At 41.4% G+C, this 72089-nt stretch overlaps 1 protein-coding gene across 10 annotated transcripts; it reads right to left on the bottom strand.

Moving 5' to 3' along the window:
• Positions 1-20713: 20713 nt before the first annotated feature.
• On the bottom strand, positions 20714-68513 carry LOC141544497 (KRAB domain-containing protein 5-like). Of its 10 annotated transcripts, none has more exons than XM_074270760.1 (5): positions 68343-68503; positions 66562-66736; positions 26364-26490; positions 24614-24706; positions 20714-22722 (listed from the first exon to the last, which is right to left on the bottom strand). In XM_074270760.1, the coding sequence occupies exons 2-5, from the start codon at positions 66616-66618 to the stop codon at positions 20867-20869; spliced, it is 2133 nt and encodes a 710-aa protein (XP_074126861.1). In that variant the 5' UTR covers positions 66619-66736; positions 68343-68503; the 3' UTR covers positions 20714-20866. The 10 variants fall into 10 exon arrangements, with proteins under 10 accessions (XP_074126861.1, XP_074126860.1, XP_074126866.1 ...); XM_074270759.1 differs by having other exon boundaries at positions 68262-68454; XM_074270765.1 differs by lacking the exons at positions 66562-66736; positions 68343-68503 and adding exons at positions 38957-39009; positions 68262-68328.
• Between the last annotated feature and the right edge of the window lie 3576 nt (positions 68514-72089).

Genomic DNA, 72089 nt, shown 5'->3' with positions numbered 1-72089 from the left:
TTTAAAATGATTTTTAAAAATCATTTAAATGATTTTAATTAATTTTTAAATTTTATTTTAATCATAATATATATGATACATATAATACAATATAACACAATAAGATAATATTTATTATAATAAATTAAAATTTATTATAAAATTAAATCAATTTAATTAAAATTAAATCAATTAATTAAATAAATAAAAGCTAAAAATGATAAAATTACTAGGGGTGATTAAAAATGAGCTAAAAAGCAAAAAGAGCTCTGACTATAGATATCTATTGTGGAGACAGAGAACAGACCTCAATCACTGAGCAAAATATAGACAAAACATTCCAAATGAAGTCTCAAAGGAAGGTATGTTCTCCAGGCTCTCTTGGAAGAATTCAATTGAAGAGAAAACAGAAGTAGACCAGGAAAAGGATAAGAAAAAGGGGAGGGACTGAAAAAGAGGAGGGCAAATTGAGTTGGTATTCAGAAACAAAACATTGCTGAGGAGGGAAAGGGGAAAAGGAAAAAGAAAAGTACAATTTGGGAAAGGTAGGATGGTGAGAAATCTAGTTAGTAATTTTATCTATGAATGTGAATGGGATGAACTCTCCCATTAAAGGGAAACAGAAAGCTGACTGGATTAGCAGCCAGTTTTGTTTACAAGAAATACTTTTGAAGCAGAGAGATACATACAGAGTAAATGCAAAGGGCTGCAGCAGAATCGATTATGCATCAGCTGAAGTAAAACTTGATCAGAGGAGGGATTGTAGCCTAGGAAAAGACTAGCAGAGGGACTTTACACATATCTCTCCCATAGGGATTTGGGCTAATCTCTGTAACTCATTTCTGCTTTTTGACAAGGGATTAATCTAAGATCCCTCTTAAGGAAGGGCTGGATTCCTCAGTTACCCTAGTAGGATCCCCTTTCTGAAAATTATAGCACATGAACAGCAAAGAGATCATGCCTCATTTTTGCCTCCCCAGGTCTTTACACAGTGACTAGCCTTTAAGTCACCAATACCCCAAACTGTGTCAAGGCACCTAAAATTAGTCCTTACCTCCACTCTGTTTGGCATCCTCCATCTTCAGGAAAAAGGGAGAACAATGATCATAGTCTCTGCAGGTCATTTGCTTTTTCTCACACTTCTTACATCATTTGTTCTCCTCCCCTTTCACCACATATCCTAAAGATGAGATCTGAGCTCTTAGAATTTCCTCTCCACCTGTCCATGTCTCACCCTATTGGGTGCTGTCAGGGGAGTATAACTTTTTGGTCAGAGTAGGACAAAGCCTGACTTCAAGTATCATCTGTGCTCCTGAGCCATGTGCTTTGTATTTCTGAAGTCCCCATCAAAAGCAATGCCTTTGGCTGGAGACCACCTCAACCTATGTGATAGGGCTTTTCTCCAAGACTATCTCATTCTGCCCACTCCCTCCACTGGGCCTCTTTAATTAGCTCCTCTGAAAAGTAACAGAGATATTTAGGTAACTGGGTAGGCACCTTCATTGTTATGAGGATAAAAACAACACTCATCTGAAAGAGTTGTTCTTAGCATCAAACAGATAATATCTATAAAATGTTTAGCACAGCATAGTAGCAAATGCTTTTTCCCTCTCCCTCCTTTTTCTTGCATATGTCTCCTTTGTATCTCTCTCCCTTCAAACCTTTGTTTGCCTCAGTTTTTACATCTGTATATTCAGAGATAATGACAGTACCTATCAGCCAGGGTGATTGTGAGGATCAAATGAGACAATGTCTGGAAGGAGTCTAGCACAGTGCCTGGCACCTGGCGCTGTGGGAGAGCATTTGGTTGGGAGTCAGTCAGAGGATCGTCTGAGACAAAGCTATGTATCAGTTTATGGCAATTAGAGTCTGGGGAAAAAGGCTTGTTTACACCCCACAATTGTGGCTCCAAGCCATCTTTAGTAATACTAAGATTGCTATAGAAACACAGAAGTTGTTAGAAAGTGTATGTAATCACAGGAACTACTGGAAACAGAAATTATCAAAACATGTCTGGGTTCAAGGGACCTTTACTGGGGAAGCATTCCTTCTGGAGTGTCAGCTACTCTACAGAGGCTTATATCAGGGATTTCAGAAAATACTGGTGTCAGTCACTTTCATAGGCTTGCCTAGGGCTAAAAGTCAGGTTTCCATATGTCTCCTATAGTAGGTAGGGGTTATATAATCGATAACTGATGATGATGATGATTATATTCAGGGGCTCCCAATAGCAGCTCCCCTGGTGCCCCTGAGAAAATGGCCATCCCTCCTCATCAGGTCCTTCCCCACCCTTCAGAGCCCCAGGGCTGCTGCAGGCACCCTCTGCCCCCCCCCCCCCCGCCCCCCAGAAGGGAGGCTGACTGACTCCTGGGAAATAGCCTGTGGGAGTCCCTCTCTTCCTCCTCCTCCCTCCCATTTTATCCTGAGTGCTACAGAGTATAATGCCTGGGATCAGCAGGGATGGCTGAATTGCCACATGTGTCTTTATTCTTTGCAACACGTATCTTTGTCAGGAGATCACATTGTGTCTCCTCCAGCCTGTTCTTTTACTCTTCTCTTTTGTGGTTTAGGGCCCCGCCCTCCTTCCAGCCTCCCACCCTGTCAATTTCAGCCCAACATCTGTGTCATTGTTCACTCCTCATCCTCTCCCAGCTGACATTTCCAATCAGTTGCCTAATTTTTGTGCTTCTCCCCCACATTTTTCTTGTCACCTTAATGCTCAGGTAGCCACTGTCCTATCCTCAGCCCTCATTCTGGACCATTGCAGTAGTGTGCTTCTTGGCCTTCCTGCCGCCAGGCTCTCCCCTCCATTCCATTCTCTGTGCCCTGAAGCTGCAATGAGATCCCCAAAGTTCCAAGCTGCCCATGTCAATGCCTGGTTCAGGAAATCCCAGAGTTCCTCACTGACCAACATCAAATATTAGAATTTTCATGTTGATCTCCTGCCTTCAGGATTTCAAAGTTGGAATAAGCTTCATAATAAGTACCATTCTTAACAGGGATACCTACATACACACACAAACATAAATACATACATACATATATATACATAATTTATAAATAAGCAAACATATTAGAGATTCATGTTCAAAAAAATTTTAACAGGGATACATATATGCACATATATATGTATGCAATTTAAAAATAAGTACCTACATCAGAGATACATGTTCAAAAATATTTTGCTCTATCCCAAAGAAATACTAAAAAGTGGAAAGGGACCTGTATGTGCCAAAATGTTTGTGGCAGCTCTTTTTGTAGTGGCCAGAAACTGGAATATGAATGGATGTCCATCAATTGGAGAATGGTTGGGTAAATTGTGGTATATGAAGGTTATGGAATATTATTGCTCTGTAAGAAATGACCAGCAGGAGGAATACAGAGAGGCTTGGAGAGACTTATATGAACTGATGCTGAGTGAAACGAGCAGAACCAGAAGATCACTATACACTTCAACAACAATACTGTATGAGGATGTATTCTGATGGAAGTGGAAATCTTCAACATAAAGAAGAGCCAACTCACTTCCAGTTGATCAATGATGGACAGAAACAACTACACCCAGAGAAGGAACACTGGGAAGTGAACGTAAATTGTTAGCACTACTGTCTTTCTACCCAGGTTACTTATACCTTCGGAAGCTAATAATTAATATGCAACAAGAAAATGGTATTTACACACATATATTGTATCTAGGTTATATTGTAACACATGTAAAATGTATGGGATTACCTGTCATGGGGGGAGGGAGTGGAAGGAGGGAGGGGATAATTTGGAAAAATGAATAAAAAAAAAATATTTTGCTCATAGAGGTGAATGTGATCAAAACAAGTTAGGAGACTGCTTCCTTCGAGATCATGTGCTCTACCCTCCTCCTCACTTTATAAATGAGAAAACATAGACCTAAGAAGGTTTACTTAATTTACCCAAGATCACTCAGGTAATAAGCAGCAGAGTTAGGATTTAAACTTAGATCCTCTAATGTTAGGTTCTTACTAAGTGATAAGTCAATACTTAACAATTCTCTAGTTCTGGTCTTCACTGGGAGTTTAACCCCTTCGAACTCCTGGGGAGGAGCTTTCATGCTTAGGAGGAGCAAGTTCATTGGTTGAAGTAATTTTTCCCAGAAGCCTTTGCTTTATCCCACACCCATTCTCTGAGAGGATAAAAGAGGGCAGCACTGGAGAGATGGAGAGTCTCTTGTCTAGGCCAGACTTAAGGCGGCTCTCCGGAGGAAGAAGAAGTCACTACTCTGGACCAGAGTTGGCGGCAACTGTCTGGAGACAAGGGCTCTCTACAGGAAGAAGAATCTGTCCGAGAGATTTGAGTTGACACAGCAGATCTCATCCCAGAGAGCAATCGGCAGTCTCTGGAGATAACAGCACATTACATATTGGCGTCCACAACATGGGGCAAGGACTTTTGCTTATCCTGACAAGGACTTATTCTGAGCCCTTCAGAGGAGCTAGACTGGACCATTGCATTCTGGCGCCTGAACAAGGACCCTCAGACCAACAAGATCCTGATTCCAGTGGAAAAGCCTCCGATCCAGATCTCAGTAGAAAAGCCTCTCTGACCCAGAAGCGTGAGTAACAAGGAAACTTTGTTTAACTTTGTTAAAGAGCTAAAGTAGAATTTCAGTGAAATGGGGCAAATGCCTTCTGTTCAAGGAAAATGTTTAGATAGCATCATCAAGGTTATGAAAAGCCAAGGGTTGATTATAATTTTGGAGGAGATCACTGAACTTTTAAAAACTTTGCAGGTCATATGTCCTTGTTTTTCTCTGGAAGAAGAATTGGATCCAGATGAATGGGAATTAGTAGGAAAGCAATTAGGTGAACACTACAATTCCAAACCAAATTCAATTTCCAAAGATACACTTCATACCTATAATTTAATCCAAATGGCTTTAAAAATTGTTATTCTAAAGGAAAAGAAGAAGGAGCAAAATGGGGAAGTGTCAACTAAACTAGGTGAAAAGGATGAATCAGATAACAATGAAGTTAAGTACAATTCTGAGCAACAGGAGCATCTCCCATCTCTTCCCTCAATTAACCCTTCAGGGGTGGAGCAAGAAGGAGGAGGGGAAAAGGCAGAAACACAAACAGAATCACCTGTGAAGCAGCCTAAGCCTATGACAAGATTAGAAAAAGCATTGGTTAAAGCTAAGAGAGAAGGACAGGATATAAGTGATTTTATACATGCATATCCTGTGATTGAAGATATTGACTCTGTAGGTCAAAAAAGGAGAAGATATGCACCTTTAGATTTGAATAAAATTAAAGATTTGAAAAAAGTTTGTACCTTTTATGGGGCTACATCAGCTTATGTTAAAATGTTACTAGATGGTTTGTCTTATGAAGTCCTAACCCCAAATGATTGGAAATCCATAGCAAGGACATGTTTAGAACCTGGAGAAAATTTGTTATGGTTTGCAGAGTTTCATGAATTATGTAAAATCCAAGTCAGATGCAATTTGGAAACAGGAGTTAACACACAATTCACTTTTGAGCACTTGGCTGGTGAAGGTCGGTATGGAGAGAATTCAGAACAGATGAATTATACCATGACAGTGTATGAGGAAATTGCTAAGGCTGCAATAAAAGCTTGTGGTGTCCTCCCTGGATAGAAAGATTGGGGAAAGGCTTTCACTAAAATAGAGCAAGGTCCAATGAACCTTTTGCGGATTTTGTGGGACGTTTTCAAACTGCTGTCAAAAAAACTATTGGAGAAAATGCAGCTACAGAAATAATGACCAGACATCTGGCTAAGGAAAATGCCAATGAGATTTGCAAAAGAATTATATTGGGGATTAGACAAAGATGCTCCTTTAGAGGAGATCATAAGATGCTGTGCTACAGTGGGAACAAATGCTTTTTACATCCGGACTATGACGAATGTGGAAAGACAGGGTCCCTCCTGGCAAGGGCCTTCTAGAGAAACTCGGCAATGTTTCCAATGTGGAAAAATTGGACATCTAAGAGCTCAGTGTACATATGGAGATAGAGTGAGAAGACACGGTGGGAGAACAAGACCCAATACCCCATGTCCAAAATGCAACAGAGGACTCATTGGGCATCAGAGTGTAGACTAATTCAGGGAACTGGGATGAGGGGCCCAGGTCCAGGGCCTCAGGCAAAAAAGACTTGGGGCATGATTGCAACTGAGGTTACACCCAAAGAGCCTTTAGAAGGTCAGGACTCTGATTTGATCAACCAGCAGAAAAGCAATCACATGGCAGAAAGGGATTACCTGATAAGTCAACCAATGAACTTGCTCCTCCTAAGCATGCAAGCTCCTCCCCAGGAGTTCAAAGGGGTTAAACTCCTAGTAAAGACCAGAACTAGAGAATTCTTAAGTACTGACTTAGCACTTAGTAAGAACCTAACATCTCATTATCTCATTAGCACTTAGTAAGAACCTAACACTCTAGTCCCAAAGCCAGTATTTTTCCCGTTCTAACAATCAGAATATTGTTCATTTGTGTAATTATTGACATTGTGACCCAGTTGGGGTTTTCTTGGTAAAGATTCCAGAGTAGCCATTTCCTTCTCTGGCTCATTTCACAGAATAGGAAGAAAGGTTAAGTAACTTATCCAAAGTAAACCAGTTAGTGAATGTCTAAGGTCACGTCTGGATTGATGAACATGAGTCTTCCCTATTTGTAATGTTCTATTGCCTCTAAATTGAGATCGTTCTCTGGGAGGAGATCTCTTGGGGAGCTTCTAGGGCGGTAGCCTTCGCTTTATTTCCTGGTCAATAATCCCAATATGCAGCCAGGAGTTAAAGTCCTTTACATTCTCTTTCCTTAGTTCCCCAATGTGCTCTTGTCAGAATGTCTCCAGCCAGCTTCAGTCTTTAGCTCCCTCTGAATCCAAAACCTCCAGCCAGCATGAAGGTAGACATAGGAATGAAATCTTGACTCTATCCAGACTGCCTTTCCCCACTCAATGTTGACTCCTTATATCCTCCCAGAGAATGGGCTTTTGGATACTCCATGGTCTTGTGGGAACTCTTTAAGGGACCAATGAGTTAACTCCTTTCAGAAGTCTAAAGGTACTCAACTCTAACCCTAACCCAAACTCCTTTTAAAGGTGTGAACTCTGAACTAGAGGATTGTTAAGTATCGACTTAACACCTAGTAAGAATCCTAACACGTATTCCAACTTAATGCTCGGTACTGTTTTCCCTCTATCTACAGTAGTCTATTTGCTGCTCCACCTAACTGTCTAATAACAATAATGGCTAACATCTAATAGTGTGCTAAATGCTTTACACTTATTATCTCATTTGATCCTAACAACTATGCTGGTAGGTAGATCCTGTTGTTTTCCCCATTTTACAAGAGGAAAGTCAGGCAAAGAGGTTAAGTGACTTGCCCAGGGTCACCCAGATAGGTCCAAGCCTGGCTTTGAATTGACTTTGCCCTCCCTTTGCTACCCTAGTTGCTTCTGGTGGTCACTGTACAACCCAAGGTATGAGACCTTGTGTTTCCACAGAAATATAGAAATAAGAGAAATATCCTGTGAAGAGAGCAGCCTTTTGTAGATCTTATAACTGGAATTTAGAATTAAAATCAGACTTACCTGGCTGGGGGTTGTGAAGGCAGAAAAGTAGGGTAAAGTTTGTAGCTTAGCTGTAAGTCACATGCTTAATTTCTTTTTTTCTTTTTTTTTTTTTTTTATTATGGCTTTTTATTTACAAGATATATGCATGGGTAATTTTAGAGCATTGACAATTGCAAAATCTTTTTTTCCAATTTTTCCCCTCCTTCCCCCCACCCCTTCCCCCAGATGGCAGGTTGATCAATACATATTAAATATGGTTAAGTATAAATTAAATACAATATATGCATACATGTCCAAACAGTTATTTTGCTATACAAAAATAATCGGGCTTTGAAACAGTGTACAATTAGCCTGAGAAGGAAAGAAAAAATGCAGGTGGACAAAAATAGAGGGATTGGGAATTCTATGTAGTGGTTCATAGTCATTTCCTAGAGTTCTTTTCATGGGGTGTAGCTGGTTCAGTTCATTACTGCTCTATCAGAATTGATTTGGTTCATCTCACTGTTGAAGAGGGCGACGCCCATCAGAACTGATCATCATATAGTATTGTTGTTGAAGGATATAATGATCTTCTGGTTCTGCTTATTGCACTCAGCATCAGTTCATGTCAGTCTCTCTAGACCTTTCTGAAATCATCCTGTTGGTCATTTCTTATAGAACAATAATATTCTATAATATTCATAGACCACAATTTATTCAGCCATTCTCCAATTGATGGGCATCCACATACTTTCCAGTTTCTGGCCACTACAGAAAGGGCTGCCACAAACATTCTTGCACATGCAGGTCCCTTTCCCTTCTTTAAAATCTCTTTGGGATACAAACCTAGTAGTAACACTACTGGATCAAAGAGTATATTGTTTGTTTTCTTTAATGGCAAATTGTCCCCTAGGAAAACAACTACATACATATGTCTACCTTAAAAACAATTTTTCTCAGTGATTTCAAACTATCATGCTCATAAATACACTGCTTTTGGGGATTATACCATGATTTTGTCAAAGTCTGATTTTTTCTTAAGTGCCATATATATTTTTTATTTTCTCAACTGGACATCTGAGTGTTTCCAAAATTCCTGCACAAATGACCACAGGCATGAAAAGACCCTCAGTGTCTAGCTCTCTTTGCAGGAGAGTAGTTTTTTCATTTTTGGGTTACCTGTTAATCCCATCTCATCAAAGCTGTAGTCACCAGATCAGGATATTATTTGGATCTCCATTCCTGCAGCAGTACTGGCAGGCTACTTGAAAACTATGGTCACTAGGATTACACAGTAGAGGCCATAAAGAAATTATGGAAGAAGAAGACCTTTCTACAAAAACAGGCCTAGAAGTGTCACTCATGAAAATGCTGAGGACATCTTCTCCTTGACCTACTGAAGAATATTGTTCAGACTCAATGTTGCCTCTTTTTATCCTCCCAGAGAATGGGCTTGTGGGTATTCCAAAGGTGTAAACTCCTTTAAAAGTGTCAACTCCTTTCAGAAGATTGAATGTATAAACTCCTTTTAAAGATGTGAACTCTGAGCTAGAGAATTGTTTAGACAACCTGAGTTATCACTTTGTAATCCTAACAGTTGTGACTGCTGATAGTGCTCCCATCATGGAGGGCTTGCACTCACCTGAGGAAAAGGTCTGAGGCCTCCAGGACACATTCCCTCTGGCTCCAGGCTGCCTATGGAAGTAGCAAAATGTCCAAAGTGACTTCATTTTGTCAAGTTACTCCATGTGGAGGAACTCCTCCATCTGGCCTTTACCTCAGAGACCACTGCCCCCAGCCTTTATAGGGCCACAAAGGAAGCAACAGCTAAAGCTCTTACTAACCATGGTCACAGCTAACTGAGGGAGACTTTAATTATAAGCCTCTTTGAAAACCAAGAGAAAGTCCTAGAGCTCCTGGCAGAGTCCTTCCACTTTCTTACCTCTGCATGGAAGAGGCCATCTTAACCACTCCATCATCTTAGTCCCAGGCTGATTGTCTTGGTGTTCCAGGTCTAGGTGACCTCTATCTGGGACCCTCATAATAAAACCATTCCAATTTGTTCCAGGCCTTAGTCCCCTGAAGACTGAACTGGAGAGGGAGAACCATCCCAGATGGGGAAAGGGTTTCCATAGGCAGGAAGCGCGTCTCCAGAGACTTACAGGGGGGTGAGCCTGGTCCCGGCTTCAGGGAAAAGACAGGCAGCAGCCGGGCAGGGCCAGGATGGAAAATGAAGATGGTCTGAACCGGAAAATCCATCCCCTCCCCCTCTTTCTCCTCTTCTTCTCCCTCCTCTCCCTGTCCTCTTGCAGAAACCCCGGAGGTACAAGGGGCTGGGGATCCCGGGTGGGAGAAGAGCAGTCTGGGCCTCAGTGGCTTCTGAGTCAGAGCTCTCCCTCCACTATATCCCCTCCCCCCAACTAACACACAGAACTCTGGATAATAGAGCGACTGCTAGACGTGGGAGGAGGGAGGGTTGCCAGGGAAGGCGGGGGTGGGGAAGGCCGTGCCACGCACCCACCAGGGAATGAGCAGGGAAAGCCGGAGACAGGAAGACAAAATCCGAGTTGGGATTCAGCCCCGAAGGCTCTGAAAGAAGAGGGGCCAGGGAAGCAAGAGGTCTGGGAAGCGAGGGGAGTACCTGGGAGGTAAGAATATAATGACTTATATTCATCCTCTGTGAGAAGATGAACATAAGTCATAGTAGGGAAGTCAGGGATACTGGAGTGACTTCAGGAGGACAGCTGATCCTGGAAGAGGACTATGTTCCAAAGTCTAACTAGGAGCTAGGAAGCACACATGGAATATTCTGGTGGAGCTTGGGCTTGGGGTTCCTGGGGGAGAGGAGAGAAAGGGAGTCACATGCCTGGGACCTGATAGGGAACCAGCCCAAGAGCCATGGATTCAGTTAAAAGAGAGCAGGAAAGAGTTTTGGTCACTGTGTCCAGGGTATCTTAAAGAGGATTGGGTCTGAAGGAGGGCATGTGAATCTCTAAGCAAGAGGTGGGGACAGGGAGACAGGGCCCTCTGCAGAAGACGGAAATCTGCACTCCTGGATTGCTATGAACAAAGTCTGAAGTCTAGGAGGGAAATTCAGGCAGGGTAAGCCCGTAAGTTGTGCAATGGAATCTGGAAAAGGTTTAAGGGTGACGAGCTCATCAAGAGGAAGGCTTGGTAGAAAGGGATGTTCCTGGTAGGCCCAGAGGACACTCAGCATGAGGTCAGGAGAATGAGACCCAATGGCAAGGGCAGTGAACAGAAGCCAGGAGATCTGGGGGATGTGGGCTCAGACCTACCTGGGAGCTGCAAGCGCAGGGCTGGCTTCCAGAAGACAAATCCAAGGGCAAAAAGGAGAGAGATCTGAAGTGGCTAGAAGAGAAGGATCTCAGGTCCTAGATTTCCTGCTTCCTGCCAACCCAGTCTGGGAGGGATTTGCTACTTCCAGAAACTCCTTCCTGCCCATCCCCCAAGAAACCTTTTCATCTAATCACATCCAGGGACAGAAGTTAAGGATTCTCACTGCCTCTCTCATGTGATCCCTGCCCTACCCCCTTGAAGTTCACCCACCCCCTTCCCCCCAACACTCACCCAGTATTCCTCCCAGGCCTCCAAACTTCACCCAGGCTCACACTCTACTTGGGTCCTCACCCCCACCCCTGGCTGGTGATCTGTGAGAGTTCCTCCTTCCCTTCCATACTCACCTCCTCCTCCTGAGCTAAAAGAAGAGGGCACTAAAAGAATGTTGACCCATTCTGACTGAGAGAGACTTCTCAGTATCCATGGTGCTGGGGTTTAGATGTGTGTTTTTAATATAAAATAACATGTAATATATTGCACATATCATAATATATATTATCTGATTGACCATTGATGGTAACAAGTATAACACTGAGTCTGACAAGTTTGTATCTAAGTTCTATCTTTAGTCTCAGCAGGCCCTGGCCTTGATGCAAAGTGGGTGGAGTTAATACAATCACCTGGCAGTTGACAGGATGACAGGAGAAATCAGGTGAAACTGCTGTGAGCTCCTGAAGACAATACTTTTACCAACTCTCCAAAGAACTGGACATGACTGCACGACTCCATAATAGCAACACCAAATGTTCTATAAGCTTACAGCTTGCTTTAAGGTGAGACTAAGCACTGCCCGGGTGCCACAGTGCCCAGAGCCCTGGGTTTGCAATCAGGAATACTCAATGTCAGAGGTTTAAATCCTGCCCCAGTCACTTATCATGCATGTCAGCCTGGCCAAGTCACTCAAGCCTATTTGCTTGTTTCCTCATCTACAAAATGAGCTGGAGAAGGAACCTGCAAATCATTCTAGCATCTTTGTCACACAGAAATGACTGAACCATAAATCACATGAAACTGCTATGGCGGCCTGAAGCCCATCGGTTTTACGTGGATGACGATGGCTTTCATGCAGTCCAGTATGTTCATGTACCACAACTGAAGAGCATCTATCTTGTTTCTCTTTTGCATCTACCTTTCTCTCCCTCAGTTCCTTCTTTGCATTGCACTGGGGTCTCTGTGGCACATTTGATCACCTTTTAGTACACTCTAATACCAACTGGCTTTTCAGAACATTTGGACTAATTGATAGCTACATACATTGTATATTACTGTGCCTCTGATTCTCTAATCCCCTAACAATGTTTCAATTTTTGGCGTCATCACTGTCAGTCTCATGGATGTAAGCTGTAGCCTCAGAGTTGAAATATTTCATCACTGAAAGCATCTTAAAGAAACCTGCTTCCCTAGTTGCACAGAAAGAGTTGCTTATTTAGGAAGGAAGTGCAAGTTTGCTAATTCAACAAAGATCTAGGTTTAGAATTTCCCATATCTTGCTGCCTCTCCCAAGTGCCAATCACATCCAGAAGGCTAAGTTTATCTGGACTGTGAGCCCAAATCTGAAGCTGAGGACCCAGCAAGAATTGGCTTTCAGGGTTTACCTTTAAGTTCCTCTTTGACTTCTCAGATCCCCAGGATCAAAGGATTTAGAACTAGAGGACACCTTAATGCCTATCTAAATTCAATGAGAGCCACTTAATTGAAATTATTCCCCTAAACCAGAGAGGTGCACAGCCAGGATTTCTACCCATGTCCTTTGACTCAAAATCTCGTGATCTTTCCTTTCCACCATACTGTCTTTCCAATAGGCCTCTAAGTAGAAAAGAAGAATCCCAAATGTGTAAGAAGCTATCTGCTATCTCCAGTCATCTTTTCCCTCTTTCCTCCTCCCATTAGGGTTATGACAAGAGAAGCCTAAGTATAGAAGGCAGCAACAGCTCCATTCTTCTTCCAATGCTCTCTGCCTAATTCATTTTCCTCATTTAAATGATTTAAATTTTTCTTTTTATTAAAACTTTTTATTTTTCAAAATTTGTCCTTTGACAATTCTTCAACATTAAGCCCTTGCAAAACCTTGTGTTCTAATTTTCCTCCCTTTCCCTCACACCCTCCTCTACATGACCAATAAATGTTAAACATGACAGAAATATGTTAAATCAAATATGTCCATATATCCAATAAATCCCTATTTTTTTATACAATTTTTGTGCCACACCAGAAAAATCAAATCAAACCATTAAAAGAGAGAGACAGAGACAGAGAGAAGCAAAAGAAAATGCAAGCAAACAACAACAAAAAGAGTGAAAATGCTATGATGTGAACCACACTCAATTTCCACAGTCCTCTCTCTGGGTATAGATGGATCTCTTCATCACTGAACAATTGGAACTGGTTTGAATCATGTCATTGTTGAAGAGAGTCATGTCTGTCAGAATTGATCATTGTATAGTTTTCTGTTGCTGTGTACAATGATTTCCTGGTTCTGCTCATTTCACTCAGCATCATTTCATGTAAGTCTCCCCAGGCCTCTCTGACATCATCCTGTTGGCCATTTCTTACAGAACAATACTATTCTATAACATTCATATGCCAAAACTTATTCAGCCATTCTACAACTGTTGGGCATCCATTCAGTTTCCAAATTCTTGCCACAACAAATAGGGCTGCCACAAACATTTTTGCACATGTAGGTCTCTTTCCCTCCTTTAAGATCTCCTCGAGATATAAGCCCAGTAAGGTACACTCATTTCTAAAATATATAGATTATTGACTCAAATTTTAAGAATTCAATCCATTCTCCAATTAATAAATGGTCAACTGATATGAAGACAATTTTCAGATGAAGACATTGAAACTATTTCTAGTCATATGAAAAGGTGCTCCCAATCACTATTGATCAGAGAAATGCAAATGAAGACAACTCTGAGAAACTACTATACACCTCTCAGATTGGCTAAGATGACAGGAAAAATTAATGATGAATGTTGGAGGGGATGTGGGAAAACAGGGACACTGATACATTGTTGGTGGAACTATGATCCAAAGGTTCTGAAGAGCAATTTGCAACTATTCTCAAAAAGTTATCAAGATAACCCTAACCCTAAATACCCTTTGACACAGCAGTGTTTATACTGGGATTATATCTCAAAGAAATCTTAAAGGAGGGAAAGGGACCCACATGTGCAGTTTTTATTATTTTCAAAACTTATGCAAAGATAATTTTTTAGAATCAACCCTTGCACATCCTTGTGTTGCAAATTGTCTCTTCCTTCCCTCACTCCTTTCCCTAGATGGCAAGTAATCCAATGTATGTTAAACATGTTAAAAAATGTATTAAATCAAATTAATGTATACATATTTATACATTGATTGTACTGCAGAAGAAAAATCAGATCACAAAAGGAATGTGAAAGGAAAAAAGGATGAGAAAGAAAACAAAACGCAAGCAAACAACAGTAAAAAAGAGTGAAAATGCTATGTTGTGCTCCATATTCAGTTCTTGCAGTCCTCTCTCTGGGTGTAGACGGCTTTCTTCATCACAAGATCATTGGAACTGGCCTCAGTTATCTTCTTGTTGAAATGAGCCACGTCTATCAGAATTGATCATCATATAATCTTCTTGTTGCCATGTATAATGATCTCCAGGTTCTGCTCATTTCACTCAGCATCAGTTCCTGTAAGTTTCTTCAGGCCTCTCTGAAATCATCCTGCTGATTGTTTCTCACATAGCAATAATATTCCATCACATTCATATGCCATAACTTATTCAGCTATTCCCCAACTGATGGGCAGCCACTCAGTTTCCAGTTTCTAGCCACTACAAAAAGGGCTGCCACAAACATTTTTGCACTGGTGGGGTCCCTTTCCCTCTTTTAAGATCTCTTTACGATATAAGCCCAGTTGAAAAACTGCTGGATCAAAAGGTATGCACAGTTTGAGAGTGCTTTGGGCATAGTTCCAAATTGCTCTCCAGAATGATTGGATCAGTTCTCTTTCTGTTTCCCCTTCAACATTTATCATTTTGTTTTCCTGTCATCTCAATCAATCTGAGAGATGTGCAGTGATACCTAAGAGTTGTCTTAATTGGCATTTCTGACCAATAGGTAATTTAGAGTATCTTTATATATGACTAGAAAGGGTTTTAATTTCTTTATTTGAAAATTGCCTGGTTGGGGCAGCTAGGTGGCACAGTGGATAGAGCACCAGCCCTGAAGTCAGGAAGAACTGAGTTCAAATCTGTTCCCAGACACTTAAGAATTAAGTGTTCCTGGGCAAATCACTTAACCCCAATTGCCAAGGAAGGATGGAAGCAAGGAAGAAAATTGCCTGTTCATATCCTTTGACTATTTACCAATTGGAGAATTGCTTTAATTCTTATAAATTTGAGTCAAAATTCTATATATTTGAGCAATGAAGCCTTTATCAGAACCCTTGAATGCAAATTACTTTCCCAGCTTAGTCAGATTTATTATTATTATTTTTTTTGATGTTTTGCTTATTTCTTTCAAAAGTTGACATATATATTTTAATATGCCCTGGGCCCAGTGTTTGTGACTGACTTCCAGTTCTGGGTAATTGTGGCCAGGTCCTGAGTTCAGGGACTGTGTAGCTTACAATTTGCCTTTTGTATTTGCCTTGGTGTGTCTCACAACAAATCTGCTGAACCACAGGATTAAAAAATAAAACAGGGTTCCCTAAGGGCCTCACAGTTGATTCCCCAGTATAGGGTTCTGGCTTCCCCCAGCAAGGAAGCAGGCTTTCTACCCGGCAGTCTGGGCTCAGCAGACTGTTCCCCTCACCCATTGGAATTGACCTGTTTGAAGTTCTTCCAAAGTATCTTCTGAAAATGTGTTATTCTGTAAATATTTATGGGTTCTGGCCCTCCATAACCAGAGTTCAAAGGCTAAATCTGCTTTTAGTTTCAGAGGTTAATCTTGGCTCTGCCCCACCTAGATTTAACATTCTTAACTATGAATGTCAATAGGATGAACTCTCCCATAAAACAGAAGTGGATAGCAGACTGGATTAAAAGCCAGAATCCTACAATTTATTGTTTATAGGAAACTCATTTAAAGCACAGTGACACATTCTTAATAAAGGTAAAAAGGCTGGAGCACAAGCTATTATGCTTCAGGTGAAGTAAGATAATCAGGGGTAGCCATCCTGCTCTCACATTAAGCAAAAGCAAAAATATCTCTAATTAAGAGTTAAAGAAGAAAACTACATCCTACTAAAAGGTACCATACACAATGAAGTAATGTCAATACCAAATATATATATGCACCAAGTGGGATAGCATCCACATTCCTAGAGATGTTGAGAGAGCTGCAAGAAGAATTAGACAGCAGAACTATACTAGCAGCGGATCTCAATCTTGGTCTCAGAACTAAGTAAATCGAACCACAAAATAAAGTAGAAGTCAAGGAAGTAAATAGAATTCTATTAAAGTTAGCTCTGATAGACTTTTGGAGAAAATTGAGTGGAGATAGAAAGGAATATACTTTTCTTCTGAGCAGTACATGGAACTAATACAAAAAATTGACCATACATTAGGGCATAAAAATCTCAAAATCAAATGCACAAAGGTAGACATAGTAAATGCACAGATATGTATATACATGCATATATATATATATATATATATATATATATATATATATATATATATATTATTCACATAAATGTATTCTCCAGAATCACAAAGCTAGTCAATAGCACAGTTTGAACTCAGTTTTTCCTAATTCTATGTTCTAAAATTAGCTATCTATAATCATCGTAACAGGTTTTAAAATTTTAATTTATAATATTATTTTCTTCATCATTTCTTAAGTCTAGACAATCATCAAAACACAATCTAGTGCTACTGATGTAGTGTTTGTCTATTTCAGAGGTATAGATGCTCATATTGAAAATTTAATAAGTGCTCATTCCAACACTTAGGGTATAAGGGCAACTTGACTTTCTGTGCAGTCCTAATTGGAGAAAGAAGAGTCTGGTCCTTGCTCCTATGGAGATTTATGTAGTGAATCCTGGGCTGATCCCAGTTGTCTTGCCTAACTTTTTGCCACTGGACTTTGGAGGAGAAACTGATGACTTTTCACAGCTCTGCCTCATTCAAGGCCAGTTCATTCATGAGTCAGATTACTCTGATTACTGCACCTGGAATTAGGAAAACCTGGCTTCAAGTTGTACCTTAGACATTTCCTAACTTTGTGACACTGAACAAGTCACTTATTCCTTAAAAGCCTCATTATTCTGATCATTTCTAGAATGAAGGAGCCAGACTGAATGTCCCCAAAGGTATCTTCTAACTCCTCACCGGTGGTTCTATGAAAGCAGGCCCTCAAAAAGGGGGGTACCACAATGGGACCTCAGATGCCATGACAAAGAATGATTTCACTGCCTCAAAGGGACAGCACACTCACGATTAAAAGTTAAGGGAAGGACCTTGTGCTTGCTGTCAGGAGGAATAAGGATTCTCCAGGAATCCATATCCTGAGGAAAAGACGAATTTCCTTGTACTAATTATTGCTCTGCATTCTGAATAAAATATTTTTTCCTTTTTGGACTAGAATTGTTTAGCATTAGGATTAGTGTTAGGAACAAATACCACTTGTGCAATACTGAAGAGAGCCATTTACACCCAGAGAAAGAACTGTGGAAACAGAACATTCTCACTCTCTTGTTATTTACTCGCATTGTGTTTTCTTTTTTTTCTTCCTTTTTGAATTTTCTTGCACAAGATAACTGTATAAATGTGTACATATATTCGATCTAACATGTATTTCAACATATTTAACATCTATTGGATTACCTGCCTGCTAGGGGAGGAGATGGGGAAAATTTGGAACAAAAAGTTATGAAGAATCAATGTTGGAAAAATTACCATGCATATGTTTTGTAAATAAAGAAATTTTCACTTTTCAGTTCAAAGGTAGAAGAGATCATACACAAATGAAAGTTTTACACAGATTTTATTGGAGACCTGACATTTGGTGTGCTGAATTGTAATGTTTTTCTTAGTATGTCATTGGCATATGGAACTTTGGATAAGGTTTTCTTGGTAGTTATAGGTCTGTTGAATTTTGACTTTTTTTTTTTCTTTGTAACATTGGTGTGTTAAATTTTTGATGGAATTTTCTTGGCATGTCATTGGCGTGTTGAATGTTTGTGTAGTTTTCTAGGAGTGTCACTGCCATGTCTTTTCTGTTTCTTGCTCATTTTCTTTTTTTTTTTTGGTATTTATTCATTCTTTCTTTTTTTCTTTTGTTTATTTGCTCTTATGATGGACTCTGCTCCTGGGATAAAGGGGACACTGTGACAAGCTTCCCCAAGCTCCTTATGCTTGTAGAGGGTAACTTTGCTTTTTTTCAGGATATAGCCTTATTTCTGAGGCTTTATCTTCTAAACTGAGACTGGAGCCTGTCCCACTGATCTGCTCCCCTACTGAGCCAGGACTTCAGTTGCTGATGTGCTGTGATGAAGAACATCTCACCAGCTTTCTCAGTCTGAGAGTTGGGCTAAACACCCTTTTTACTCCAGTGACACTGGCCTTTCTTGAAGTTTTTTCAATCTTTCTTGAACTAGAGAGTGGTTTCCTTCCATTACTCTGTTCCTATACTTGGTTACATGTGATTTTCCAGGGAAACAGGGAGAACTCAAGTACCTTTCTGACTTTACTCCACTATCTTGGCTCCACCACTGGAGGTTGTGTTCTCTCTCTCTCCCCCTCCCTTCCCCTCACCCTATCTCTCTTTTTCGGTGAATCAGCATGAAGAATTATCATATGACCATACACGCTAGAAATAGTCCAAAAGGAATCTATTGTCCATTAGTTCATGTGCCAGGAATCCAATAATTCCTGCAAGTTTTGAAGTCCTGCAATAGTCTCATCAATAATTTTTCATCTCAAGGAATCCAATGATTCCTGTTGGTTTGCAAGTCCTGTAACAGTCTCATTTTGTGTTAGGGAATCCAATGATTCCTGCAAATTTTGTCCTTATGTCTTTTCCTTTGTTTCCAGACTTTTCTTTTTCTGCCTCTCTCTGAAGGGCAAGGCAAGTACAGCTCATTGGTACCCATCTGATTCCTTCTCCATCTGTAGAAGTACAAGCAAACCTTTTCTCCCAAGCAATAAACCTATCTAGTCCCTTCTTTTTACCACTTACGGGATTTCTTCTTATCAGCTGGCAATTACATTGGAGCTGCTCTCACTGGACAATGCCCTTCTGTTGGGTTAAAAAGCCTGTATTCTCTCCAATTGTAATCCCTTTCTGCTATCTGATTGCTTTTTGGATGAAGTTCTAAAGACTGCCATCATGCCGCACCTGTCTTTTGTATGATATCTTCAAGCCCCCCACATTGGGTGCCAAAATGTAATATTCTTCTCTAAAATATGTTTTCTAGGAGCAGGTTTCTTGGGGGCCTTCTGGGAGCAGCCTTCGTTTCAGTTATGTAATCATCCCAAATACAGCCAAGAGTTAAAGTCCAAATCCTTTATTGTCTCCTTCAAAGTCTTATCTCCTTCACTTAGAGCTCAGCTAGTTTTTCTTAGAGGCCTTTTGTAGTCTTGGTTCCAAGAGCTTAAGCTGCCTTCTCTGGCTTCTGAATCTCCTTGACTGAATCCTGGCTGAGGCTCCTGGAGCTTCTAGTAGTCTTGTCCTTTCTGGCCCTCAGAGCTCCTCCTTATATGTTCCACACTGAATATACATCAATTATTATATCACTAGGAAATCATCATTTGTTGCAAGATGAAATCAATGCTAAACTAGATTTAACCACTGTCTCCTCAATTGCACTTACTTAGCATCTTGTAAGGATACTAACAGTTTTCTTTCTCAGTTTTTCTTTTTCTTCCTTCTTGATCTGAATTTTCTTGTGAAGATAATTGTACGAGGATTTATACACATATTGGATTTAACATGTATTTTAACACATTTTACATGTATTGGACTACCTGTCAGCTACAAGAGGAAGTGGGGAGGAGAGGAAAATTTAGAACAAAAAGTTTTGCAAGGGTCAATGTTGAAAAAAAATTATCCATACATGTTTTGTAAAAAAAAAAAAAAAAATAACCCAACAACACAAAGCATTATTTGCAATTGCCCTTTGTGTACATGTGTCATTTAATCCAATGCATGACATGAATCAATAGAAATATAAATTTATTTAATAGTAATTAGTTTCTACTTGGTTAGAGTTGAAAAGAATGAATTTTTATCTCTAAAGGGGAGTTTGTACAATTTTTCTTCTATTTTTTACTTCCCACATGTGTGAAAATTTTTATAATCTTTGGTTTAAAAATCAGAATACAGATGATGTTGCAGTAGATACACTAGTAGGCCTTAAGACATGAACACATAAGTTTTAATCTCAGCTCAGAAACTTGATAGTCAAGTCAAGGGGTCTCTGTTTATCTGAGTTTCTTTCTCTGTAAAATGGGTTCTCACAAGAAAAAAGCTGGACAATATTGATTCAGTGATTTGATGAGGCACTATCTGGTCCAAGTTGGGTTTCCACCTTGTGGTTTGTGTTGTCAGGCCCATCAATCTGTGATCTCCATAGGAGCAGGGGACACCCTTTGCAACTCTCTTTTGGTTCCTACATGCCAAGGACTGGCTTGTATCAGGCTCATGAATGACTGTTTACTTGAAGAAATTCTAACAGAGATCGGTGCTAGAATATCAACCCAAGTCTTCTGAGTCCAAAGTAGGGATCTTTCCATTATACCATGCTGCCTTGCAAGTACGTGACTGGGAGGAAAAGAAGGATCCAATATGGCTAAGAAGCTGTTTGCTATCCCTAGTCATCTTTAATTTTTCCTTCCTCACCCTCCATGTAATTTTTTTTTTTTTTTTTGAGGCTGGGGTTGAGTGACTTGCCCAGGGTCACATAGCTAGGAAGTGTTAAGTTTTGAGCTCGGGTCCTCCTGAATTCAAGGCTGGTGCTCTATCCACTGCCCCACTTGGCTGCCCCCTAAAACCTTTTCTTTATTGGTTACATTCATAAGGTTTCTCTCCAATATGGATTCTCTGATGTCCAGTAAGAGATTCCTTTTTTGTAAAAGCCTTTCCACAATGGTTACATTTATAAGGTTTCTCTCCAGTGTGGATTCTCTGATGTGCAGTAAGACGTGACTTTCTTGTGAAAGCCTTTCCACACTGATTACAGACATAAGGTTTCTCTCCATTGTGGTTTCTCTGATGTACAGTAAAAGATATCTTATGTATAAAAGCTTTTCCACATTGGTTACATTCATAAGGTTTCTCTCCAGTGTGTATTCTCTGATGTACTGTAAGAGCTCCCTTGTTTCTAAAAGCCTTTCGACATTGGTTACACTCATAAGGTTTTTCTCCAGTGTGGATTCTGTGATGTACAATAAGATCTCTGTTATATATAAAAGCCTTTCCACATTGGTTACATTTATAAGGTTCCTCTCCAGTGTGGATTCTCTGATGTGCAATAAGACGTGACTTCCTTGTGAAAGCCTTTCCACACTGGTTACATTCATAAGGTTTCTGTCCAATATGGACTCCCTGATGTGCAGAAAGAGAGTCTTTTGTTGTAAAAGCCTTTCCACACTGGTTACATTCATAAGGTTTCTCTCCAGTGTGGATTCTCTGATGTGCAGTAAGAGAATCTTTTTTTGTAAAAGCCTTTCCACACTGTTTACATTCATAAGGTTTCTCTCCAGTGTGGATTCTCTGATGTGCAGTAAGAGTTCCCTTGTCTCTAAAAGCCTTTCCACACTGGTTACATACATAAGGTTTCTCTCCAGTGTGGATTCTCTGATGTATAGTAAGAGATACCTTCTGTGTAAAACCCTTTCCACATTGGTTACATTCATATGGTTTCTCTCCAATATGGATTCTCTGATGTACAGTAAGAGCTCCCTTGTCTCCAAAAGCCTTTCCACACTGGTTACATTCATATGGTTTCTCTCCAGTGTGGATTCTCTTATGTCTGATAAGATCTCCACTTTGTGTAAAAGCCTTTCCACATTGATTACATTTATAAGGTTTCTCTCCAGTGTGGTTTCTCTGGTGTACAATAAGAATTCCTTTATGACTAAAAATCTTTCCACATTGGTCACATTTATAAGGTTTCTCCCCAGTGTGGATTCTCTGATGTACAGTAAGAATTCCTTTTTGACTAAAAAACTTTCCACATTGGTTACATTTATAAGGTTTCTCTCCAGTGTGGATTCTCTGATGTACAGTAAGTGATATCTTATGTGTAAAAGCCTTTGCACATTGGTTACATTTATAAGGTTTCTCTCCAGTGTGGATTCTCTGATGTCTGATAAGATCTGCACTTTGTGTAAAAGCCTTTCCACACTGATTACATTTATAAGGTTCCTCTCCAGTATGGATTCTCTGATGTACAGTAAGAGATACCTTATGTGTAAAAGTTTTTCCACATTGGGTACATTTATAAGGTTTCTCTCCAGTATGGATTCTCTCATGTACAGTAAGAGCTCCCTTTTCTCTAAAAGACTTTCCACATTGGTTACATTCATAAGGTCTCTCTGCAGCATGGATTTTATGATGAAGAGGAAAACTATTTTTATATTTGAAAGACTTTCTGTATTGGTTACATTCAATAGGTTTCTCTCTAAAGTAAATTCTCTTATGTCCAGTAAGAGTCCATCTTTCTGTGAAAACTTTTCCACTTTGATTATGCTCATAAGATTTCTCTCCGCTGTGAATTTTCTCAAGTGTGTTACATATATCTTTCCAAGAGAAGTGACCACGACCATCACTGATGAATCTTGGCTTCTGAGTTTCTACTGCAGGAAGACTTAGCTCTGGAATACTTTTCTTCATTTCAAATCTGATTTCTTTTTCTGAAAAAAGAATGACAATAAAACAAATACAGACACTATACTCCCACACACACATATATATTTATAGCCTCTTCCTTCCATCAGTAGAATAGAAACTTAATTTTCTATTTCCCAAAAAAGCCAGTAGTTGTCCATAATCAGTCACTTAAAATGTCATATTAGCTCACATCTGAAGGATGATTTAATTCCTAATGAGCTTTCTGCTCAAATACATTGGATCCTTACAGTAAGCCTGTGACAATACAGAAAGTGTCTTCATTCTCACTGCTTGCCCAACTCAGGGCAATAGCTCAGAATGGTTGAGTGAGTTGAACCAAATCCCAGCAGCTGAGACTGGAATTCACACACCCTGTGAATGGGTATGCTCTTACTATAGCATTTAATAAATTATCTGCATTCTCAATTTTCCCCTTTCCTTTTCATTGTCTCTACTTTCTGGTGATCACTTTTAATTTTATTTATTTATTTTTTCTACATTATCTGATGTCACATTTCTAATACTAACACTCGTTTTTTGTAGGTTGCTTTTTATCTAAAGCATAAATGTGATTTAGTTCTGATCCATTATTATTATTTTTCTTGACATGGCCATTACATATATTTCTTTAAAACAATTGTTATTGTATGCCTATACATATTCTTTTGTCAAACAATGTTTAAAAATGCTTGAAATTATCCACATGTAAAAAATATCATCTCATGCAGGAATTTGAATTATTCATCCCATGGCACAAAAGAATAAGAAGATTATTGCAAGTCTTTAATTGAGACAGTGACTCAAGGGATTTGACCCCAATATTTGTCTGTGCTCTTCAATGGTAAACTGTCCCCTAGTTCAACAACTATGTAGAACTATGTTCTATCTTAAAAACTAACTTTCTCAGTGATTTCAAACTATGGTCCTCAGAAGTATACTGCTTTTGGAGATTATGCCGTGATTTTGTCAAACTGTGATTACTCTTTAGTGTCATATATTTTTTCATTTTCTCCACTGGACATCAGATTGTTTCTAATATTCCAAGAAGTTGGGCATTCCTGCACAAATGGCCATAGGCAAGAAAATACCCTCAGTTTTTATCTTTTATTGTAGCAGAATAGTTCTTTCATTCTTGGGTTACCTAGTAATCCCATCTCATCAAACCTGTAGTCACTAGATCAGGATATTATTTGGACCTCCATTTCTGCAGCAGTGCTGGCAGGGTACTTGAAAACCATGGTCACTAGGATTACACAGTAGAGCCCATTATGAAATCATCATGTAAGAAGACAACCTTTCTACAAAAACAGACCTAGAAGAGTCATTCATGAAAATGCTGAAGTTGCTTTTTAATTTGAACTTATCTTCTGGTTATATTCCTCTTCTTCTATCTGGCAGTTTCTTAAAGAAATTGGTGGACAACATGGGTTGGTCCTTAAGTAGGAATTCAGTGATAGTGTAGCCACTTTACCAGTGACAGAAAAAAAAAAGTAGTTTCTGAAGAAGCACTTGTCATGAGTCAACGGGAACATAACTCTTTTTAATAGTAATTTGCAAATAATTTTGACTGGCTAGAGTTTTTAAAAATAAAATTACATTTCTCACTGGGTGATTCTCTTTCTCTTTTCCCCCTCAAACATGTGTGACCATTTTCATGTTACCTGTTTCAGAATCAGAGTACAGCTGGCTGTACAGTGGAGACAATGTGGTCAGACACTTGAATCAGGCAGACCTGAATTTTAATCCCATCTTAGAACCCAAGAGCCAGTAAACACCTTGAGACACCATTGCCAAGGAATATCTGAACAAGAATTCCATGCCTTTCTTTTCCTCTAAAATGTAGCACTGACTTAAGGGTAACTCCATGAAGCCTCAGTCACTACAGCTTTCATACTCCTGGTGGCACCCACTCACCTGGAGAGCAATTCCTCAGGCCTTGGTCCAGCATCCATTGAGATTTTCTTTGCTTAAAATAAGAGATCACATATTCTCTGGGAATAAGAAGCCCTGGAGAGGGAAATCCGTTAGGGAAGAAGATGGAGAGAAATTGGTCATTCAGTTCTCCTGAGGGAAAGGGTGAAGGTCCAGAGCTGCCTCCACTTTAGGATTCACCCCTTTAGGTTCACATACATCAGTCTATACTCATCCATTAGTACTTGTCAAGCAAGGAATTCCCAATAGGATGTGCCCCATTGTGCTGTTGTACCACTTGTTCTGAAAAAAAGCCAAATGCTCTTCCCCTACCTCCTCTGCTTTTAGGCTCTATTCTAGCAGAAACTTGTAACCTGGGTAAAAGAGTTCTTGGGTCTAAGAAGCCTTTTAGCCTGATCAGTAGGTGTGCCACCTTTTCTTTTTAGAAGGACAAACTCATCCCATAATTTCCATTATCCATTATCTAGAAATTATCTAAAAATTTAAGGGAGCCAGTACTACAGTGGAGATAGACATAATGTACTTGTGTTTTAATTAAGCTTCTAACAATTACTGACTGTATATCTCAATGAAACCTCTGTTTGTCTTAGTTTCCTCAGCTCTTAAATGTGGGATAACTATCACTTCACATGCAAGGTTAATATGACATAAAATGACAAATTCTGCTTTATTTTTAATTTACAAAAAAAGCATTTCTATAACATGGCACAATAAAAAAGATGATTGAACACAAAACTGCAAATCTACAATGTATAACTTGCCATTTCTTTCAAATAGACAACCAAATTATGATGTAGATTTTTTCCCTGACTCTGCCTGTCCCCATGCGAGAGATGGCTAATGTAACATAGAAACATGCATACTTATAAACACAAATACATACAAGCAAACATATATATATATATATATATATATATATATATATATATATATATATATATATATATATATATATATATATATATATATATGTATATATATATATATATATATGTATATATATATATATATGTAGATTATAAAATTCTTCTATACATATTTCTATCTATTAGCTATTTATATGGATGCAAATAGAATCTTTATTTCCTTCTTTATCTATAATTTGGGGACTTAGAATAGTCAAAATAGATCATTTCCTGGAAGTTGTTCTTATATAATATTGCTGGGAATATATTGTAAAGAAAGCAGATGGCACAACAGTTGGAAATAGTAGTTGAAAAGAAATGCTTATTCCCTTCCACCCTTTTCCCACTACTTATGATGGAATTTGAGGGCAATGGGAAGACAGATTGAGGACAATCTTATTATAATGGGAACAACTAGGACTTTGGGATTTAAATAGACGCTCCTAAAAAAGAATATTCCAAATGCTAGAACCATCCCAAAGAGAAATGGCTTGTAAGGAAAACCTGCTTGAGCAATTTTCAGAGCTTTGGAAATAAGTTTGTGTCCAAGTAGAGGTTAGACAACATAACCTTTGTGATTAGTTCTGAGATGCTTCTACACTGATTTGATCTTTGACTTCAACCTGCCTAAAATTGGTAGGAGACAGCTTCAGGAGCAACAAAGGACACCCTCAGTTTCCTATCCTACAAAGCAAAGTGCAGGAGGATCCTGTCTTTTGGACACAGAAGACCAGCACTTTCCTCATTGTGAGACAGTCCCACCAAACCCTGAAGCCAAAGATATTCCCTTTAATTGCAGATTTAGGTGATAAGGGAAATGTCCTCACCCAGGGAGAGCAGGTTCCAGGCATTCTCCAACATGACCTCCTTGTACAGCTTCTTCTGATCATTGTCCAAGAGGCCCCACTCCTCCTGGGTTAAGTCCACAGCCACATCCCTGAATGTCACCAACTCCTAAACCAACAAACATCATAACATGTAGAATTGAAAGTCCCTTCAGAATTCAAGAATCCAACTCCCTTCACTTTCCAGAAGGAAACTAAAGCCCAGAGAAGGGATTTGCTCAAAGGGCACATCATCTGTAAGTGTCAGAGTCAGCTCCTGGAACCGTGGCCAGTAAGAGTCTTCTTGAATTTTAAGAAAAGCATTTTATAGGATCAGTTGGGAAAACAAACAAACAAACAAACAAACAAACAAAAAACAACCTGAGAAATGCTTTATATGGAAAGCATCTCCTTGTGGATTAAGGAAGAAAGTTTGTGTTTCATCTGGGAGGTAGATGGATCTATGGAGAATTAAGGGGTGATAAACAATTTTACTCAACAGAACTGATTCCAATAATATAGTCTTTTTTTTTTTTTTTTTAATTATAGCTTTTTATTTACAAGATATACCCATGAGTAATTTTTCAGCATTGACAATTGCAAAACCTTTTGTTCCAACTTTCCCCCTTCTCCCCCACTTCCGCAGATGGCAGGCTGACAAATACATGTTAAATATGCTAAAGTATAAGTTAAATACAATATATGTATATGTTTCCAAACAGTTATTTTGCTGTACAAAAAGAATTGCACTTTGAAATGGTGTACAATTAGCCGGTGATGGAAATAAAAAATGCAGGTGGACAAAAATAGAGGGATTGGGAATTCTATGTAGTGGTTCATAGTCATTTCCTAGATTTCATGGGGTGTAGCTGGTTCAGTTCATTACTGCTGTACTGGAACTGATTTGGTTCATCTCACTGTTGAAGAGGGCCACTCCATCAGAATTGATCATCATATAGTATTGTTGTTGAAGTATATAATGATCTCCTGCTCCTGCTCATCTCACTCAGCATCAGTTCATGTAAGTCTCTCCTATGAGTCTCTCCAGACCTCTCTGAAATCATCCTGCTGGTCATTTCTTACAGAACAATAATATTTCATAATATTCACATACCACAATTTATTCAGCCATTCTCCAATTGATGGGCATCCACTCAGCTTCTGGCTACTACAAGAAGGGCTGCCACAAACATTTTGGCACATACAGGTCCCTTTCCCCTCTTTAGTATTTCTCTGGGATATAAGCCCAGTAGAGACACTGCTGGATCAAAGGGTGTGCACAGTTTGATAATTCTTTGAGCATAGTTCCAAATTGTTCTCCAGAATGGCTGGATGTATTCACAACTCCACCAACAAGGCATCAGTGTCCCAGTTTTCCCACATCCCCTCCGACATTCTTCATTATCTTTCTCTGTCATACCAGCCAATCTGACAGGTGTGTAGTGTTTCCAATAATATGTTCTAAAAAAAATTCTGCAAAGAGTTTCTGAGAAGCTGTCGAGATTGAGGAAGCTCACAATTGCACAGACCGGAGTGGGTAGGGGTGTGAACAACCTTTACCCCAGTGTAGATATTCTGTCTTGGCAGCAAGTCAGGATCAAAAGAGAAGCTGTAAACATCGGAGTTAAAGAAGAAAACCCCGGAAAGCTAGAGTCTCTCTCTGTACCCGGCCACTCCCACCCCCACCTGGAATGACTCAGCCTGTTCTTAGAGTCTCAGAGTGCAGACTCAGTGCAGCCATCTCTGTCCTGCCAGTGCCTTGCTGCTGCCCCCACAGTCTGTAGAAAAAGCCTGGTAACACCATCCAGCACCCCCCCCCCAAAAAAAAAACCCAAAAAAACCCAGACCATTTGTTTCTCTTGCCAGTTTGTTTGCTTTGATTCTGCTCTGACAAAATGAGCAAAAAATTTAAAAGGGCTCTAACCACTGACAGCTTCTGTATGGATAGAGAGCAGACTTCAAACCCTGAGGAAACTAAAAGCAGACTGTCTCCAGAGGAATCCCCTAAGGGGGATATGATCTGCTCCTCAATACACAAGACTCTCATAGAGGAAATTAAAAAGGCTCTCACAAGAGAGCTAGAAGAGAAATGGGAAAAGGAAAGGGAAGCCTATCAAGAGAGTCTGGATAAGTCATCCCTCGCATTTAAAGACAGAGTGGATAAAGAAATCAAATACTTGAAAAATAAAATTAGTGAATTGGAAAAAGAAAATAGCCTTTAAAAATTCCATAGGACAAAACTCACTTAAAAACTAAAAAGATATTACAAAAAAAAGTGAGTGAAGAAAATATTTCATTGAAAATCAGAATTGAACAAATAGAATTGAATGACTCAAGGAGACATCAAGAATCAGTGAAGCAAAACCAAAAAAATGAAACAATGGAAAAAAATGTCAAATACCTTCTTGGGAAGATAACAGACCTAGAAAATACATCTAGGAGAGACAATATGAGAATTATTGGACTCCCTGAAAAATATGAGGAAAAAAAAGGCTGGACACTATTTTCCAGGAAATCATCAAAGAGAACTGCCCAGATGTTTTAGAAACAGAGGGTAAAATAGACATTGAAAAAAATTCATCAATCATCTACTGAAAGGTACCCTAAAATCAAAATGCCAAGACATATAGTGACCAAGTTCAAGAACCATCAGATGAAGGAAACAATACTGCATGCTGCTAGAAAAAATCAGTTCAAATATGGAGGAGCCACAATAAGGATTACACAGGATCTAGCAGCATCCACATTAAAGGATCAAAGGGTCTGGAATCTGATATTCCGAAAGGCTAAGGAACTTGGTATCCAGCCAACAGTAACTTACCCAGCAAAAATGAGCATCTTTTTAAAGGGAAGAAGATGGCCATTCAATGAAATAAATGAATTCCATCTCTTCTTGATGAAAAAACCAGACCTAAACACAAAGTTTGATCTCCAAATATAGAACTCAAAAGATTCCTAAAAAGGTAAAAAAAAATCTTGAGAAATATATTTCTGCCATAAAGATATATAAAAAACATATGTATAATTTGTTCTAGAAACTAGAGGTGGAAAGGAAATTATACCAGAAAAAAGGGTAAAGTTGATGGTACTACATCTCACAAAGAGGCAAAGAAAGAATGGAGTGGGATGAACATAGAGTGTATCATATTCTTATTAGAATTGTCTTAAAGAGAAAAATATAGACATATTCAATTTGCGGGGAATCTCCTTCCACTTTATTGAAAAGTGGGAGTGGAAAAGTGAAAAGGGAAGGAGTAAGCTAAGGGGAAGGGAATACAGAAATTGTGAGGAAAACGGGTAAAATAGGGGGAGGACCTCTAAGGTGGGGAAGGGATACTAAAAAGGGAGGGCTGTGAGAAGCAAGTGGTGATCACAAGTTTACTACTAGGGAGGGGAGTAATGGGGAAGGAAAGGAGAAAAGCATAAGCAGAGGTTAACTTGATGGCAAGTAATACAGAATTAGTAATTTGAAAAATAAATGTGAATGGGGTAAACTCCCCCCATAAAGAGGAAGTGGTTAGCAGACTGGATTAAAAGCCAGAATCCTACAATATGTTGTTTACAGGAAACACACCTGAAACAGGGTGATTCATACGGAATAAAGGTAAAAGGTTGGAGCAGAATCTACTATGCTTCAGATGAAGCCAAAAAAGCAGAGGTAGCCATCTCAGATCAAGCAAAAACAAAAATTGATCTAATTAAAAGAGATAAGGAAGGGCATTATATCCTGCTAAAGATAATGAAGCAGTACCAATATTAAACATATACGCACCAAGTGGTGCAGCATCTAAATTCTTAAAAGAGAAATTAAGAGAGCTGCAAGAAGAAATAGACAGCAAAACTATAATAATGGGAGATCTCAACGTTGCACTCTCAGATTTAGATAAATCAAACCACATAATAAATAAGAAAAAAATCAAAGAGGTAAGTAGAATACTAGAAAAGTTTGATATGATAGATCTTTGGAGAAAACTAAATGGAGACAGAAAGGAGTACACTTTCTTCTCAGCAGTTCATGGAACCTATATAAAAATTGACCATAAAAACCTCAAAATCAAATGTAGTAAGGCAGAAATAGTAAATGCATCCTTATCAGACTATGATGAAATGAAAATTATATTCAATAAAAACCCAAGGGAAAATAGACCAAAAAATAATTGGAAACTAAATAATATACTAAAGAATGATTGGATAAAACAGCAAATCATAGACATAATTAATAATTCCACTCAAGAAAATGACAACGATGAGATAACATATCAAAATTTGTGGGATGCAGCCAAAGCAGTAATAAGGGGAAATTTTCTATCTCTAGAGGCCTACTGACATAAAATAGAGAAAGAGAAGGTCAATGAATTGGGCTTGCAACTAAAAATGCTAGAAAAGGAACAAATTAAAAAATCCCCAGACAAACACGAAACTTGAAATTCTAAAAATAAAAGGAGAGATTAATAAAATTGAAAGTAAAAAAAACTATTGAATTAATTAATAAAACTAAGAGTTGCTTCTATGAAAAAACCAACAAAATAGACAAACCCTTAGTAAATCTGATTAAAAAAAGGAAAGAGGAAAAGCAAATTGTTAGTCTTCAAAATGAAAAGGGAGAACTCACCACTAATGAAGAGGAAATTAGAACAATAGTTAGGAGCTACTTTGCTCAACTTTATGCCAATAAATTCGATAACTTAAATGAAATGGAAGAATACCTTCAAAAATATAGCTTGCCCAGATTAACAGAGAAAGAAGTAAATAGTCTAAATAGTCCCCTTTCAGAAAAAGAAATAGAACAAGCTATTAACCAACTCCCTAAGAAAAAATTCCCAGGACCAGATGGATTTACATGTGAGTTCTACCAAATATTTAAAGAACAACTAACTCCAATGCTATATAAACTATTTGAAAAAATAGGGATTGAAGGAGTCCTACCAAATTCCTTTTATGACACAGACAAGGTACTGATACCTAAACCAGGTAGTTTGAAAACAGAGAAAGAAAATTATAGACCAATCTCCCTAATGAATATTGATGCTAAAATCTTAAATAAAATATTAGCAAAAAGACTACAGAAAATCACCCCCAGGATAATACACTATGACCAAGTGGGATTTATACTAGGAATGCAAGGCTGGTTCAATATTAGGAAAACTATTAGCATAATTGACTATATCAATAACCAAATTAACAAAAACCATATGACCATTTCAATAGATGCAGAAAAAGCATTTGACAAAATCCAACATCCATTCCTACTAAAAACTCTTGAGAGTATAGGAATAAATGGACTATTCCTTAAAATAATCAAGAGCATATATTTAAAACCATCAGTAAACATCATATGTAATGGTGATAAACTGGAACTTTTCCCAATAATATCAGGAGTGAAACAAGATTGCCCACTATCACCATTACCATTCAATATTGTATTAGAAATGCTAGCCTCGGCAATGAGAGTTGAGAAAGAGATTAAAGTTATTAGAGTAGGAAATGAGGAAATCAGACTATCACTCTTTGCAGATGATATGATGGTATACTTAGAAAACCCCAGAGATTCTACTAAAAAGCTATTAGAAATAATTCACAACTTTAGCAAAGTTGCAGGATACAAAATAAATCCACATAAGTCCTCAGCATTTTTATACATTACCAACAAAATCCAATAGCAAGAGATACAAAGAGAAATTCCATTCAAAATAACTGTCAGTAATATAAAATATCTGGGAATCTATCTACCAAAGGAAAGTCAGGAATTATATGAGCAAAATTACAAAACACTTGCCACAAAAGTAAAGTCAGATTTAAATAATTGGAAAGACAATAAGTGCTCTTGGATAGGCCGAGCGAATACAATAAAGACTACGATACTCCCTAAACTAATCTATTTATTTAGTGCTATACCTGTATCAGACTCCCAAAAAACTATTTTAATGACCTAGAAAAAATAACAACAAAATTCATATGGAACAACAAAAGGTCCAGAATTTCAAAGGAATTAATTAAAAAAAAAAAAAAAATCAAATGAAGGTGGCCTAACTATAGCTGATCTAAAACTATATTATAAAGTAGCAGTCACCAAAACCATCTGGTATTGGCTAAGAAATAGACTAGTTGATCAGTGGCATAGGTTAGGTTCACAGGACAAGATAGTGAATAAAAATAACAATCTAGTGTTTGACAAACCCAAAGATCCCAACTTTTGGGATAAGAATTCATTATTTGACAAAAACTGCTGGGAAAACTAGAAATTAGTATGGCAGAAACTAGGCATGGACCCACATTTAACACCACATACTAAGATACGATCAAAATGGGTCCGTGATTTAGGCATAAAGAATGGGGTCATAAATAAATTAGGAATATAGGATAGTTTTCCTCTCAGACTTGTGGAGGAGGAAGGAATTTGTGACCAAAGGAGAACTAGAGATCATTATTGATCACAAAATAGAACATTTTGATTACATCAAATTAAAAAGCTTTTCTACAAACAAAACTAATGCAAACAAGATTAGAAGGGATGTAACAAATTGGGAAAACATTTTTTACAGTTAAAGATTCTGATAAGGCCTCATTTCGAAAAATAGAGAATTGACTCTAATTTATAAGAAATCAAACCATTCTCCAATTAACAAATAGTAAAAGGATATGAACAGACAATATATAGATGATGAAATTGAAACTCATATGAAAGAATGTTCCAAATCACTATTGATCAGAGAAATGCAAATTAAGACAACTCTGAGATGCCACTGAGATTCAGGAACAGAAGTGAGTGCAAAGGATAATGTTGTAAAATTGTATTGTCAAAAAAAAAAAAAAAAAAAAAAAGTTATAATTATAAAATTATTTAAAAATAAATTAAAAAAAAAAATATCTTGGTCTTTGCCCTCAGCCCTCCTCTATTACCTTCCTCCTCTGGGATGTAAGTACCTTTGAGTCTATGTATGGGAGCAGGGACACATGTCCTGTAACTTCTGTAACATTCAATTTATAGGGAATTAAGGGAGAGATTGGGTTGCAGGAAAAGAAATAAAATGCTGCCTTTGAAGTCTCAAAGGTCAAAGGTAAAAGAAATGCTTCCTGCATTCATCAATCAGTGGAGTTCTTGGTAAGAGATTTTGTTTCTTCTTTTCCCTAATGAAAGAAGAATGGAAATTGATACAGGGATCAGCCATAAATGACAGAAACCTAAGTGGAGATTTACCAGTGACGTTTTAATGAATGAATCTGAGAACAAGGATTCAGGGATCTTAGAAATGATAACTTTGCGAAAGGAAATGAGAAAGATTAAACAACATCCCCAAATTTCTGGAAATCAACTCATGGAGTCCTCAGGGAGGGAAACAGACCTACAACACACATTAATTGTGATAGTTAATAGTTTATAAAAAGGTGCAACATACCACAGTGAATCCTCCCAAGTTAAGGGAATTTCTGGGAAATAGTAACAAAGTACAGGAATAATTGAGAGAAATCCCATCCAAATACTTGCATACAGTATTTAGGAATTAAAAGAATTGTATAAATTCAATTGCAAAGCAATCCTTAAAGAAATGTCGGACAACCTAAAAGGTAGAGGAATCATCAGTCCTCGTGACTAGGTTGTGTCAACATAATGAAAATAGTAAATGCCATCAAATATAATTTTGAAAAAAAAAAAAAAAAAAACTTGGGGGGGGGGGTGAGGCAATTAGGGTTAAGTGTTGAGTGTCTGAGACCAGATTTGAACTCAACTTCTCCTGAATTCAGGGCTTGTCTTCTATCCACTTCACCATCTAGCTGCCGCCCCTCCTCCAATATAATTGAAACTTTTACTGTTATACTCACATTTTGATTAAAATTTTACAAGAAGGATGATCTTGGGGAAGACTTTAGCTTACAAGAAGCCTCAAGACACTTAATGGCTATATGACCCTGGGCAAACTCCTGGACACCTGTCTCAGTGTTCTCAAATTATGTAAACTGAAGAACATGAGAACAATGCTTTTGGGGTAGCTAAGCCAGGATGGCGGAGGGAGAGGGGAGAGCAATGTAGTGAAGTCCTCTCCAAAGACTCCTACGAGATCTGGACAGTGCCACTGAGTGATTGAGTTTTGATGAGGAAACTGAAAAATCAAAGTTCTTCATCCAGTTTGGCTCTGGAAAGGGGAAAGGGGAGACAAGGGAGGCTTGTAAACCCTGCGGGAAAGTCTGGTGAGAAGACACTTTACAGGGAGTATTCCTGCAGTCAGATCCTGTGTAACAGGGTAGCAAGACTCAGATCCACATTAGGAAGCTGCAACAGGAGGTTTTGTCATCCTTGAGCCAGGTCCCAGGCACACAACCAGGGTCAAGGAAATATGTCCTGGGGCAGGAAGCCAGGAAGTTAGGGTCAGCAGAAGCAGGGTCTTGTCTCAGGCTTTGGCTGCAAGGAAGGGTCTTCACTGCAGCCCAGCCAGGAAGGGAGTAACTAGGGAGGGAATCTCAGAATAAAGGGGAACCACAATTCTGCCCCTGAGGCAGCCAGCAGAGCTGATTAGGGGGCCAGCAGGGACAGAGTCCAGCAGTAATCTGCTCTACTCACACCCAGGTCGCACAGACCTCAGAGCAGGAGGAATGAACAGACCACTTTGGGTATAGGCCTCCTTGCTGCCCAAGGTGGGGGGGGGGAGGGAGGAGGGAAGAGGGAGTCTAGAATAAAACAACAGTCAGCACCCCAAAGCAATTTGAGTAGCCCAGGCCTTCCCTCCAGGACTGCTGCAGAGTCCTGCTCCACCTTCAAGTCTGACCTGAAGAAATGGGCCAGAATGGGTGATGACACAATGGAAGAAAGAATCCAGGAGTTCCTAAGACTTTGCCCACACATCAAACTCTCTACAGATTTGTGGGGGGCAAAGGGGAGCCAAGAAGCCAGGACAAATACTGCGCCAAATTCAGGAGACTTAAAAGAGAAAAAAATAAAGAGAAAACAAGTCAGCCAGAAGAGACCAAGACCAAACTTGCGTTATCACCACTGTCTGAACACCATTAAAAAGCAGCCAAGACACACAAGACTACAAGTAAGCTTTAGTCCCCACATACTTATTATTTGTTTTTGGTCAGGCAGCTGGGGTTAAGGGTCTGAGGCCAGATTTGAATTCAGGTCCTCCTGACTTCAGGGCTGCTGCTCTGTCCACTGTGCCATCTAGCTGCCTTCCTCTTCCCTCCACTCCTCCTCCCCCTTTTCCCACCTCCCCTCCCCCCCAACTCCCATATCTTCTAGAGAGGATAAAGTAGAAATAAAAAATTTCAGATGACTGCCAGGAGACAGGCCCTGAATTTTGCCTCAGAAAGTGCTTTCAGCTGCTCTTCTTAGAACCTTGTGGAGTCAAAAGAACTTTCCTTTCCCAGATAAAGTCCAGGAACAACAGTCTTAGAGGTCACAGGAGATTATGTCCTGGATGCCTCTCCTGTCCCAGAAGCCTTGGGAAAGTGCCAGAATGTCCCAGTATGGACAACCTCCTTTGCTCTCCCACATTGCTTGCCTCTCCCATGACTGGCCTCTGTGCTTTTATGTGAATAGAGCTCCCCATGGCCAAGGAAACACAGATCACTTCCTGAAAGAGAGCCTGGAATGAAAACTCCCAGAAACATCCCAGTCAGAATGCAGAGCTTCCAGGTCAGGGAAAACACCTGCAAGGTGCCTGAAAGAAAGTCCAGTGTGATGCAGGTACAAGGGGCCACGCTTAGGACCACACAAAATTTGACAGCAACATTGTTAAGAAGCTCAGAACTGGGAAGAGGACATGCCAGAAAGCAAAGGAAATGCTCTCAGAGCCAAAAATAATCCCTGAAACAAAACTTCATATCATGCTATGGGGGGAAAGGACTTTACTGAAAATCCTTACAAGGATTTCTGATTAAAAAAAAAAAAAAAAAAATTGTAAATGGAGAAATTCTTAGAAGTTCAAGCACAAGGGAAGAGAACTATCAAAAAAGTAATTCAGGATGAACTAGCCCCAGAGACTCAAAATAAAAGGACAAATTAGTTATATTCAATCATGGTGAGATGATGTGTCCCCTGGGGTCGCTATTGAGGCTCACAGAGGGAATCAAAGTAAAGACGGGAGGGGCTCTGTTATGTCTTGATGATCTTAAGGAGGGACTGGAAAGAAGGAAAGAGGAATACGCTCAGGTGATGGAGAGAAATGAGGGCTGGCTCATTTTCAAAACATATAGAGAATTATCTCTAACTTATAAGAAATCAAGCCATTCTGCAATTGATAAATGGTCAAAGGATATGAATAGACAATTCTCAGATGAAGAAATTGAAACTTTCTGGCCATATGAAAAGATGCTCCAATCATTATTGATCAGAGAAATGCAAATTAAGACAATGCAGAGATAACCCTAATCTGTCAGATTGGCTAGAATGACAGGGAAAGGTAATGCACAATGTTGGAGGGGATGTGGGAAAACAGGGACACTGATACATTGTTGGTGGAATTGTGAATACATCCAGCCATTCTGGAGAGCAATTTGGAACTATGCCCCAAAAGTTATCAAACTGTGCATACCCTTTGACCCAGCAGTGTTGCTACTGGGTTTGTATCCCAAAGAGATCTTAAAGAAAGGAAAGGGACCTGCATGTGCAAGAATGTTTGTGGCAGCCCTCTTTGTGGTGGCCAGAAACTGGAAACTAAGTGGATGCCCATCAATTGGAGAATGGTTGGGTAAATTGTGGTCTATGAATATTATTGCTCTGTAAGAAATGACCAACAGGATGAATGCAGAGAGGCCTGGAGAGACTGACATGAACTGATGCAGAGTGAAACGAGCAGGACCAGGAGATCATTGTACACTTCAACAACAATACTGTATGATGATCAATTCTGATGGACGTTGCCCTCTTCAACAGTGAGATGAACCAAATCAATTCTGATAGAGCAGTAATGAACTGAACCAGCTACACCCCATGAAAAGAACTCTAGGAAATGACTATGAACCACTACATAGAATTCCCAATCCCTCTATTTTTGTCCACCTGCATTTTTTCTTTCCTTCTCAGGCTAACTGTACACTGTTTCAAAGCCCGATTATTTTTGTATAGCAAAAAACTGTTTGGACATGTAGACATATGTTGTATTTACTCTAACATATTTAACATGTATTGGCCAGCCTGCCATGCATATATCTGGTAAATAAAAACTATTAAAATTAAAAAAAAAAAAAAGAAAGAAAGAAAGAAAGAAAAGGAGGACTGAGAAATGTTATCTTAGGTAAGGAGGTCTACAATTAGACATTTCTACAAACAAGGAGGAAGGAAAGGGTGGGGACATTCCATGCCAGTCAAAGGAAGGAAAAATACACACAACATAGAGATGAAGAGAGAAATACATTTTACTCACCAGTGAAAAGGGAGAAGAAGAAAACAGGAAGGGGGAACTCCAGGGAGGATGGACTAAGTGAGGGATTAGTCCGAAGAAAAACAAACTCAAAGCATGCAAAGGAATATATATTGATCTTCTGGAGGTGACCGGGATCTGGGGGATTCGCTATGAATGGGGATCAAGTGAATAAGGAGATTCCATAAAAGACCTGGAAACTGATACAATTACTGCACTGAACCCAGATGAGAATAGACAGACCAAGATTCCAGAGGAACAGTGAGAAGAAACATGCTGCCTTCTGAAATGGATAAAAGACTGGCCCCCTCATCCTTGTTGAAGGGGCCTCAGGCTTATAGGAAAATGTTGCTTAAATTAAATTAAGCAAAGTGTTATGTTCAGACTGGGCTCCCTCCCCCAGTTCATCTGACCCTAGACTTTCTAAGAAGTGTGTGTCTAAGAGACTCAAGACAACATTGCAAAACATGTCCACAGGTTCCGTTGTATGCTCACTCACATCCAGACATTTCCCCATTGTAAATGAGAAACTGTCAGTGATTCCCAAAATTTGTAACTGCAAGTCTGTACCAGGATGTGGCAAACGTGCTTAAAAGTGTGCCTCGCTAACGGTTCGGGGCTGATCTCTACTAGCCTGTCTAGTGAGTCAGTCACTGGCCAGCTAAAAAATGATGCTTCAAATTGAATAATCTGGTCCGAGCTATCTATCTCGTGTCAGTCCATTTCAACTGCCACTTAAAGGTGGAACACTGGTCCAGGCTGAGGAGCGTTCTGTAGGATTTAGTTGCTGTGTTCTGTTGCATTTTTCAGATTCATGGTATGTTGCATGGTATGGAGTTTGTTTTACTTGTTTTCTCAATGGCGGGAGAGCAGGTCATGTAATGAAAAGGGGAATCTTGATTGATACAAATGTGCATGTGCGCGTGTGCCGGTGTACCCACAGGACACGCCCACTTGTATGTATGAAAATTCTGATCAGTGCCATGGCCGGGAGTTCCTGAGAGCTCAGGCTCCCGCTGCCTTCCTCCTGACGGAGCTGATTCTGCAGATGTTGCTCACGCTCCTGAGGAGCCAATGGGCCAGTCTGAAACAGAGCAGAGGAGGGCCGTTCCCCCAGGATAACACTTACTTCCTCCTTTGTAAAGAAAGGATCCATAGGGAAAGCGATGCCAGCCACTATGTCTCTGGAAGGGGTTGTGAGTGCTGATGGTGCTCAGATCATGGAGGGCCGGCACTCACCTGAGGAAGAGGTCCGAGGCTTCCAGAACACATTCCCTCTGGCTTCAGGTTCCCTAGGGAGGTAGCAGAGTATCCAAAGTGACTCCGTTTTGTCAGGTTCCTCATCTGGTCCCTTTCCTCAGACACCACTGCTCTCCTCCCCCCCACCCCCTTTATAGGGCCACAAAGGAAGCAACAGCTAAAGCTCTTACTAACCATGGTCACAGCTGATGGAGGGAGACTTTAATTTAATTTCAAAACCAGAGAAAGTCGTAGTGCTCCTGGCAGAGTCCTTCCTTTCTTACCTCTGTATAGAGAAGCCCATCTTACCCACTCCGTCACCCCCCAGGCTGCTTCTCTTGGGGTTCCTAGTCTGGGTGACCTGTATTGGGGACCCTCATCATAAAACCGTCCGATTTCCCTCCAGTTTGGGTGTCTGCATTTGTCCCAGTCCCTGCTTGGCCCAGGCCTTGGTCCCCGGAATCTGGAGAGGGAGAACCTCCCGCAAGGGGAAAGGGGTTTGCATGGGCAGGAAGCGCGTTTCCAGAGACTGACAGGGGCTGAGCCTGGTCCCAGCTTCAGGGAAAAGACAGGCAGCAGCCGGGCGGGGCCAGGACGGAAAATGAAGATGGTCTGAACGGGAAAATCCATCCCCTCCCCCTCTTTCTCCTCTTTTTCTCCCTCCTCTCCCTGTCCTCTTGCAGAAACCCCGGAGGTACAAGGGGCTGGGGATCCCGGGTGGGAGAAGAGCAGTCTGGGCCTCAGTGGCTCCTGAGTCAGAGCTCTCCCTCCACCCTATCCCCTCCCCCCCAACTAACACACAGAACTCTGGATAATAGAGCGACTGCTAGACGTGGGAGGAGGGAGGGTTGCCAGGGAAGGCGGGGGTGGGGAAGGCCGTGCCACGCACCCACCAGGGAATGAGCAGGGAAAGCCGGAGACAGGAAGACAAAATCCGAGCTGGGATTCAGCCCCGAAGGCTCTGGAAGAAGAGGGGCCAGGGAAGCAAGAGGTCTGGGAAGCGAGGGAGGGATATCAGTCATGGCTGGAAGTCGGGGATACCGGAGTGACAAACGTGCCCCGGGGGGCAGCTGATGCTGGCAAAGCAGGGAGACTGTGTTCCAAGGTCTAACCCGGAGCCGGGGAGGACGCCGGGACCCTGGGGTGGAGCCTGGGCTTGGGGGCCCTCAAGGGAAAGGAGAGGCAGGGAGCAACATGCCTGGGACCTGCGAGGGAGCCAGCCCAGGAGCCCGGGCCCGGGGACGGGGGCGCCCGAGAGAGCGCGGGTCGCGGTGCGCACGGAGGGGCCCGCGGGGAGGAAGCCGGGGCTCACGGATCCCTACGGAGGGTCGGCTCTGAAGGAGGACGGCGAACCTGGAAGCCAGAGGCGGGGGCGGGGACGCGGGACACCGGGCCTGAGACCGCCGTCCGCCCTCCCGGATTCCTGCGGACACAGCGGGAAGTCCGGGCGGGAGACCCGGGCAGGGCGGGCCCGGAGCGGTGCAGGGGAGGGGAGCCCGGAAGAGGGGGAGCGGGAGGGGGAGGAGCTCTTCCAGAGGACGCTCCGGAGAGAGGGATGCTCCCGCAGGACGCTCACCACGTGGTCAGGAGGAGGAGAGCCAGCGGCCCGGGCAGAGAACAGGAGCCGGGAAACCCGGGGGCGCGGGCTCGGACCCACCTGGGAGCTGCGCGCGCGGGGCCCGCTCCGGATCGGAGCTGAGGGGGACGCGGGAGACGGAGCGCAGCCGGGACACTTCCCGCTTCCTCCAACCCGGTCCGGGAGGGGCTGGCTAGTCCCGGAAGCTCCTCCCTGCCCATCCCCCAGGAGACCCTTTCATCCAATCACATCCAGGGGCAGGGTTTAAGGCTTCGCGCCGCGTCTCCCACGTGATCCCTGCCCCGCCCCTCTCCGCCTTCCTCCCAACCCGCCCAGAAACTCCAGACTCCGCACCAGGCTCACGCTCCGGTCTTCATTCCCCTAGCTTGAAGTGGAGGAGAGCCCCTCCTTCCCTCCCAGACTCACCCCCTCCTCCTGCTGAGCAGAAAGACTGCCCTGCTGTGTGTGTGTGTGTGTGTGTGTGTGTGTGAGAGAGAGAGAGAGAGAGAGAGAGAGAGAGAGAGAGAGAGAGAGAGAGAGAGAGAGAGAGAATGACAGGAGAGAGAGAATGACAGGAGAGAGAGAAAAGAGACAGAGACAGAGACACACACAGAGAGGAGAGAGAGACAGAGAATGACAGGAGAGAGAGAAAAGAGACAGGCAGAGACACAGAGAGGAGAGGAAGAGGGAGAGGGAGAGGGACAGCTTCTGGCTACATCCAGACAGAATCCTTTTCTTCCCTGAGTATGGATGGAGTTTTCATCAGAAGAGTAGCCAGGGGTGATTGTCCTGCTGAGTTGGTCACAAACATCCCCAGCCGGTCATCCTGGTACATCGGGATTACTTTATACATGGTATATTTCAGAGGGAGACACACACACACACACACACACACAGATGTTGAAACAAAAAGTGAGAAGAAACAGAGATTCAGAAAAAAAAAAAATAGGGAGATGGAGCAAGAGCCAGAGGGTGAGAAAGAAAAAGGCAGTGAGTCAGAGAGGCAGAGAAATAAGACACGGAGACACTTTAACTCGCTTCTCCAAATGCAAATGGATTAAAAGCAGGTTTTGGCGATTCCCTTTCTGCTCTTACACATTGTGGCCACCGGAGGGAGCACTTCATTCCGTTTCTGAGTTTTAGCACAGGCCAAAGCTCTTAAACCACAAGGGAGAATCCTGGGTGTTTGTTTTTTAAATTTGAGTTTTGGCAGCCACAGAGAGCGTGGCGGGGGCCGAATGTGGATCACAGCATAGCATTTTCACCTTTGCTGGTGGTGTTTCCTTACTCGTTTTGTTCTTTCTCTTTTCCCCCTTCTTGATCTGATTTTTCTTGGGCAGAATCATAGATGTGGAAAGAGATTTACAAGAATTGAACCCGGATTGGATTCCTTGCTGTCTAGGGGAGCAGAAGGAAGGGAGGGAGAGAAATCTGGAACACGAGGTTTGGCAAGAGTGAATGTGGAAAAGTCACTTTGCATGTATTTTGAAATATGTATATATATTTAATAATTTTTATTATATATATTTTTATAATATTATACCTTGTATTCATTTTTCCAAATTATCTCCCCCTTCCCTCCACTCCCTCCCCCCGATGACAGGCAATCCCATACATTTTACTTGTGTTACAATATAACCTAGATACAATACATGTGTGTAAATACCATTTTCTTGTTGAACAATAAGCATTAGATTCCGAAGGTACATGTAACCTGGGCAGACAGATATTAGTGCTAACAATTTACATTCATTTCCCAGTGTTTCTTCTCTGGGTGTAGCTACCTCTGTCCATCATTGATCAACTGGAAGTGAGTTGGCTCTTCTTTATGTTGAAGATCTCCACTTCCATCAGAATACATCCTCACACAGCATTGTTGTTGAAGTGTATAGCGATCTTCTGGTTCTCTTCATTTCACTCAGTATCAGTTGATGTAAGTCTCTCCAGGCCTCTCTATATTCCTCCTACTGGTCATTTCTTACAGAGCAATAATATTCCATAACCTTCATATACCACACTTTACCCAACCATTCTCCAACTGATGGACATCCATTCATCTTCCAGTTTCTAGCTACAACAAAAAGAGCCGCCACAAACATTTTGGCACATATATGTCTCTTTCCGCTCTTTAGTATTTCTTTGGGATATAAGCCCAGTAGTAGCACTGCTGGGTCAAAGGGTAGGCACAGTTTGATAACTTTTTGGGCATAGTTCCAGATTGCTCTCCAGAATGGCTGGATTCTTTCACAACTCCACCAACAATGTATCAGTGTCCCAGTTGAAATATATTTTTAAGAGAAAGAAAAAGAAAAAAAAAAGCTATTTTTCTTTTCTTTTTAAAAACAGTTTCTGTCTCACTCATTCTGTTTCTTTCCCTTTTTCATTCTGTTTTTCACTCTCTGGCTTGCTCTCTTTCAGTCTCTCACTCTTTCCTCCTAGGATAAGCAGGGATGGCTGGATTGCCACATGTGTCTTTATTCTTTGCAACACGTATCTTTGTCAGGAGATCACATTGTGTCTCCTCCAGCCTGTTCTTTTACTCTTCTCTTTTGTGGTTTAGGGCCCCGCCCTCCTTCCAGCCTCCCACCCTGTCAATTTCAGCCCAACATCTGTGTCATTGTTCACTCCTCATCCTCTCCCAGCTGACATTTCCAATCAGTTGCCTAATTTTTGTGCTTCTCCCCCACATTTTTCTTGTCACCTTAATGCTCAGGTAGCCACTGTCCTATCCTCAGCCCTCATTCTGGACCATTGCAGTAGTGTGCTTCTTGGCCTTCCTGCCGCCAGGCTCTCCCCTCCATTCCATTCTCTGTGCCCTGAAGCTGCAACGAGATCCCCAAAGTTCCAAGCTGCCCATGTCAATGCCTGGTTCAGGAAATCCCAGAGTTCCTCACTGACCAACATCAAATATTAGAATTTTCATGTTGATCTCCTCCCTTCAGGATTTCAAAGTTGGAATAAGCTTCATAATAAGTACCATTCTTAACAGGGATACACACATGCACACACACACACTCATATATATGTATATATATAATTTATAAATAAGCACACACATCAGAGATTCATGTTCAAAAATGTTTTATGATAGAGGTAAATATGATCAAAACAAGTTAGGAGACTGCTTCCTTCAAGATCATGTTTTATCCTTCTCCTCACTTTATAGAAGAGAAAACATAGACCCAAGAAGGTTTACTTAATTTACCCAAGATCACTCAGGTAATAAGCGGCAGAGTTAGGATCTAAACTCAGATCCTCTAGTCCCAAAGCCAGTATTTTTTCCACTCTAAAAATCAGAATGTTGTTCAAGTGTTATAGTGACATTGCAATGATCCAGTTGGTGTTTTCTTGGTAAAAGTAGCCATTTTCTTCTCTGGCTCATTTCACAGAGGAGGAAATAGGTGACTTAAGTAACTTACCCAAAGCAACACAGTTAGTGTCTAAAGTCAGATTTGGACTGATAAACAAGAGTCTTCCTTGTTCCAAACCTAATGCTCAGTACTGTTTTCCCTATATCCACAATATTCTATTTGCTGCTCCACTTAACTGTCCAATAACAATAATAGCTAACATAAAATAAAGTGCCCTAAGCACCTTACAGTTATCTCAGTTTGATCCTCACAACTATGCTGACAGTTAGATGCTGTGGTTAATCCCATTTTACATCTAAGGAAATGGAGACAAAGGGGTTAAGTGACTTGCCCAGCTTCACCCAGATAGGTCAGGGGCTGGGTATAAACTCTCTTGGCCATCCCTTTGCTACCCTAGTTGCTCCTGGTTGTCATTATACAGCCTGAAATATGAGATCTTGTGTTTCCACAGAAATATGCAAATAAGAGAAATATCCTGTGAAGAGAGCAGCCTTTTGTAGATCTTATAACTGGAATTTAGAATTAAAGCCAGACTAAGCTGGCTGGGGGCTGTGAAGGCAGAAAAGTAGGGTAATGTTTATAGTTTAGGTCAATTACTTCATAGGATTGTTATGGAGATCAGATTTGAAACTTTTCTCCATCAGTGCCAGCTCTCCTTGGTTTTCCTAGACCAGTTACTTTATACTTATAAGGAATTATTCTTATATTTCTCTCCAAGATGACCTTATAATTCTTATTTTTAAAGGAAAGTAGACCAAAAAATGAGGTTCATTGCCATACATATCAACTTAAAAAGAGGTTCTAAGTTACTAGAGATTTTCAACTTTTTTCTCCCCTCTGGCTTAGTTCAAAGTTATAATTAAATAAAAATTACATTTATCAAGAAATACTCTACGTCCTCCTCCTAACTTTCAAATATAAGGACGTCTAAATTGGACTTGAGGATTGGGTGAAGGTGGGAGGGAGTGGGGTTAAGACATGTATTTTCTTCTCCCAGAATGCTTTGCAAGCTATGAATGCACGGATTCCTACACAAGTCTGTGTACAGTTTAGGGAGTCGTCCTCTTGGTACCTTCCTTCAGGTAGGTGGGGGATACAGCCACTTACATAGGAGGGGGGGAAGGGAAGGGCGGTGATTCTGTAGCTCGTTGGAAGCCCCAGGTGTTGTAGATAAGAGACTTTGGAGAGAGGAGGTGTCACTGAACATGGGCGGGATCCAATCTGCCCGGAACTCATTGCCCAAGCCTTCCCAGCTTGGGGGTGCCGTCCTTGCAGCTTAGGAACTGAAGGGCCGAGAGGGACGGCGAGCTTACAGCCTTTTTGGGGACTTCGACTCCTCCCCAGGTGAGCGCACACAGAGCGTGGGAAGAATCAGTCAGGGCGGTTTGTGCTGTGTAAGGAATACAGTCTCTCATTGACTTTCTAGAAGGCCAGAGCAAGACTCAGTAAAGCTGGCTTACTTTATTTTCTGGCTGTGGCTCCCGTGTTTTCTTGTACTGAGCTACTGATGTCTGGAAACTTTCTGGAGTCTGTGGTGACAGGGAGAGAGGGCCTCTGACACCCAGGGAAAATCCAGAAAGGTCTTGATGTAGGTGGTTCTTGAGCTGACCCTTCCAGGAGCTTAGTGGTTTTCATGATGAATTCATTTAAAAATGAGTTCTTGAAGCTGTAACTTCTTTGTCCTAAAGCATGAACAATAGGGAGCCTTGGGTGAGCGCAGTGTGGGGGATGAGGCTTGGTTATTTCACCTTTCCATGTCTCCTTCTGTGGATACAGACCAGAGGTCTGACTAGGGTGCTTTCATGTGATGTTTAGAAACTCATTCAGAGTGGAAGATACTCTGCAATCTGGGGATGAAAAGGGCAGAAATCATTTCTGTGTGAAGGAAAAGGCTGAAGTCAATTATAAAATGCTGTAAGGTGTGACTGTTCAAAGTGATGCTTGATCCTAAAGAGGAACAAAAGGACCTTATTTTAAAATACCACTAACACACACACACACACACACACACACACACACACACATATAATAGTTTTCAAATAAATAGATTTGGATAAAAAAAACAAAACACCTTGTGGTATATGATTAAAAAAGATTCAAATGTCTTTGTGAATGATATAAGATGATACCTCACTTGTTTGGGAGCAATTTCACATTTTGAGTAGGCAGGAAAACTAGATAAATGAAAGTATAGGAACACAGTGTTGAGGTACTAAACTGATGGATGCTCATGGGAAAGCTTCCGAGCTACCAGCATGACCCATCTTTCAGTTCAATTGTAAGTAACTCTTTAACTTTGGGTAAAACTTCAAAAGAAAGGAAATCATATAAACATTTCAGGACTGAGGTAAGTTTTTTAAAGGATTATTGATTGAATAGGAAAAGTTAGGGAAGTACTTTTGGAATAGAATGTGATTTTTCATGATTCCATTAATATCTGGAGTCTCTCCTGTAATATATGAAAATTAGGAAGAAATGATAGATTAAAAAACCTGATGCTGGAGCTTGAGGAGAATTGAAGGTCACTCAGGTTCTAGCAATTAGAAGTCCTCAGTTCCCAGTAGGAGTCAGCTGAAGGAGTCTTGACTGCTGGGGGAGAGAAGCCATTGCTTTGGCCAAGTGGTTCAGTGACAACTCCTACCCCTCCATATCACCTCCTCTCTTCTCATTCTAATAATGAAACTGTCCATAAAATCAGGTGACTCATTCATCACCACACAGAAACTTAAGGGCCAGTCTGGGAAAATCTTTCTAACAATTAGAGATATGCTAAGGTAGAACTTGGAGAAATTGTAGGATCCCCTGCCTAGAGATTTTAAAATTGGAGCAGAGATGACAGTTTGCCAAGTATATAATGTGGAGGGGACTATTATTCTGTCACTGTTATCCTGGATTAGATAGTTGAGGTCATCTAACCTCTGATTCTGAGTTTGTGATCAGACATCTTGCAGAAGTTGGACATCATTGCATTGATTAGAACAGTTAATTCTTTCTCTCTCCCAATTGATTATGCTACAGGATTGCTGTTGTTGTATACCATGTCCTGGTTCTGCCCACTGGCCTTTATATCAGATCATCAAATCTCCCCAGTTATTTTTGAAAGCATTCCCTTTGTCATTTCTTCTTTAGTTCTTTTTGTTGTTGTGAGGTAATTGGAGTTAAGTGACTTGCCCAGGGTCACACAGCTAGGAAGTGTCGGAGGTCAGATTTGAACTCCTGACTTCACGGCTGGTGCTCTATCCATTGAGCCACCTAGCTTCCCCTTGTCATTTCTTATAGCAGAGAAATATTCCATGCGACTTAAGTAGTAGTAGATGTTATCTCATTCCCTGCGAGGTGGTTATTACAGGTGTTCTTATTCCCAGTTTATAGTTAGGAAACTGAGGTTGAGAGCCATCCACAGCCTCAATGAGGAATTAAATGCTACTCACTGAAGAAATACCATGGGCAGGATTTGAATCCTGGCTATCCTGACTCTAGGACTTCTAGGCAATCTGCTACTGTTCTATGCCTTTACGCAATTTTAGAGACAATAGGATTCAGAAAAAAGAGCTTTGCATTTGGAGATTTCCACTTTTGTGACTAGAGGCAAAGGGCTCGAATTTTGTAATTGCATCCCTGCTCGGGAGCTAGAGTCTTTATACTTAATTCAGAAGATCAACCTGCTTCCAACTACAAGATGCCCTCAGGGTTGTAAGGGGGCTCTTGAGATTTCACAGAAATATTTTTGATATTAATCTCCAGGTTTAAAATTTATCATCCAATAGAGTAAGTCAGTACATTTCCAGGTCTACAGGAAAACACCTGGGAATTGCTAGTTGCACCTTGGAAATTGGCAAACCACACACACACACACACACACACACACACACACACACACACACACAAACACACTTTTTTTTTTTTTTTTTCCATTTGGAGAGCCATTTAAAAATTTATCAGCATACCACTAATAATATCTCAAGTGCTTTAAATGGCCTCCAGCAACTGTGAAAACCTTCCATTGACTTGCCCTTCTCAGTGGAAGGTTTACTGTGGAACACAAGTTCTTTTTAAGAAAAGTTGTTCATCCATCCAGTCATTTATTTTTTTAACTTATGTATACCAAATTCTCTCCCTCATCTCTTCTCCTCCCCCATCCATACCCATTACACAGGAATGGAAATTTCCTGAAGGAGGGACTTTTTGGTTTTGGTCTTTTTATCCCTAGTTTGTAGCACTGTGCTGGGCAGCAAGTGAATGCTTAGGACCCCATGGGAGAGCAAACACCATAAACAAGAATGGTGTTTACAAAAATGTGGTCAAAAGGATAAACACAACACATTTTGGAAGTGAATTCACAATGATTTCATGTATTTTTGTAGCTGAATATCTATAGTTGTAAGGTGAGAGTGAATTTTTGCTCTTTCTCTAATTGTCTCATGTACAAGCAAACTTGCAAACCTATAACCCTAGCCCATACTCCTTTAGATTTCCTGGGATCCATTTCAATAAGATTATTTTTGAAAGTGTAAAACTATTTCTGTTGCACCCTCTTGATGAGTCTTCAGAAGTGCCTGAATTTCCCTGATCAGCAATGGATTCTAGCCTTTGAATCCTTTCAGCCAGCAAGTCTTTCATTAAAATAATACACATTTCCTTGAAAGTGAAAATATGTCAGGAGCTTTTAAACTAACATTTCCCTAGAGATGAATTTCTGAGTTCTTTCTAATTTCCCTACCTACCATAACAACTGTCTGAGAGAAAGTCTGCTAAAAAGGAACACAAAATAAGGCTCTGAAAGAAGAGGAAGGAGTGTTCTCCACTTCCAAAGGCAAACTCTGTTTCTTTACCATTTACAAAGGACCTTCCCCTGGTGATAATTCAATTATAACTTTTAAAGGATGGCAAGTATCTGACATATCTTGGATGCGCTTCATCTCAAAACTGTAAGATTATAGCTTCCAGTTTGCTATTGCTGCCAGAGATGATTCATTGAAATTAGAACAGTTTCACTAGTTTGGTGCATTGTAGAGTACTGAATCATCTCAATTTGTTTATTGCTTTCTACCGCCTTATGGTTCCCTTCTCTTGTCCTATTTTGGTATCTCCTACTTCTTCTAATGCCCATAACCCATTAACTTTTATTAGTTTATGATGTCTCCCTATTCTGGTTCTAGACTTATAGCTAGTATTTGTAGAGACATTTAAGTTTTGCAAAGTACTTTATAGATGTTAATTCATTTGATCCTCACAAACAAATCCGGAAGGTAGGTATTATTTATAAATGTTTGATTTCCTCCCTGTTACATATAAAAACAATTTTTGACATTCACCTTTTAAAAATTTTGAAGTACAAATGCTCTATTTCCTTCCCTCCCTGTCTTTTTCACCCTTGAAAAGGCAAGCAATTTGATATAGATTATACATTTGCACTCATGCAAAATATAGTTACATGCAGATTAAATAAATATAAGAGAAATAAAGTACAACATATACTTCTACCTTCATCCATCAGTTGATGATTCCATCAATTCTTTTTCTGGAGGTGCGGAGCATTTTTTATGACTCAGATTTGTCAGACTAGCTTTGTCATTCCCAGTTCTTCACTGACCAATTTTGCTGTTACCGAGTGCGCCGTCGTCCTCATTCTGCTAACTTCATGCTAAGTCTTCCCAGGTTTTTCTGACAATATCCAGCTTATCATTTCTTATTGCATAACATTACTCTCTCAATGCCCTGCAGAAGTAGCAATAGCCTCAGCAATAATACTTTGGCTCAGTAGTGGGGAAGCTGCCTAAAGGCAAGTTCTGATTCTTTGGATCCAATGTCTGTGAGAAATTACCATACAAATGGCATGTTGCTAACATATCATTGGCATATTGGTAATATCGAGTTTTGAAAGGGCTCATTTGAAACAGGTATACATAAATCCATCAATATGGGAGGTATTACACATAATTACATAGTAATATAACATGGGCTACTAGTGATGTAACAAATAACATGAATGAACATGAGGAATTATACATGTCCATAAGTCCTAGAAATAGTCCAAAAGAATTCTATTGTCCATTAGTTCATGTGCCAGGAATCCAATAATTCCTGAAAGTTTTGAAGTCCTGCAGTACTCTCATTGACAATTTTTCATCTCAAAGAATCCAATGATTCCTGCTGCTTTTTCAAGTTCTGCAACAGTCTCAACTTGTGTTAGGGAATGCAATGATTCCTTAGATTTTTGTTCTCAGGCCTTCTCCTTTGCTTCCAGATTTTTCTCTTTTTCTGTGTCTCTCTGATGGACAAGGCCCATATGGCTCATTGGCACCCATCTGATTCCTTCTCCATCTGTAGAAATACAAGCAAAGCCTTTCTCCCAAGCAGTTAACCTATCTAGTCCCTTCGATTTACCACTTCCAGGATTTCTCCTCATCATCTGGCAATTACATTGGAGCTGCTCTCACTGGACATTGCCCTTTGTTGGGTTAAAAAGACTATTCTCTCCAATTGTAATCCCTTTCTGCTATCTGATTGCTTTTTGGCTGGTAAATCATATCGGAGTCCTGAAGTGCTGAAGACTGTCTGGGTGTAACCTCAACTGCCATCAAACCCCACCTATCTTTTGTATGATATGTTTGAGCCCCAGATTGGGCGCCAAAATGTAATATTCTTCTCTAAAATATGTTCTCTGGGAGCAGGTTTCTTAGGGGGCTTTGGGGTGCAGCCTTCATTTCAGTTCTGTATTACCCCAAATGCAGGCAGGAGTTAAAGTCCAAATCCTTTATTGTCTCCTTCAAAGTATTGTCTCCTTCACTTGGGGCTTTGCTAGTTTTTCTTAGAGGCCTTATGTAGTCTTGGTTCCAAGAGCTTAAGCTGCCTTCTCTGGCTTGTGAATCTCTTCCACTGAACCTGGCTGAGGCTCCCAGTGCTTCTAGTGGGCTTGTCCTTTCTGGCCCTCAGAGCTCCTCCTTATATGTTCCACACTGAGTATACACCAATCATTATATCACTAGGAAACCATTATTTGTTGTAGGATTAAATCAATGCTAAACTAGATTTAACCACTGTCTCCTTAATTCCATTTACTTAGCACCTTGTAAGAATCCTAACAGTTTTCTTTCTCAGTTTTTCTTTTTCTTCCTTCTTGATCTGATTTTTCTTGTGCAGCAAGATAACTATACGAAGATTTATACACATATTGGATTTAACATGTACTTTAACATATTTAAAATGTATGGGACTACCTGGCAGCTAGGGGAGTGGGAAGGAGAGGAAAATTTGGAACAAAAGGTTTTGCAAGGGTCAATGTTGAAAAAAATTACCCCTACATATGTTCTGTAAATAAAGCTTTATTTAAAAAAAAAAAAATTAAAGAAATCACTGAAAAAAACAACAACCCAACATCACAAAGCATTATTTGCAATTGCCCTTTTTGTCCTTGTGTCATTTAATACAATGCATGTCATGAATCAATAGAAATGTCAATCTATTTAATACTAATTAGCTTTTACTTGGTTAGAGTTGAAAAGAATGAATTTTTATCTCTAAGTGGGACTTTGTCCGATTTTTCTTCTATTTTCTAGCTCCCATATGTGAGAATATTTTTACAATATTCTGTTATAAAATCAGAATACAGATGATGTTGCAGTAGATAGACTAGTAGGTCTTAAGAAATGAAAACATGAGTTTTAATCTCAACTCAGAAACTTGATAGTCGAGTCAAGGGGTCTCTGTTTATTTGAGTTTCTTTCTCTGTAAAATGGGTTCTCACAAGGATAAAGCAAGACAATATTGATTCAGTGATTTAATGAGGCACTATCTGGTCCAAGGTGGGTTTCTACCTAGTGGTTTGTGTTGTCAGGCCCAGCAATCTGTGATCTCCATAGAAGCAGGGGACACCTTTTGCAACTCTTTTGGTTCCTACATGCCAAGGTCTGGCATGAATCAGGCTCATGAATGCTTTTACTTGCAGAAGTTCTAAGAAAGATCGATGCTAGAATATCAACCCAAGTCTTCTGAGTCCAAATCTTTCCATTATACCATGCTGCCTTGCAAGTAGGTGACCAGGTGGAAAAAAAGGATCCAATATGGCTAAGGCGCTATTTCCTATCCCTAGTCATCTTTTATTTTTCCTACCTCACTCTCCATGTAGTGTTATGGCTGAGAAAGGCTAAGTATGGAAGGCATCAGCACCTCTTGTCCCAATGTTCTCTACCTAAGTAATTTTCCTTCTTATTTTCATGCTTTCACCTTTCTTCAGAGATTTGGCAAGAAGAAATCCTATTTTTTATATAAAACCCTTTCCGTATTGGTTACATTCATAAGGTTTCTCTCTAGTGTGGATCCTCTGATGTTCAGTAAGAGAGACCTTATGTATAAAAGCTTTTCCACATTGGTTATATTTATGATGTTTTTCTCCAGTGTGGATTCTGTGATGTGCAGTAAGACGTGATTTTTTTGTGAAAGCCTTTCCACACTGGTTACATTTATAAGGTTTCTCTCCAGTGTGTATTCTCTGATGCACAGTAAGAGTTCCCTTGTCTCTAAAAGCTTTTCCACACTGGTTACATTTATAAGGTTTCTCTCCAGTGTGGTTTCTCTGATGTGCAGTAAGAGATACCTTATGTGTAAAAGCTTTTCCACACTGGTGACACTCAAAAGGTTTCTCTCCAGTGTGGTTTCTCTGATGTACAGTAAGAGCTCCCTTGTGTCTAAAAGCCTTTCGACACTGGTTGCATTCATAAGGTTTCTCTCCAGTGTGGTTTCTCTGATGTACAGTAAGAGATACCTTATGTATAAAAACCTTTCCACATTGGTTACATTTATAAGGTTTCTCTCCAGTGTGATTTCTGTGATGTACAGTAAGAGCTACCTTATATGTAAAAGCTTTTCCACATTGGTGACACTCATAAGGTTTCTCTCCAGTGTGGATTCTCTGATGTATAGTAAGAGCTCCCTTGTTTCTAAAAGCCTTTCGACACTGGTTACATTCATAAGGTTTCTCTCCAGTGTGGATTCTCTGATGTACAGTAAGAGATGTCTTATGTAGAAAAGCTTTTCCACATTGGTTACACTCATAAGGTTTCTCTCCAGTGTGGATTCTCTGATGTACAGTAAGAGATGTCTTATGTAGAAAAGCTTTTCCACATTGGTTACACTCATAAGGTTTCTCTCCAGTATGGATTCTCTGGTGCTCAATAAGTCCATTCTTTTGTTTAAAAGCCTTTCCACAGTGGTTACATTTATAAGGTTTCTCTCCAGTGTGGATTCTCTGATGTACAGTAAGAGATACCTTATGTGTAAAAGCTTTTCCACATTGGTTACATTCATAAGGTTTCTCTCCAGTATGGATTCTCTGATGTGCAGTAAGAGATACCTTATGTGTAAAAGCTTTCCCACATTGGTTACATTTATAAGGTTTCTCTCCAGAGTGGATTCTCTCATGTACAGTAAGGACTTTCATGTCTCCAAAAGCCTTTCCACATTGGTTACATTTATAAGGTTTCTCTCCAGTATGGATTCTCTGATGTGAAGTAAGAGTTGCCTTTTGTGTGAAAGCCTTTCCACATTGGTTACATTCGTAAGGTTTCTCTCCAGTGTGGATTCTCTGATGTGAAGTAAGAGTTGCCTTTTGTGTGAAAGCCTTTCCACATTGGTTACATTCGTAAGGTTTCTCTCCAGTGTGGATTTTCTGATGTACAGTAAGAATTCCTTTATGACTAAAAATCTTTCCACCCTGGTTATATTCATAAGGTCTCTTCACAGCATGGATTTTATGATGAAGAGGAAAACTATTTTTATATTTCAAAGACTTTCCATGTTGGTTATATTCAATAGGTTTCTCTGTAATGTGGACTCTCTTATGTCCAGTAATAGTCCACCTTTCTGTGAAAACTTTTCCACTTTGATTATGCTCATAAGATTTCTCTCCAGTGTGGATTTTCTCAAGTGTATCACAGATATCCTTCCAAGAGAAGTGACCATGACCAGCACTGATGAATCTTGGCTTGTGAGTTTCTACTGCAGGAAGACTTAACTCTGGAATACTGTTCTTTATTTTCAGTCTGATTTCTTTTTCTGAAAAAAGAATGACAATAAAACAAATACAGACACTGTACTCCCACACATATATATTTATAGCCTCTTCCTTCCATCAGTAGAACAGAAACTCACTAATTTTCTATTTTCCAAAATAGTCAGTAAAATGTCCATAATCAGTCACTTAAAAATCTCATTAGCTCACATTCTAAGGATGATTTAATTTCTAATGAGCTTTCTGCTCAAATACATTGGATTCTTACAATAAACGCCTTCATTCTCACTGTGTGCCCAACTGAGGCCAACAGTTCAGAATGGTTGAATGAGTTGAACCAAATCCCAGGGGCTAAGACTGGAATGGGTATGCTTTCACTATAGCATTTGATAAATTATCTCCACTTTCAATTTTCTTCTTTCCCTTTCATTGTCTGTACTTTCTGCTGATCACTTTTAATTTTATTTATTTATTTATTTTTCTGCATTATCTGAGGTCACATTTATAATACTAACACTCGCTTTTTGTAGGATTTTCTTTTTCTTCCTTTTTTGCATTTTATCTAAAGCATAAGTTATTTAGTTCTCATCCTTTTTTTAAAATCATGGCTATTACTTATTTCTTTAAAACAATTAATATTGTATCCCTATACATATTCTTTTACCAAATATAATTTTTAAAAATGCATGAAACTATCCACATGTAAAAATATCATCCAATGCAGAAATTGAGTTATTCATCCCGTGGCACAAAAGAATAAGAAGATTGTTGCAAGTCTTTTATTGAGACAGGGACTCAAGAGATTTGACCCCAAAATCTGTCTATGCTCTTCAATGGTAAATTGTCCCCTAGGACAACAACTATGTGCAAAATCTACCTTAAAAATTATCTTTGTCAGAGATTTCAAACTAAGGTGCTCAGGAATACACTGCTTTTGGAGATTATGCTGGGATTTTGTGATTCCTCGTAAGTATCATATATTTTTTCATTTTCTCCACTGGACATCAGATTGTTTCCAATATTCCAGGAAGGTCGGGCATTCCTGCACAAATGGCCACAGCCAAGAAAAGACCCTCAGTGCCTGTCTCTTATTGTAGCAGAATAGTTCTTTCATTCTTGGGTTACCTAGTAACCCCATTTCATCAAACCTGTAGTCACCAAATCAGGATATTATTTGGACCTCCATTTCTGCAGCAGGGCTGGCAGGGTACTTGAAAATCATGGTCACTAGGATTACACAGTAGAGCCCATCATGAAATCATCATGTAAGAAGACAACCTTTCTACAAAAACAGACCTAGGAGTGTCATTCATGAAAATGCTGAGGTTGCTTTTTAATTTGAACTTATCTTCTGGTTATGTTCCTCTTCTTCTATCAGGCAGGTTCTTTTCTTTTTCTTTTTTTTTTTTTTGAGGCTGGGGTTAAGTGACTTGCCCAGGGTCACACAGCTAGGAAGTGTTAAGTGTCTGAGACCAGATTTAAACTCGGGTCCTCCTGAATTCAGGGCTGGTGCTCTATCCACTGCGCCACCTAGTTGCCCTTATCTGGCAGTTTCTTAAAGGAATTGGTGGGCGTTGGTCCTTAAGTATACTAGCCACTTTACCAGTAATAGGAAAAAAAAAGTTTCTGAAGAAGCACTTGTCAAGAGTCAATGGAAATATAACTCTTTTTAAGAGTAATTTGCAAACAATTTTGACTGGCTAGAGTGTTTAAAAAATGAAATTCCATCTCTCACTGGGTGATTCTCTTTCTCTTTCCTCCTCATACATGTGTGACCATTTTGCTATTAACTGTTTCATAATCAGAGTACAGCTGGCTGTACAGTGGAGACAATGTGATTAGGGCCTTGAATCAGGAAGTCCTCAATTTTAAAACCATCTTAGAACCCAAGAGCCAGTGACCAATTTGAGACATCATTGCCAAGGAATATCTGAAAAACAATTCCATGGCTTTCTTTCCCTCTAAAATGTAGCACTGACTTAAGGGTAACTCCATGAAGCCTCAGTCACTACAGCTTTCATACTCCTGGTGGCACCCACTCACCTGGAGAGCAGTTCCTCAGGCCTTGGTCCAGCATCCATTGAGATTTTCTTTGATTAAAATAAGAGATCACATATTCACTGGGAACTAGAAGCCCTGGAGAGGGAAATCCGTTAGGGAAGAAGATGGAGAGAAATTGGTCATTCAGTTCTCCTGAGGGAAAGGGTGAAGATCCAGAGCTGCCTCCACTTTAGGATTCACCCCTTTAGGTTCACACACATCAGTCTATACTCATCTATTAGTGCTTGTTAAGCAAGGACCTCCATGTGTCCCATTCTGCTGTTGTACACTTGTTCTGAGAAGGAGCCAAATGTTCTCCCCCCCCCCCCCCACCTCTACTTTTAGGCTCCATTCTGGCAGAAACTTTTAACCTGGGAAAAAAGAGGTCTTGGACCTGAGAAGCCTTTAGCCTGATCAGAAGGCATGCCACCTTTTCTTTTTGGAAGGACAAACTCATCCCACAGTTTCCATTATCCATTATCTAGAAATTATCTAAAAGTTTAAGGGAGCCAGTGGAGATAGACATAATGCACTTGTGTTTCAATTAAGCCTCTAACAATTACTGACTCTATATCCCTTGGTAAGTCAATGAAACCTCTGTTTGTCTTAGTTTCCTCAGCTCTTAAAAGTGGGATAACAGTATCACCTAACATGGAAGGTTAATATGACATAAAATGACAAATTCTGCTTTATCTTTAATTTACAAAAAAGCATTTCTATAACATGGCTCAATAAAAAAGATGATTGAACACGAAACTGCAAATCTACAATGTATAACTTGCCATTTCTTTCAAATAGACAACCAAATTATGATGTAGATTTTTTCCCTGCCTCTGCCTGTCCCTGTGCAAGAGATGGCTACTGGAAGTAGTATGCACGGTTACTCATACACACAAATACATATAAGCAAACGCGCACACACACACACACACACACATATATATATATATATACATAAAAACATACAGATGTGTAAAATTCTGCTATACATATTTCTATCTATTAGTTCTTTATCTGGATGCAAATAGAATATTTCCTTCTTTAAAATTTAGGGACTTGGCATAATTAAAATAGCTCATTTCCTAGAAGGAGTTATTACATAATATTGTCAGCAATATATTGTAAATAAAGCAGATGCACAACACTTGGCAATAGTAGTTGAAAAGAAATGCTTATTCCCTTCCACCCCTTTCCCACCATTTATGATGGAATTTGAGGGCAATGGGAAAGCAGATTGAGGACAAGCTTATAATGAGAACAACTAGGACTTTGGGATTTAAATAAATGCTCTTTAAAAAGAAGAATATTCCAAATGCTAGAACTACCCTAAAGAGGAACAGGCTGTAAGGAAAACCTGCTTGAGCAATTTTCAGAGCTTTGGAAATAAGTTTTTGTCCAAGTAGAGGTTAGCAACGTAACCTCTGAGATTAGTTCCTTGTCTGAGATGCTTGATCTTTGACTTGAAGCTGCCTAAAATTGGTTAAGAGACAGCATCAGGAGCAACAAAGGACACCCTCAGTTTTCCTATCATACAATGCAAAACAGTGCAGGAGGATCCTGTCTTTTGGACACAGGAGACCAGCATCTTCCCCATCGTAAGACACGACCCCCCAAACACTGGACCCAAAGATATTCCCTTTGATTGCAGAATTGGAGGTGATAAGGGAAATGTCCTTACCCAGGGAGAGCAGGTTCCAGGCATTCTCCAACATGACCTCCTTGTACAGCTCCTTCTGATCATCGTCCAAGAGGCCCCACTCCTCCTGGGTAAAGTCCACAGCCACATCTCTGAATGTCACCAACTCCTAAACCAACAAATATCATAACATGTAGAATTGAAATTCCCTTCAGAATTCAAGAATCCAACACCCTTCATTTTCCAGGAGGAAACTAAAGCCCAGAGAAGGGATTTGCTCAAAGGGCACATTTGTGAGTGTCAGAGTCAGCTCCTGGAACAGTGGTCAGTAAGAGTCTTCTTGAATTTTGAGAAAAGCAGTTTATAGGATCAGTTGGAAAACAAACAAACCTGAGAAATGTCTTATGTGGAATACATCTCCTTGTGTAATCAGGAAGAACGTAGGATAGGAAATTTTCTCAGCAATACTGATTCCAGTGACATAGTCTTTTTTGTTTCTTTGTTTTAGTTTATTAATAATTATAATTATAGCTTTTTATTTACAAGATATATGCATGGGTAATTTTTCAACATAGACAATTGAAAACCTTTTGTTCCAACTTTTCCCCTTCTTTCCTCCCCTTCCTGCCCAGATGGCAGGTTGACCAATACATGTTAAATACAATATATGTATACATGTGCATAGTTATTTTGCTGTAAAAAACAAATCGGACTTTGAAACAGTGTACAATTAACTTGTGAAGCAAATAAAAAATGTAGACGGACAAAAATAGAGGGATTCGGAATTCTATGTAGTGGTTCATAGTCATCTCCCAGAGTTCTTTTGTTGGGTGTAGCTGGTTCAGTTCATTACTGCTCTATTGGAACTGGTTTGGTTCATCTCATTTTTGGAGAGGGCCACATCCATCAGAATTGATCATCATACAGTATTGTTGCTGAAGTGTACAATGATCTCCTGGTCCTGCTCGTTTCACTCAGCATCAGTTCATGTCAGTCTCTCCAGGCCTCTCTGCATTCATCCTGTTGGTCATTTCTTACAGAACAATAATATTCTATAATATTCATAGACCACAATTTACCCAACCATTCTCCAATGGATGGACATCCACTCAGTTTCCAGTTTCTGGCCACCACAAAGAGGGCTGCCACAAACATTCTTGCACATGCAGGTCCCTTTCCTTTCTTTAAGATCTCTTTGGGATACAAACCCAGTAGCAACACTGCTGGATCAAAGGGTATGCACAGTTTGATAACTTTTTGAGCACAGTTCCAAACTGCTCTCCAGAATGGCTGAATGTATCCACAATTCCACCAACAATGTATCAGTGTCCCAGTTTTCCCACATCCCCTCCAACATTCTGCATTACCTTCCCCTGTCATTCTAGCCAATCTGACAGGTGTGTAGTGGTTCCAATGATATGTCCTAAAGAAAATTCTGCAAAGAGTTTCTGAGAAGCTGGCAAGTACAGCATACTCTGGAAGAAAGTAATCATTTAAAAGAGAACAGAATTAAAGAAAAGATGTATTTTGTTTTCTGAGAAGCCGGAATAATGTCTTATATGATGAAAAATGGAGATTCTGAAGAGATGTCCATCAGGATCTGGCCTGCACTAGGTGGTAGATAATTTCCAGCGAATTACCTGTTGTTATATTGAAGTTCTGAGGTCACTCTGGATACGATGTTGTCATGGGCAAAACAGCTCACATTTATAATTATTTGTACTTGTTTTCATTTGTTAATAGCATTTATTCCTTAATTATAATATTTCATTAAAGAAAAGCAAGAGTAACTAAAAAAGAGGCTTCCTTCATGAATTAAAAACCAATTCATGGGGACAATATTGTCTGATTCTTTATGCGAAACAGGTTTTAAAGAGATATCTGGAAACCTGTCATGTTGGGAGAAGAATAATCACGACATTGAGTTAAAAAACCAAAAGTTTGACAAGATATTGGGAAGGAAGGACAGATCTGAACATCCTTCTGCTTGGCAAGGCTTGTCTATGTTCCCAGCCTGCTACATGGGCACCATGTGTTTGACCAATGCACTTAGATTCTGATGGTTTTCCATCTCATTTTTTCCATTTTTTTTTTTTTTAATGTGATCTTTGGTGTGGGGTTTGTCACCAAATGATGGCAGGCACCCAAAGTTGGAATTGGGTCATGTGAAGAATGCGCTCTCGCCACACTCTTTGACAAAAGGTACATTTATTTAGGGGAATAGGTTACAGGCAAAGTGAAGGAATACAGTCGACACCAGGAATGCTCGAAGTGAAAGAGCTGGCAAGGCATGTGAAAGAAAAGTTTTTCAGAGGAACTCCTAATTACCTAGCAGAAAGGGAGAACCCATAAATCCTAAATTTCCTAGGGGAAATATAGCAATAAGTTCAAGCTTCTCTGAGCTTTGAATGCTGCTGTTCTAACAATCTGTCAAGGAATCAGGAGCCTTTTGGCTTTAGAATCAGTGATTCCAAGGTCTCCTTGACCTCAGAGTGATATTGTCCTGACAATCTGTCAATGATTGTAAAAGTTTTCTGGTTTAGGAACAGAACAATACGTCTTCCCTTGACTTTAGGGAAGATATATGAGTGATCCTGAGACCCTCTGACCTAACAGTGGGATTGTTCTTGCAATCTGTCAATGATTTCAAAGTCTTCTGCCCTTAGAAAAGTCCTACACACATTCTTTCCTGACATGTAATCTGGTGGTCAATGAAAGGGTTAGGACCCCCTTCTTGTAGCTCATTTAGGATCTAACTTTTAGAATTCTCTGAGCCAAGAGATCATGTGACTTTCTGAAACCTGGGGTCCAAGGCCTGATCTTCTGGCTTTGCAGATCTCTGGGAATGGGGACTATGAGAGTTAGGCCTAGTCGCACAGACTTTTTGAGAAAACTTCAGCCAGTCCCATTGAAAAGGAAAACCAGATTGATAAATGGTCAAACGATATGAATAGACAATTCTCAGATGAAGAAATTGAAACTATTTCTAGTTATATGAAAAGATGCTCCAAGTCATTATTAATCAGGGAAATGCAAATTAGGACCACTCTGAGATACCACTACACACCTGTCAGATTGACTAGAATGACAGGGAAAGATAATGCAGAATGTTGGAGGGGCTGTGGGAAAACAGGGACACTGATACATTGTTGGTGGAATTGTGAATACATCCAGCCATTCTGGAGAACAATCTGGAACTATATCCAAAAAGTTATCAAACTGTGCATACCCTTTGACCCAGCAGTGTTACTACTGTGTTTGTATCCCAAAGAGATCTTAAAGAAGGGAAAGGGACCTGCATGTGCAAGAATGTTTGCGGCAGCCCTCTTTGTGGTGGCCAGAAACTGGAAACTAAGTGGATGCCCATCAATTGGAGATTGGCTGAATAAATTGTGGTCTATGAATATTATAGAATATTATTGTTCTGTAAGAAACGACCAACAGGATGAATGCAGAGAGGCCTGGAGAGACTTACATCAACTGATGCTGAGTGAGATGAGCAGGACCAGGAGATTGATCATTATATACTTCAACAACAATACTGTATGATGATCAATTCTGATGGATGTGACCACTTTCAACAATGAGATGAACCAAATCAGTTCCAATAGAGCAGTAAAGAACTGAACCAGCTACACCCAGGGAAAGAACTCTGGGAGATGGCTATGAAACACTACATAGAATCCCCAATCCCTCTAATTTTATCCACCTGCATTTTGGATTTCCTCCACAGGCTAATTGTACACTATTTCAAAGCCTGATTCTTTTTGTACAGCAAAACAACTGTTTGGACATGTAGACATATGTTGTATTTACTCTAACATATTTAACATGTATTGGTCAGCCTGCCATCTGGAGGGAGAGGGGGGAGGGGGGAAAAATTGGAACAAAAGGTTTGGCAATTGTTAGTGTTGTAAAGGACATACAGCATCTTCTGAATGGGACAACAGGAATATACACATTTCTTTGCAGCATGTGGAACTTCTACAAAAATTAAGTACTAGCATAAAGAGAGACTGCACCCAAATGTAAAAAGGTACAAATTATTAAAACATCCTTTCATTACCTATGAGAAATGGATGGATATTTAGTTGATTTCCCCAGTTATGAGAATTAAATTGGAGAAATGAAACTTAAATTAGAAACCTGAAACCCAGAAGGCCATCAGAAAATAATTAAGGGTAGAGTCATCTTCCTCCCAGAGAATGTAACCTCCTTGGGGCAGGGCCTGACTTTTGTAATCAGGGGCAGTGGCCTGAGATCTGAAAAGAATGTCTTGGTCTTTGCCCCCAGCCCTCCTTAACTACCTTCCCCCTCTAGAATATAAGTACCTTTGGGGCTATGTATGGGAGCAGAGACATGTCCTGTAACTTCTGTAACATCCAGTTAATAGGGAAAATGCTGCCTTTGAAGTCTCAAAGGTCGAAGGTAAAAGAAATGTTTCCTGCATTCATCAGTGAATCAGTGGAGTTGTGGGTAAGAGATTTATTTCTTCTACTGCTTAATGAAAGAAGAAGGGAAATTGATACCGGGATCACCAAAAAAAGATACAAACCTAAATGGAGATTTACCATTGAAGTATTAATGACCGAATCAGAGAACAAGGATTCAGAGATCTCAGAAATGATATCTTTGTGAAAGAAAATGAAAACTATTAAAAAATATCCCCAGATTTCTGGGAATCTGCTGAGGTAGTCCTTGGAGAGGAAACACAGACTTACAGTCACACATTAATTGTGATAGTTAATAGTTTTTAGAAAGTTGCAACATACACATTGAATCCTTCCAAGTTAAGGGAATTTCTGGAAAATAGTAATAAAGTATTCGAATAATTGAGAGAATTCCCATCCAAATAAGCAAAATATGCATACAGTATCTAGGAATTAAAAAATTCAATTGCAAAGCAATCCTTAAAGAAATGTCGGACAACCTAAAAGGTGAAGGAATCTTCAGTGCTCGTGACTAGACTGTGGCAACATAATGAAAATAACAAATACCACCAAATATAATTTTAATTTTTTTTTTTTCTTTTTTGGTGAGGCAATTAAAGTTAAGTGACTTGCCCAGGGTCACACAGCTAGGTAGTGTTAAGTGTCTGTAGCCAGATTTGAACTCAACTTCTCCTGGCTTCAGGACCCCCTCCCCTTGTCCCCAACATAATTTAATCCTTTACTATTATACTAACATTTTGATTCAAATTTTAAAAGAAAGGTGATCTTGTGGAAGACCTTAGTTTCCAGCTAGCCTCAAGACACTTTTTTTTTTGGTGAGGCTGGGGTTAAGTGACTTGCCCAGGGTCACACAGCTAGGAAGTGTTAAGTGTCTGTGATCACATTTGAACTCGGGTCCTCCTGAATTCAAGGCTGGTGCTCTATCCACTGCACCACCTAGTTGCCCTCTAGCCTCTGTGTGACCTGGGCAAACTCCTGGACACCTGTCTCAGTTTTCTCATCTTATATAAAGTGAAGAACATGAGAACAACGCTTTTGGGGTAGCTAAGCAGGATGGTGGAGGGAGAAGGGGAAGCAATGTAGGGAAGTCCTCTCCAAAGCCTCCTAAGAGATCTGGACAGTGTCACTGAATGATTGGGTTTTGATGAGGACATTCAGAAAAATCAATGTCATCTGGTTTTGCTCAGGGAAGGGGAGGGGAGAGAAGAGAAGGAAAGCTTGTAAACTCAGGGAAAAGTCTGGTGAGGAAGACACTTTACAGGGAGTATTCCTGCAGTCAGATCCTATATAACAGGGCAGCAAGACTCAGATCCACATTAGGAAGCTGCAACAGGAGGTTTTGTCACCCTTCATCGAGGGTCTGTCACATAAGCAGGGTCAAGGGAATCTGTCCTGGGGAGGGAGGCCCTGGGGCAGGAAGCCAGGAAGTTAGGGTCAGCAGAAGCAGGGTCTTGTCTCAGGCTTGGGATGCTAGGAAGGGTCTTCACTCCAGCCCAGCCAGGAAGGGAGTAACAAGGGAGGGAATCTCAGAATAAAGGGGAACGACAATTCTGCCCCAGAGCCAGCACAGCTGACTAGGAGGGCAGCAGGGACAGAGTCCAGCAGTAATCTGCTCTACTCACACCCAGGTCCCACAGACCTCAGAGCAGGAGGAATGAACAGACCACTTTGGGTATAGGCCTCCTTGCTGCCCAAGGCGGGGGGAGTCTGTAATAAAACAACAGTCAGCACCCCAAGAAAGCAGCAACAAGAGCAGCCCAGACCTTCCCTCCAGGACTGCTGCAGAGCCCAGCTCCACCTTCAAGTCTGACCTGAAGTCATGGGCCAGAATGGGCGAACAAAAAAACAGACACCCTCCTCATGGCAGCCCTATTGTTATCAGAGACACTGAGGCAGAAATGCAGAGGAGGGACTCCTGTCTCCAAGCCCTGCCCCTTTGTTTAGCCATAAACCCAAGTAGATTCTTAGAAAAGGAAGAGCAGGAGGAGACATGGGGATGACCCAATGGAAGAAAGAATCCGGGTGTTCCTAGGACCTTGCCCACACATCAAACTCTCTACAGATTTGTGGGGGCCAAAGGGCACCCACGAGGCCGGGACAAACACTGTGGCAAATTCAGGAGACTTAACAGGGAAGACAATAAAGGAAAAACAAGTCAGCCAGAAGAGACCAAGATCAGACTTGCCTACCACCAGACTCTCAGAACGCCATTAAAAAGCAGCCGAGACACAAGAGTGCAATTGAGCTTTAGTCCCCACATGCCTTATTATTTGTTTTTGGTGAGGCAGCTGGGGTTAAGTATCTGAGGCCTGTGGGGTCCTCCTGACTTCAGGGCTGCTGCTCTGTACCATCGAGCTGCCTCCCACATCTTCTAGAGAGGATAAAGTAGAAATAAAGAAACCTAGAATTTTGCCTCACAAAGTGCTGTCAGCTGCTCTTCCCAGAACCTTGTGGAGTCAAAAGAACTTTCCTTTCCCAGATAAAGTCCAGGAACAACAGTCTTAGAGGTCATAGGAGATTATGTCCTGGATACCTCCCTTGTCTCAGGAGCCTTGGAAAAGTGCCAGAATGTCCAGTATGGGCAATCTCCTTTGCTCTCCCATGACTGGGTGTAATGTGCCGATCTCTCCAGAAGCTGCCGATCGCTCTCTGGGAGGAGATCTGCTGTGTCAACTCAAATCTCTCAGATTCTTCTTCCTGTAGAGAGCCCTTGTCTCCAGACAGTGGCCGCCAACTCTGGTCCAGAGTAGTGACTTCTTCTTCCTCCTCAAGCCGCCTCAAGTATGGCCCAGACAAGACTCCTTCTCCTCCAGAGAGCCGCTCCAACTCTGACCTAGAGCAGAGACTCTCTAACTCTAGAGTGATGCCTTCTTTTATCCTCTTTTATCCAGAGTATGGGCATGGGATAATGCAAGGGCTTCTGGGAAAAATTACTTCAACCAATGAACTTGCTCCTCCTAAGCATGTAAGCTCCTCCTCAGGAGTTCACAGAAGTAAAACTCCCCTAAAGGCCAGAACTAGAGAATTATCAAGTACCAACTTATCACTTAGTAAGAACCTAACAACTGGCCTCTGTGCTTTTATGTGAATATAGCTCCTGATGGCCAAGGAAACACAGATCACTTCCTGAAAGAGAGCCTGGAATGAAAATTCCCAGAAACATCCCAGTCAGAATGCAGAGCTTCCAGGTCAGGGAAAAAACTCTTCAAAGTACCAGATAGATGCAATTCTGGTACAAGAAGCCACCCTTAGGACCACACAAAATTTGACAGCAACATTGTTAAGAAGCTCAGAACTGGGAAGAGGACATGCCAGAAAGCAAAGGACATGCTCTCAGAGCCAAAAAGAATCCCTGAAACAAAACTTCCTATCATGCTATGGGGGGAAAGGACTTTACTGAAAATCCTTACAAGGATTTCTGATAAAAAAAAAAAAAAGATTGCGAATGGAGAAAATCTTAGAAGGTGAAGCACAATGGAAGAGAAATATCAAAAAAGCAATCTAGGATGAACTAGCCCCAGGGACTCAAAATAAAAGGACAAATTAGTTATATTCAATTATGGTGAGATGATGGGTCCCCTGGGATCCCTACTGGGGCTCATAGAGGGAATCAAAGTAGAGTAAAGGTGGGAGGGGCTCTCTTCTGTCTTGATGATCTTAAGGAGGGACTGGAAAGAAGGAAAGAGGAATAAGTTCAGGTGATGGAGAGAAAGGAGAACTGGGAAATGTTATCTGAGGTAAGGAGGCCCACAATTAGACATTTCTACAAACAAGGAGGAAGGAAAGGGTGGGGACATCTGATGCCTAAGCTTCACTCATCTAGTCAAAGGAAGGGAAAATATACAGAACAGAGATGAATGAGAAATACATTTTATTCTCCAATGAAAAGGGGAAAAGAAGAAAACAGGGAGGGCAACTAGAGGGAGGATGGACTAAGGGAGGGATTAGTCCTAAAACCACAAACTCAAAGGATGTAAAGGAATATGCTCCAATCTTCTGGAGGTGGCCGGGATCTGGGGGATTCGAGTGAATGAGGAGATTCCATAAAGGGCCTGGAAAACTACTGCCCTGAACCCAGATGAGAAAAAGCCAGGCCAAGGTTCCAGAGGAACGGGGAGGAGAAACACGCTGCCTGCCACTTAAGGTGGAGCACTGGTCGGCCGGGGAGCGTTCTGGAGGGTTTAGTCGCTGCGTTCCGTTGCATTTCTCAGATTCATGGTATGTTGCATGTAACGGAGCTTGTTTGGCTTGTGTTCTCAATGCCGGGGAGCAGCCACGTAAGGAAACGGGGATACAAAGGTGCGGGTGCGGGTGCAGGTGTATCCACAGCACACGCCCACTTGTATGTATGAAAATTCTGATCTGCGCCATGGGCCATGGCCGGGAGTTCCCGAGAGCTCAGGCTCCCGCTGCCTTCCTCCTGCCGGAGCTGATGGTGCAGATGTTGCTCACGCTCCTGAGGAGCCCATGGGCCAGTCTGAAACAGAGCAGAGGAGGGCCGTTCCCCCAGGATAACACTTACTTCCTCCTTTGTAAAGAAGGGATCCACAGGGAAAGCGCCGCCAGCTTCCCACTCCATCCTCGGTGTCCCTGGAAGGGGTGGTGCGTGCTGCAGGTGCTCCCGTCATGGAGGGCCGGCACTCAGCGGAGGGAGGCGTCCGAGGCCCCCAGGCACACTCCCTCTGGCTCCAGGCTCCCTAGGGAGGTAGCAGAGTCCAAAGTGACTCCATTTTGTAGGTTCCTCATCTGGTCCCGGGCCTTTGCCTCAGACACCACTGCTCTCCCTCCCCACCCCCTTTATAGGGCCACAAAGGAAGCAACAGCTAAAGCTCTTACTAACCATGGTCACAGCTGATGGAGGGAGACTTTAATTTAATTTCAAAACCAGAGAAAGTCTTAGTGCTCCTGGCAGAGTCCTTCCTTTCTTACCTCTGTATAGAGAAGCCCATCTTACCCACTCCGTCACCCCCCCAGGCTGCTTCTCTTGGGGTTCCTAGTCTGGGTGACCTGTATTGGGGACCCTCATCATAAAACCGTCCGATTTCCCTCCAGTTTGGGTGTCTGCATTTGTCCCAGTCCCTGCTTGGCCCAGGCCTTGGTCCCCGGAATCTGGAGAGGGAGAACCTCCCACAAGGGGAAAGGGGTTTGCATGGGCAGGAAGCGCGTTTCCAGAGACTGACAGGGGCTGAGCCTGGTCCCAGCTTCAGGGAAAAGACAGGCAGCAGCCGGGCGGGGCCAGGACGGAAAATGAAGATGGTCTGAACGGGAAAATCCATCCCCTCCCCCTCTTTCTCCTCTTTTTCTCCCTCCTCTCCCTGTCCTCTTGCAGAAACCCCGGAGGTACAAGGGGCTGGGGATCCCGGGTGGGAGAAGAGCAGTCTGGGCCTCAGTGGCTCCTGAGTCAGAGCTCTCCCTCCACCCTATCCCCTCCCCCCCAACTAACACACAGAACTCTGGATAATAGAGCGACTGCTAGACGTGGGAGGAGGGAGGGTTGCCAGGGAAGGCGGGGGTGGGGAAGGCCGTGCCACGCACCCACCAGGGAAAGAGCAGGGAAAGCCGGAGACAGGAAGACAAAATCCGAGCTGGGATTCAGCCCCGAAGGCTCTGGAAGAAGAGGGGCCAGGGAAGCAAGAGGTCTGGGAAGCGAGGGAGGGATATCAGTCATGGCTGGAAGTCGGGGATACCGGAGTGACAAACGTGCCCCGGGGGGCAGCTGATGCTGGCAAAGCAGGGAGACTGTGTTCCAAGGTCTAACCCGGAGCCGGGGAGGACGCCGGGACCCTGGGGTGGAGCCTGGGCTTGGGGGCCCTCAAGGGAAAGGAGAGGCAGGGAGCAACATGCCTGGGACCTGCGAGGGAGCCAGCCCAGGAGCCCGGGCCCGGGGACGGGGGCGCCCGAGAGAGCGCGGGTCGCGGTGCGGACGGAGGGGCCCGCGGGGAGGAAGCCGGGGCTCACGGATCCCTACGGAGGGTCGGCTCTGAAGGAGGACGGCGAACCTGGAAGCCAGAGGCGGGGGCGGGGACGCGGGACGCCGGGCCGGAGACCGCCGTCCGCCCTCCCGGATTCCTGCGGACACAGCGTGAAGTCCGGGCGGGAGACCCGGGCAGGGCGGGCCCGGAGCGGTGCAGGGGAGGGGAGCCCGGAAGAGGGGGAGCGGGAGGGGGAGGAGCTCTTCCAGAGGACGCTCCGGAGAGAGGGATGCTCCCGCAGGACGCTCACCACGTGGTCAGGAGAAGGAGAGCCAGCGGCCCGGGCAGAGAACAGGAGCCGGGAAACCCGGGGGCGCGGGCTCGGACCCACCTGGGAGCTGCGCGCGCGGGGCCCGCTCCGGATCGGAGCTGAGGGGGACGCGGGAGACGGAGCGCAGCCCGGAGACTTCCCGCTTCCTCCAACCCGGTCCGGGAGGGGCTGGCTAGTCCCGGAAGCTCCTCCCTGCCCATCCCCCAGGAGACCCTTTCATCCAATCACATCCAGGGGCAGGGTTTAAGGCTTCTCGCCGCGTCTCCCACGTGATCCCTGCCCCGCCCCTCTCCGCCTTCACCCTCCTCCCTCTCAACGGGCACGGAAACTCCTCCCAGGCCTCCAAACCCCGCCCCAGGCTCACGCTGCACCGGGGTCGTCACTTCCCAGGCTGGTCCTCCTGGAGAGCTCCTCCTTCCCTCCCAGACTCGGCCCCTCCTCCTGAGCAGCAAGGCTGACCTGCTAAAAGAGCGAGCTAAAAACCCATTCTGACTGAAAAGAAAAATAAAGTGAGAGAGAGGGAGAGGGAGAGTGTGAGAGAGTGTGTCAGGAGACAAATAATCTGGGAAGAGAAACAAAACAAAACAAAACAAAACGAAACAAACAAACAAACAAACAAAAAAACAATCCTCACAGTTTACACTCATTTCCCAGTGTTCCTTTTCTGGGTGTAGCAGATTCTGTCCATCATGGATCAATTGGAATTGGATTAGCTCTTCTCCATGTTGAAGATTTCCACTTCCATCAGAATATATCTTCATACAGCATTGAAGTATACAGTGATCTTCTGGTTCTGCTCATTTCACTCAGCATCAGTTGATTTAAGTCTCTCCAGCCTCTCTGTATTCCTCCTGCTGGTCATTTCTTACAGAGCAATAATATTCCATAACCTTCATATACCATAATTTACCCAACCATTCTCCAATTGATGGACATCCATTCATCTTCCAGTTTCTAGCCACTACAAAAAGGGCTGCCACAAACATTTTGGCACATACAGGACCCTTTCCTTTCTCTAGTATTTCCTTGGGATATAAGCCCAGTAGTAGCACTGCTGGATCAAAGGGGATGCACAGTTTGATAACTTTTTGGGCATAGTTCCAGATTGCTCTCCAGAATGGCTGGATTCTTTCACAACTCCACCAGCAATGTATCAGTGTCCCAGTTTCCCCACATCCCCTCCAACATTCATCATTACTGGTTCCTGTCATTTTAGCCAATCTGACAGGTGTGTAGTGGTATCTCAGAGTGGTCTTAATTTGCATTTCTCTGATCAGTAGTGATTTGGAACACTTTCATATGAGTGGATATAATGTCAATTTCATCATCTGAGAATTGTCTGTTCATATCCTTTGACCATTTATCCATTGGAGAATGGTTTGATTTCTTATAAATTACAGTCAGTTCTCTGTATATTTTGGAAATGAAGCCTTTATCAGAACCTTTAACTTTAAAATATTTTCCCAACTTGTTACTTCCCTTCTAATCTTGTTTGCATTAGTATTGTTTGCACAGAAACTTTTTAGTTTGATGTAATCAAAATCTTCTATTTTGTGATCAATCTCTAGTTCTCCTCTGGTCATAAATTCCTTCCTCCAGAGGAGGAATTCTTGTCTAGGAAAAGACTAGCAGAGGGACTTTACACGTATGTCTCCTACAGGCATTTGGGCTAATCTCTAACTCAGTTCCTGCTGTTTGCCAAGGCATTAGTCTAAGATCTGTTTCAAGGAAGGGCTGGATTCCTCAGGTAACTTAGTAGGATCCGTTTTCTGAAAATTACAGCACAAGAACAGCAAAGAGATGACACCTCGTTTTGGCCTCCCCAGCAGAGTCACTAGTTTTCACATCAGCAATACCCCAAACTGTGGCAAGGCACCTACCATTACTCATTACCTCCACTCTGTCCGGCATCGTCAATCTTCAGCTAAGGGGGAGAACAATGATCATAGTCTCTCCAGGTCACTTGCTTTCTCTCACACTTCTTAAGTCACTTCTTCTCCTCACCTTTCTTTCTCTCCTTTCTCAAAGATCTCAAAGATGAGATCTCTGCTCTTGGAGTTCCCTCTCCAACTGTCCATGCCCCAGCCTGTGGGGTGCTGTCAGGGGGGATAACTCTTTGGTGAGAGTAAGACAAAGCCTGACTTTGCATATCATCTGTGCCCCTGAGGTATGTACTTTTATATTTCTGAAGTCCTCATCAAAAGCAATGCCTTTGGCTGGAGATCCCTCACCCTGTGTGACAGACTGAGCTTCTCCCCAAGACCACCTCATTCTGCTCACTCCCTCCCCTGGGCCCCTTTAATTAGTTCCTCTGAAAAGAAACCAAGACATTTAAGTAGATGAGTGGGCAGAGCAGTGACCTGGTTTCAGGAAAACCTGTTCAATCTGAGCTCTGCCTCAATTTCCTTTGGTTGAAAACAGCACTCACCTCAGAGAGTTGTTCTTAGCATCAAACAGAAAATATCTATAAAGTGTTTAGCACAGCATCGTGGCAAATGCTACCTAAATGCTCCTTCCCTCTCCCTCCTTTTTCCTGCATATGTCTCCTTTGTATCTCTCTCCCTTCAAACCTCTGTTTGCCTCAGTTTTTACATCTGTATATTCAGAGATAATGACAGTTATCATATAATAGATATCATATAATAGATATTGACCCGACCTGCGGGTCTCGAAGGGGGTCTGAAGCCCCGTGTCAGCCTGTAAGCACAAGGCTGGTAAGGCCACAACCTGGGAATGGGTGAAGAAAAGAAAGAGGCGGAGACGATTCTGCACAGGGCAGAAAAGTTCGTTTATTGAAGCAAAGTAGAGGGTTTTTATACGTTGTGGAGCAAATTCCACGTAGCAAAGTAAGTTTCCATAGAACAAAGGATATAACATCTGTTGACCATATGTCAGGAAGTCAAGGCAATGTGTGACAGATTTATGGTTGAAACATTCATCATGTGTTTGACAGGTTTTAAGATCTAAAGAATACTTATTATTAACACCTAGGTCAGAGAAACCTTGGGGTAGGGAGTTCTCACATCCAGGACATTCCTTTGGGGCCAAGACTTTTATCTAATCTTAAAGATGTCTGGGTGAAGGGCCTTGGCAAGATATCATAGATAATATCAGCCAGGGTGATTGTGAGGATCAAATGAGACAATGACTGGAAGGAGTCTAGCACAGTGCCTGGCACCTGGCGCTGTGGGAGAGCGTTTGGTTGGGAGTCAGTTGAGAGCACTCTCACAGGCTCGTCTGAGACAAAGCTATGTGTCAGTTTATGGCGATTAGGGTCTGGGGAAAAAGGCTTGTTTACACCGCACAATTGTGGCTCTAAGCCATGTTTAGTAATATTAAGATTGGCATAAAAACACAGAAGTTGTTAGAAAGTGTATGTAACCACAGGATCTACTGGAAACAGAAATCATCAAAACATGTCTGGGTTCAAGGGACCTTTACTCCAGAAGCATCCTTGCGGAGCATCAGCAACTCTCTACATTCCTATATCAAGGATTTAAAAGAAAATATTTGTCAATCATTTTCATAGGCTTGCCTAGGGCTGAGAGTCAGGCTTCCATATATCTCCTTTAGGAGGTAGGGGTTATAGTCATTAACTTATGATGATGATAATGATGATTATATTCAGGGGCTCCCAATAGCAGCTCCCCTGGTGCCCCTGAGAAAATGGCCATCCCTCCCCATCAGGTCCTTCCCCACCCTTCAGAGCCCCAGGGCTGCTGCAGGCACCCTCTGCCCCTCCCCCCAGAAGGGAGGCTGACTGACTCCTGGGAAATAGCCTGTGGGAGTCCCTCTCTTCCTCCTCCT

This window comes from Sminthopsis crassicaudata, chromosome 5, assembly GCF_048593235.1.
Source record: "Sminthopsis crassicaudata isolate SCR6 chromosome 5, ASM4859323v1, whole genome shotgun sequence".
Taxonomy (NCBI): Eukaryota; Metazoa; Chordata; class Mammalia; order Dasyuromorphia; family Dasyuridae; genus Sminthopsis; species Sminthopsis crassicaudata.
Note: the sequence above shows the minus strand (reverse complement) of the source record. Positions and strands in the feature narration are given on the sequence as shown.

What these genes read in the sequence shown, in the direction of transcription:
- LOC141544497 (XM_074270760.1), bottom strand. Translation starts at nt 66,618, where the DNA reads ATGGAGTGGGAAGCTGGCGGCGCTTTCCCTGTGGATCCCTTCTTTACA. An exon ending in CCTTCTTTACAAAGGAGGAA is followed by an intron (nt 26,491 to 66,561) that starts GTAAGTGTTATC and finishes TTGTTGGTTTAG; the next exon opens with GAGTTGGTGACATTCAGGGA. An exon ending in CCTGAGGAATTGCTCTCCAG is followed by an intron (nt 22,723 to 24,613) that starts GTGAGTGGGTGC and finishes TTCTTTTTTCAG; the next exon opens with AAAAAGAAATCAGATTTGAA.